This window comes from Elephas maximus, chromosome 7, assembly GCF_024166365.1.
Source record: "Elephas maximus indicus isolate mEleMax1 chromosome 7, mEleMax1 primary haplotype, whole genome shotgun sequence".
NCBI lineage: Eukaryota > Metazoa > Chordata > Mammalia > Proboscidea > Elephantidae > Elephas > Elephas maximus.
The window spans coordinates 113,449,181-113,521,269 of record NC_064825.1 but is presented as its reverse complement, the minus strand read 5'-3'; the positions used below and the strand labels follow the sequence as shown (position 1 = coordinate 113,521,269).

The 72,089-nt window shown below is 37.5% G+C and overlaps 4 protein-coding genes and 2 pseudogenes across 4 annotated transcripts; all 6 read right to left on the bottom strand.

Annotated features, from left to right (window-relative positions):
• Positions 1 to 778, bottom strand: part of LOC126080418 (olfactory receptor 5M8-like) — a 7,363-nt pseudogene extending 6,585 nt beyond the window's left edge.
• A 2,266-nt stretch (positions 779 to 3,044) lies between these two features.
• LOC126080417 (olfactory receptor 5M3) lies at positions 3,045 to 3,983 on the bottom strand. The gene has a single exon (XM_049891638.1). The coding sequence runs from the start codon at positions 3,981 to 3,983 to the stop codon at positions 3,045 to 3,047; it is 939 nt and encodes a 312-aa protein (XP_049747595.1).
• A 13,540-nt stretch (positions 3,984 to 17,523) lies between these two features.
• Positions 17,524 to 18,456, bottom strand: LOC126080751 (olfactory receptor 5M3-like). Its single transcript, XM_049891927.1, has one exon. The coding sequence runs from the start codon at positions 18,454 to 18,456 to the stop codon at positions 17,524 to 17,526; it is 933 nt and encodes a 310-aa protein (XP_049747884.1).
• Positions 18,457 to 36,343: 17,887 nt separating this feature from the next.
• Positions 36,344 to 37,276, bottom strand: LOC126080749 (olfactory receptor 5M3-like). The gene has a single exon (XM_049891926.1). It carries the CDS (start codon positions 37,274 to 37,276, stop codon positions 36,344 to 36,346), a length of 933 nt encoding a protein of 310 aa, XP_049747883.1.
• Positions 37,277 to 49,516: 12,240 nt separating this feature from the next.
• On the bottom strand, positions 49,517 to 50,455 carry LOC126080759 (olfactory receptor 5M8-like; annotated as a pseudogene).
• A 9,802-nt stretch (positions 50,456 to 60,257) lies between these two features.
• LOC126080733 (olfactory receptor 5M8-like) lies at positions 60,258 to 71,815 on the bottom strand. The gene is made up of 2 exons (XM_049891912.1): positions 71,216 to 71,815; positions 60,258 to 61,202 (listed from the first exon to the last, which is right to left on the bottom strand). The coding sequence occupies exons 1-2, from the start codon at positions 71,813 to 71,815 to the stop codon at positions 60,258 to 60,260; spliced, it is 1,545 nt and encodes a 514-aa protein (XP_049747869.1).
• Between the last annotated feature and the right edge of the window lie 274 nt (positions 71,816 to 72,089).

The window sequence follows — 72,089 nt, the reverse complement described above, 5'->3', positions numbered from 1 at the left end:
CTATCCCATTAGGTTCCGGTGAGTCGGAATCGATGATAACAACAAAACCTATGAAGAAGTAGAAAAATCAGCATGCCTTCGAAAATATAGTTGAGGGAGATTTGTGGGTTTTTTTTTTATAGAGCGGGTTCCATTTCCCTATGGCATGTCTTAAAAAAAAAGATGAAGCAATCAATGCTGCTAAGTAAAATTTCCCAATTAAAAGACAGAAGAGAGACAAGAACCTTTTAACATGGGAGTTTGGCAATGGCTTCGCATCTCTCCTGTGTCTTCTTCCTTCTTGGTGATGACCATATACACTGCTTGTCATGCATTGCTGGGTATCCTTCTCCTTCACCACCTCTGTTATGTAATGGAATGGACCACATTCTAAAGAAATCTCATCACTCACTCACTTCACTTGGCTGCCAATGCAGCAAAAGCATAACCTTCTGCATGGTATCATTATTGTGAGCATGCTCTCATTTGAAAAACTTGTGGAGTATTTTAAGCTCTTTGTATTATATGTTTTACATTGTTTTGATTGGTTTATTAAAAGGCAAAGATCAAATGAAAGCAATTGGGGAACCTAAATATGGAAATTATTGAGGTAATGTCTGTAATTCTTTATTTTCCTAGGATACTTTATATCTTGTATGTTTATTGAATTTCTTAGCAGTAGTTGCTGTTGTTGGTAGGTGCCGTAGAATCAATGTCTACTCATAGCAACCCTCTGTACAGCAGAAGGAAAAACTGCCCAATCCCTTACCATCTTCACAACCGTTATGTTTGAGCCCATTGTTGCAGCCACTGTGTCAGTCCAACTCTTCGAGGGTCTTCCTCTCTTACGTTGACCCTCTATTTACCAGGCATGATGTCCTTCTTCAGGGACTCATCCTGCCTGTTAGCATGCCCAAAATATTTGAGACAAAGTCTCACCATCCTTGTTCTGTGGAGCATTCTGACTGTACTTCTTCCAGGACAGATTAGTTTATTCTTCTGGCAGTCCATGGTATATTCAATATCCTTTGTCAGCACCATAAGTCAACAACATCAATTCTTTGATCTTCCTTCCTTATTCATTGTACATCTTTCACATGCATATGAGGTGATTGAAAACACCATAACTTGGGTCAGGCACACCTTAGTCCTTAAAGTGACATCTTTACTTTTTAACATTTTATTTTTTATTCTGCTTTAGGTGAACTTTTACAGCTCAAGTTAATTTCTCATACAAAAATTTATAAACTTGTTATTTGACACTATTTGCAATGCCTATAATGTGACAGCACACTCTCCCTTTCCTCACTAGGTTTCCTGTGTCCATTCAACCAGCTCCTAACCCTTTCTGCCTTCTCCTTCCACCTCAGGACTAGAGCTGCCCATTTAGTTTTGTGTATTGACTTGAACTAAGAAGCACACTCCTCAGGAGTATTAGTTTATGACTAAGAAGCACTCTTCAAGAGTATTATTTTATGTCTCATAGTCCAGCCAAATCTTTGAAGAGTTGGCTTAGGGAATTATTTTAGTTCTGGGTTAACAGAGAGTCTGTGGGCCAAGTTTTCTGGGGTTTCTCTATTCTCAGTCAGACTGTCAAGTATGGCCTTTTTATGTGAATTTGAGTTCTGCACCACACTTTTCTCCTGCTCCCTCAGGGACTTCCTGTTGTGTGCCCTGTCAGGGTGGTCATTGGTGGTAGCCAGGCACTATCTAGTTTGTCTGGTCTCAGGCTGATGAAGTCTCTTGTTTATGTAGCCCTTTGGGAACCCTGGTGGCTTAGTGGTTAAGTGCTATGACTGCTAACCAAAAGGTCAGCAGCTGGAATCCACCAGGTGCTCCTTGGAAACCCTATGGGACAGTTCTACTCTGTCCTATAGGGTCACTATGAGTAGGAATTGACTTGCCGGCAACAGATTTTTTTTTTTTTTCCCTTGGACTAACATTTTCCTCATGTCTTTGGTGTTCTTCACTCTCCTTTGCTCCAGGTGGGTTGAGATCAATTGATACATCTTCAGTGGCCAATTCCAGGCTTTTAAGACCCCAGACTACACTCACCAAAATGGGATGCAAAACATTTTCTTAATACACTTTTTATGCTGGTTGACCTAGGTGCCCCCCAAAACCATGGTCCTCAGACCCCAGGCCTTGCTACTCTGTCCCTTGAAGTGTTTGATTGTGTTCAGAAAACTTCTTAGCTTTTGGTTTAGTCCAGTTGTGCTGACTTCCCCTATATTGTATGTTGTCCTTCCCTTCACCTAAGATAATTTTTGTCTACTATCAAGTTAGTGAATTACCCTCTCCCTCACTCCCCATTCTCTTAACCATCAAAGAATGTTTTCTTCTGTGTTTAAACCTTTTCATGAGTTCTTATAATAGTGGTCTCATACAATATTTGTTCTTTTGGGACTGACTAATTTCACTAAGCATAATGCAGTTCAGATTCATCCACGTTGTGAGGTGTTTCATGGATTCATCACTGTTCTTTATCGTTGCTTAGTATTCCATTGTGTGTGTACACTGTAATTAGTTTATCCATTCATCTGTTGATGAGCACCTAGAGGAGTGCATCCTTTGGACCCAAGCTCCGTGTACAGAGAGTCTCCTAGGACACGGAAAGATTGATGATGAAGACCTTTCCCCGAGCTGACAGAGGGAGAAAGCCTTTCCCTAGAGCTAGTACCATGAATTTGGACTTCTAACCTCAAAAACTGTAAGAGAGTAAATTTCTCTTTCTTAACCACCAGATGCTTACGGTATTTCTGTTATAGAAGCACTAGGTAACTACGATACTAAATATCTGTAAAAATTCATTTTCTGTACTTGTAAACTATGTCTGGAGTACCTTTTCAATTAATTAATTTATTCTTAGTTAACCCTCACTACTTGACTTCAACACATATGGGTCAATCTACTTTTTTTTTTTTTTTTCTCTCATTTTGAGTCTCTCTGTCTCCCTGTTTGTTCTTTTCAATGAATTAAAAAAGTCTTTGGTTTAATGTTCCTCTCTACTGGGCAATAATCTGCTGCCAAACAGATATTTAAGGAGCATAGAACACAAAATGAACTCAATTTTGTTTTGTTAAACACATTCTGGTAATTACTTTGTTCATGGCCTCTTTCACGTCTTTGTTCCTCAGACTGTAGATCATGGGATTCAGCATGGGGATCACCGTGGTATAAAACACAGCCACCATTTTCCCCTGCTCCACGGACTCCTCAGTGGGACGTCTGAGATACATGAAGATAAGAGTCCCATAAAATATGATGACAGCTGTCAGATGGGACCCACAGGTGGAGAAGGCCTTCCGCCTCCCTTCCACTGAACGCATCCGTAGAATGGCAATGAGAATGAATAGATAAGAGATGATAACTACAGTCAGAGAATATGTGAAGTTAATGCCCGCAAGTATGATCATTGTGTATTCTTTTACATAGGTCCCAGCACAGGCCATTTTGATGAGAGGTGGGTCTGCACAGTAGAAGTGGTTGATTTCAATTTTCCCACAGAAGTACAAGCCATAAGTCCACAATGTTGCTGCAAGACTAGTCAGAAAGCCGTATATGTAAGGGAATGAAATCAGTCGAACACAGACAACCCTTGACATTTTGCTGCCATAGAGTAGAGGATTGCCAATGGCCATGTATCTGTCAAAGGCCATGACAGCAAGAATAAAAATTTCTACATGGACAAGGGCAATAAAGAAAAAACACTGTACTAAACAACGAGAATAAGAAATTGTTTTTGTCTCTGACAAAAGGTTTTCCAGCATTTTAGGGGTGACGTTGGAAGAAAACCAAACATCGACAAATGACAAATGACTGAGGAAAAAGTACATGGGGCTGTTAAGCTGTGGACTGAGTTTAATTAACATGATCATGCCAATATTGCCTATCATGGTGATAATATAGACCATGAGAAAAATGGTGAAGAAGAGAATTCGCCATTCCTGATGACTGGTTAACCCCAAAAGAATAAACTCTGTCACATCAGTGAAATTGAGCATTTTATTACTGCTAAGCCAAGATTAGTAAACCAAGATTAAGCCAAGATTAGTAAGCCAAGATTAGTTACAAAGCTCTGTCATTATCTGAAAAGAAATAAATGAAGAAAAAATCAGGAATTGTTCATTTATTCAGATATAGCTTAATTCATGTCTCCTTTCATTGTTGTCCTTAGTAAATATCCATGACTGCATTTTGTCATTTTTTTCTGCAAATCTTTCTTCAGCACCTACTATGTAACAGGCTCTCTGAAGGTCACTAGGATTAATAAATACACAAACTCTGTTTTATAAGAATTATACAAAATATTGTGATTGAAACATGGTAGTAGTAATTATTTCAGCATCCTAATTTCCAGGACTACTTTTTGAACATCCCTTATTGCCAATGGTGTTTGGTACTTTCATATTTTTAAGATGTTAATGAAAGTTGCAGGCCTCTCCTCAAGGGAACTCAGAAATCCTCTACCTCTTGTCTCTTTTTTTTTTCATTTTAAGAATGTTCTCCCTTATTAGAGATGGAAGCCAGTGAATGAAATAATTTATCATCCCTAAATGTCAGATAATCTAACCCCATACCACCACTTATTTAAATTGAAGGACAAACAGTAACTGTTACTACCAAGTATAAAAAGGTGTACCATGTATATATATTTATACATGGCTCCCCATGTGTTACAGAACTGCACTCCAAGGGGTTTTCGAGACTGAGTTTTTGGAAACAGATCACCTAGACTTTTTTTCTGAGGTACCTCTGGGTGGATTTGAACCAATAACTTTTGATTAGTAGTTGAACACTCAAGCATTTACACCACCCAGAGGCTCCCATATTATGCCCATTCTGTGGATATGTGCTCCCCTCCACATCTTATACGTAATCATAATCTGCTAGATATAATTCAAGTATCTCTGATGGCACAGTGGTTAAAGCACTCAGATGCAAAACAAAAAGGTCAGTGGTTTGAACCCACCTGCCACTCCATGGAAGAAAGATGTGGCACTCTACTTTCATAAAGATTTACAGCCTCGGACACCCTATGGGGCAGTTCTACTCTGTCCTATATGGTCGCAATGAGTGGGAATTGACTTGAGTGCAGTGGGTTCTGTTGATTTGGTTTAGATATAATCCACACTATCTTCCAGAGAGTCAAAAATAAATGAGAAAAGAAGATTAATGTGATTTTTATGCAAGTATTAATGTGAATAAATACTTACAAAATGTATGATATATTCTTACGGAGTATAAACCAAAAAACCAAACCCATTACCGACCCCATAACACAGAGTAGTACTGACCCATAGGGTTCCCAAGGAGCAGTTGGTGGATTGGAACTGTTGACCTTTTGGTTAGCAGCCGTGGTCTTTAACCACTGTGCAACCAGGGCTCCTGCAGAGTTATAGTGGGCATAAATTGGGGAATGATTGACTATACTTGGGGATCCAGTGGAATTTTGGAAAGTTTCTTAAAATTTTGTAAATGTGTTCTCATATATAATCTGTATCCTGTAAACCATTTCCTAAAAGAATGTTTCTAAAATTATATTCCTAGGAAAACACTAGCACCTTGAGTGATGTTAATCGAAGTTATAGAGAAACACACACACACACACACACACACACACACACACACGAGTGCCCCTTAATCAAATAATAATGAGAAATCTCCATGCTCTATCCACCCTCTTAGAGATACACATCTATCCTTGTAAAGTGAAACTATGATAAGTTCTGGGTGAACGGATTCTGTTATATTGTCTACCCAGAATTTATTTAGCTTTAAAATTTTATACACACACACAGAGCTTTCACCGACATCAAAGAACATTCATGTTTTATAGAACACTGAAAGCAATTATATCCAATAAGAACCTTGAGCTATCTTTTCAGCAGAGTAATGACTTTGTTGGAGATTAAATTTGTGTCAGGCTCTCTAATGGCTAAATGTCATTTCCAGGGCAAATGATCATGCCCAAAATCTTTGTTTCTATATCCAGGATTAAACTTTGTTGAATCACAGTTTTGATGTATCTTTTTTTTTTTTTTTTTAATCCATAATTACCACTGAGTAGTAACCAGGAAAAGGCAGAAAGCAGGCAAGCTTTTGCTACTGTGAAAATAAACTGACTCTCATTCACCAAAGTATTTCCTAATGTTCTACCCACCCCACCTTTAAAAGCAAAAATTTTGCTCATCTTTCTTTTTTTTTTAAATATATAGTAAAGGAAAAGGCTGCTAACCAAAGTGGATTAGGATGATTCTACATGAATCTAGAATCTTGGATCAATTAATGAAAATCCGTGGCTTAACTAGTGGATTCATTAAAATAAATAAAGAATAATGACAAAGTTGTCTAAATTCAGATGAACTGCCTTAGAATACATTTACACATAGCCTGCAAAACCTATTCCAGTTGATGAATTCACCTCTAAATTCCTCTGTTTTACTGCATATGAGATATCAGCCTTCCACTGTAGTTTCATTGTCTTATCCCCACCCAAGCCTTCATGTTACATTTACAGTACTTATTTTCCCCTTCAAAGTTTCTCAATGACTGATTTAAAAATGATCTTTTGGATGGAAACACATACAGGTACTATGGACATAAATTAAAACTTGGAGAATACATGTGATCACACTGAATTATAGCTGAACATCAATCTACTATTACAAAAAAAAAAAGAAAAAAAGCAGCATTTCCTCTATAGTCTACTAAAGTCCATGTCAGTAGCATTTTCTTAGTTATTGTTCAATTGGCCATTCACAGCGTGTGTTACTAAATTGACCAAAATTCTTTATCCATCTGTATATCATTTGTGTCACAGAAGACAAATCACTACTTAAAAAAAATATTTCTAACTCTTTAAGAAATAAAAGGCGATATATCACAGGGCAAAAAATAGTAGTAGTCTGAAAGTATTTTTTGGTGTGCATTTTATTACAGAATTTCTCAAATATGCACAGGAATGCATGTGTGTAACACTTGCCCAACCATAAAGATAAAAGAATTCCAAAATTATTTGCACTATAATTGGCAATTTTAAGTGAATATGATAGATGGTGTTCGTCTTAGTTACCTAGTTCTGCTGTAACAGAAATACCACAAGTGGGTGGCTTTGAAGAACAGAAATTTATTTTCTCACAGTTCAACAGCAACAAACAACCCATTGCCATCAATTCAATTCTGACTCATAGAGACCTAAAATCCAAATTCAGGGTTTGGTTCTAAGGAAAGTGCTTCCATGTTTTTTTCAGCTTCTGGTAGCTGTCAATAATCCTTGGCCTTCTTAAGCTTGTAAATGCATCTGTATAAGGGTATTTCATCTGCCATCTGTCTTCCCCTTCCCACTCTGTGGGTCTTTATGTCTATTCTGTTCTCGTTTTAACTCAGAAGTGACTAGGTTTAGGACCCATCCTCCTCTGGTCTGACCTTATTAACATAACAAAGGAGAACATGGATTTCCAAGCAGGGTCATACTAATATGTACAGAGTTTAGGATTTCAACACATAATTTGGGGGGACACACTTCGATCCATAACTCTATTTTTGCTATTGAAAATGAGAGGTAAATATGTTATAGACTGCTACTATGCATGGATATATTACTTGTGATAACTCAATTCTTTCCAACATTTTTTTTCTATTTATGAAAGTCTATGGAATTTACTGACATAAACATAGATTTAGTTTTAGCTAATATTTATATATTAAATTTCACTAAAATTCTAAACTGTTTAGACCTCTCTTTCACCCTCTAAAACTTGTTTTTCATTTGGCATTGAGTAAACGGAAAAAATAAATAAACAAAAACTAATACCAGAGAGGAAGGCAACGTGATAAAATGCCCACTCTAATTGTTGTATTTGGAAATCCTTGGATGGTTCAAACGATGAAGTGCTTGGCTAATATCTAAAAAGTTGGTGGTTCAAATTCATCCAGGACCTCCTTGGAAGAAAGGCCTGGTGATCTACTTCCAAATATCAAAGTCATGAAAACTTTATGGAGCACAATTCTGCCGTTAAACATATAGAGCTGCCATGAGTCGGAATTAATTCAATGGCAACTGGTTTGATTTTTGGCTATATTGCATATCTGCTCCCTAGTGTGCTACTATCTGCTTGTATTTGGAAATGCTCCTTGCAGGTCTGAGAGGCAGTGGATATAGGTTTGGAGAATGTGTCCCAAAGGTGCTGAGGAACTATTGTGAGATGCACTAAAGATAAGCCATAGATGACAGCAGAAACAAGAAAGGAAGGTCACAGATAAACTGCACAAATGATTCTACTTTATCTAAAAAAAGAAAAAAAAAGAATTAGGTTTTGGGAAGTGTACATTTTCTAAAAAATAAAATGAATTCTTTAAAATTTGGCAGATTACATATGCAAAAAAAATTAAACATATGCTTTAGACATCATGACAGGTGATAGAGGAAATACAGAGGTAATGAGAGAATTTACACCAGAAAAGAGATCACAAACATGTCCGTGGACATGCCTGATTTCTGATTCAACAGCATATGCCTGTGGCTTCCTGTCTTGTTCACCTTCATTTGATTTTTAAATATCAGCAATAGAGGAATTCTTATTGGAAGGTCAGATTTGACTGTGTGATAGCAGGGATGATTCAGCATAAAAAAGCGCATAAAAGATGGTGCCATTTATGCCTTCCGAAAGCAAAATTTAAGAAAATCTGAGTGATGACTAGTCAGGAAATAGAGGGAAATAACAAAACCACAGGGAAAATGGAGTGATTAAGCCTGATTTTAGGGTTATGAGGTCTAGAAAGAACTCGAAATCTTGTGAACCTCAGAAGCTTCTAGAGGATAGTCATCATCAACAAAAGGCAAAAATATATTCATAACCTTAGCTTATTTTATCATTCTTCATTTCAAATTACATTACCAACGAATATGGATTTTTTCCAGAACAGGCATGAGGGAATCTTAAGTGTTTCCGTTAAAGAATTCTGTTTCTGTTGTCAGACCTTAGTTGACTCCTGGCCGCATGACTTATTCATTCTATGAACTTAGACAAGGTGTTTTATTGTTCTTTTAATTTGTAATTGAATTTGTTTAATTTCTTATTGCCTAGGTACAATCTGACGATAATAATAGTATCAATTTCAATGGATGTTGTGAATATGAAGCAATATTGTACAGTAACATGTCATACATATTCCAGAAATGTTAATTATTCAGTGCACAATTGGAAATTGTAGCAGCTGTTCATATTTTGTAATAATAAAATAATCAAATCTGTATTGAAAATGTAACTCCACCTCTCTTTTCTCTCCCTCTCTCACTCTCTTCCTCCTTTCTTCTCTGTTAGACTCATTCACACACACACATTAACACACACTCACACAAGCACACACCCATACACACACACACACACACACACGAAACATATGCAATAAAATTGCCCTATGAAGACTAAACGAAAATAAAAATCTAAGATGCAAGCTTCACACAACAGTTCCAGATAGATGTATTTATTTATTTTTTAACTTACCTGAAAATGAAGATAAATACACCCAGTAAGGATGCAAAGATGAAGAGTGAATTCTAAACAGGGATGCGAAGCAACTTAGACCAGTCAAAGGAGAACCAGGAAGGAGCTCACCAGAAAGCCCTCCTAATATGATTCTCTTAGAAAACAAGGAGCAATTTAAGAAATTCCGCCTACATATGACCCTGGGGAAGCACATCTCTAGAGAAATAGTCAACTATTGAGTTATTTGTTTTGTTTTGTTTTATGACAGATTAGTACAAGTTTATTTTTCCCATTAGCTTATGTTATTCTGTATGGATCCCGGGGTCAAATGACAAAATTTGCTCTGAGTTTGCATCATACTAAAGCTGTCTGTGGGATTACTCAGTCTTCATATTCCAGTCCTGTGTTCTGTGCCACTTGGCTTTTCTAGTGAAAGATGAAGCAAGTGGAGAGCCCTATAGTTAAATGTATAGCTTACTAAAGCAGAAAGCAGCTATCTGCTTCAATTCCTTGTTTTATAATTTGGGAAAATAATAATAACTGATAAAAGAAAAATAATGCATTTATTGAATTTCATGCATCTGAGACACTGTGATCATTTAATTTAATTCTTATAACCGTCCCTTCAGGTAACTATTATTATTTCTATCTTCTGAAAAGAAACTGAAAGGTTGGCAGTTCAAATCCACCCAGAGTTGCCTCAGAAGAAAGTCCTGGTGATCTACTTCCAAAAATCAGCTGTTGAAAACCCCGTGATGAACCCTGACACACATGTGGCTGCCCTGAGTTAGAGCTGACTTCAGGGCAACTGGTCTTCGTTTGTTTGGTTTCATTTAGACTTCCATGCAGTTAAAAATTATAGTCTTTGTTAAATGCACAAAAATTAATATATCCAAATACAATCAAAAGCCAATTTTTTTTTCTCTGTGGTGATTTCCACTCTGCAACACTGAAGTGGTATTTAACACCCTCTTTCCCTTAAAGGATCCCTGGAGGCACAGTAGTTAATGGGTCAGCTGCTAACCAAAATTTCAGCAGTTCAAAACTACCACCCGAGCCTCTCCTTGGAAACCCTCTGGGGCAGCTCTATCCTGTTCCACAGGGTCACTGTGAGTCAGAATTGACTCGATGGCAGTAGGTTTTTCCTTGAAGAGATCCAAGACTCTGTCTTCCTTTGTAAAGTCTAGTGTAATTGCCAACTCGACTACTTGCATCAGAAATTTTGGACAGGCAGTTATCAAGTGGAAGAGCTGTGTGCTTCGGGAGAATCTAGTTCAAAGTGCAATCATGCTTCACCTTGAATTCCAAGACCCACTCATTTATTTACACAAATTCAGCTTCCAGAATGTAGTGCCTCTTAAAACGCTAATCAGAATCACAGCAAGAAAAAGAAGCATTTATCTACTATCACAAATAGGCTGAGACATGACCTTTGATATATATTAAAAATGGTTTGTATTCTCTTTTTTGTCCACTCTGTGCAAGTAACAGCCCTAAAGTGGACAGTGTTTTATTTGTTGCTCTCACTTTATGTAATCACTATGCCTCTGCAATAAGGTGTTTTAAAAAGATGCATCATCCAGAGTTCAGCTAGAAAAACAGAGCCAATAGTAAATACTGTGACAATAATGCGTTTATTCTAAAATTTGTTCTGTTGTACTTGGGGTCACCATGAGTTGAAGGCAACTCAACAGCAACTAATAACAACAACAGGGAACAAGATAAAACGAAAACACTGGTTGCTTGGGCAGAGGGGTGAATTCAAGGGTTGTTGAGAACCAATTTACCATCATCTTTAATGACTGTTATATTTGTGTACAACATGGTCATGTGGAGTCAAATGGACTTAAGCTGGTGAATTCATCAAGTTCAGTTATATCACCCCATGTTAAGAAACCTTTACATCTGATTCCTAACATCCTCATTTGTTGTTGTTGTTGTTAGGTGCCGTCGAGTCAGTTCCGACTCGTGGCAACTGTAGGTACAACAGAACTATGCGTCATCAAGACCTATGCTATCCTCACAATCATTGCTATGCTTGAGCCCATCATTTCAGCCACTGAGTCAATCATTCTCTCTGAGGGTCTTCCCCTTTTTTGTTGACCTTCTACTTTACCAAGCATGATGCTCTTCTCCTTCCTCATTACTGGGAACCCTGGTGGCGTAGTGATTAAGTGCTGTGGCTACTAACCAAAGAGTTGGCAGTTCGAATTCGCCAGGTGCTCCTTGGAAACTCTATGGGGCAGTTCTACTCTGTCCTATAGGAGCAACCAATATTGTTTTCTATATATTCATATCCTGACATATCAATTGCAAGACCTGTATTGATTTTAAATGTTTTCCACTAAATATTCCTCTTGACTCACTGCAGCGTGACATTCTGTGTTCTTCAGAACTATTTCTGAGGCACAAACATTGATGTGGAGGGAAGTAATCTTGTGAAAAGGAATTTGGCTAGAAGTTCTTGATGGACACGTGTTTTCAGAAGTGAGTTAACTGAACCTTCGAATACTTGATAGGAAGTACACACGCATAGTGCTTGTGTTGTAATTTTTTTCAATGTCTATTGCATGCCACCCCTACCCCCCCAATTGTTCAGATTCAGTCTTAACCTTCATTATCTCTGCCCCCAAGTTTTTGCACCTGGCACAGCAGTTAAAATGATTGACTTTTAACTAAAAGGTCAGAGCTTCTCCATGGGAGAAAGATGTGACAGTCTGCTTCCGTGGAGATTCTTGGAATCCTATGGGATAGCTAAGAGTGGTAATCTACTCGAAGGCACTGGGTTCTAGGCCACTGAAGGAACCCTATGGTGCAGTGGTTAAAGTGTAGGCTGCTAGCGAAAGGTCAGTGGTTCAAACCCACCAGCCACTCTGTGAGAGAAATGTAATGATTTACAGCCTAGGAAACCTTCTGGGGCAATTCTACTCTGTCCTACACAGTTGCTAGGAGTAGGAATAGACTTGAGAGCAGTGGGTTTGGTTTCTAGGTCACTGACTGCCTAGTTGCTCTTTCAGACTTGTCAGGCTACTGGCACAATTCACAAAACCTAAACAGAGAAAGGAAGTGAACTGTCGTTGGTGTAGAGGGCAATCTGGAGTTATAAATTTAAGTATAGTGGAAGAGGAATAAGGTAGTAAGCTAAAACGGCATGCCCTCCCAATATAAACATGTTGGTTAGTTCATATGACAGCTCATTTGGTCCTAACGGAAATTCTTAAATAAGAGCTTCTGCAAAATACTGATCAAGTTGACTACTATGAAAGAGAGCACATAGACACATACATATGTACATATATATGTAACAATATATAAAAAAATACACATATGTAATTAGCATAGATAGTTTTTTCTTCATGAAAAATTCAGTCTTATTAAAATATGACTGAATTAAATTAAAATTCAGTCAATTAAAATATGACATTCCCTTTTAGAAGCCCTTATAAAATAAATGATAAAGAAAATGAATAGGACTTGTAGCCTGACAAGGAACATTATAGTTTTGTACCTTCACAATCAACTTCAGCTCATTTTCCCTCTAAATATTTACCATCTTTCAAATCAAAGCTTTTAGACAATATTGCAAAGAACCATAGGATGGGGCCTCAGTTATACAGAAATGATTTTTAATTTTAAAATCAGATATGAAATGCATGATAAAGAACAAATGAGCATGGTAGAAATACTAAAGGAGGGATCAGCTAGTTTCGACTACCACCAAACCCAAAAGGAATAAACAAAAAAGCACAAAGAGTAAAAGAAAGAATAACCACATTTCTATATCTCCTCAAAATATTCTGAAAGTGACCTGTTGAAACCTACCTAAGAAAATACATTCTATATTCCAGAACACCAATAAGGTTGTGTCTTTACATTCTCGTAATCACTCTAAAAGCTGAGGTGATTGGTCAAGCCTCATTGGCATCATCATCTGTACTCCCCCATTTTGTATTTTTAGCTGTTATTATTAAAAAACCTACAATTCATTCATTCATCCCTTTTCACTAAGTACAGGTTATTGACATCAGTTACCTCAGTCAGTCTGTGGAAGCTTCACCTACATTCAGTGCCATCTGTCTTCCATTTGTATAAAGAAAAAGTGACTATAGAAATTTTTTCTCTCACTCCCCCCACCCCTCGTAATCACTAAAATCACATTAGTTTCTGTATATTTACCAATTCAGTTAATTTCATAAAGGTGGGAAATACAATATTTGTTTTTTTTGTGATTGACTCAATCCATTCAATGTAATGTCCTCTAGATTCCTCTACATTGTAAGATGTTCGGAGAACACATTTTTGTTTCTCACTGAGTAATACTCTGTTGTATGTACATACCACATTTGACTTATCCATTCATCCCTTGATGGCTACTTAGGTTGTCTTTTTTGCTATTGTAAATGGTTCTGCAATGAACATAGGTGTGCCTATGCCTGTTCATGTCACTTCTCTTAGACCCTTACGGTATACATTTAGAGTGAAATTGCTGGGTCTTATAGCAGCTCTAACTCTAGTTTCTTTTTTAATAAAATCAGATTTGTAACTTTCCCGTGAATCAAAGCCTAGATAGACTAGCTCCATCTTTTTTTTTTTTTGACTCTATAATTGAGCAGAGGTTTTAGCTCTTCAGGAATCCTAACTCCATGGGGCGTCTCTGTTCCAACTGGTCTCCTTGTGCACAGCTCATCACTGGTGTCCCATCTCCCATGCAGGTGATTATCTCTGAGGTTGTAACTTACCCTTAGTAGAGTTGCTGGCTTCAACACCCACTTACTCCCCCTAATTCTACTCTCAACCCATTTGAAATCTGTGAATTTCCATCATGCTCCTAAAAGCTAAGATATACTTTTAAAAGCATTAAAAAAAAAAACAAAATTATTATATCCTGTATATTTTTTAAATCTGTATTATATCTTGTATATTTATGTGTTTATGAGTCAGTAATTTGTATTATATGTAGTGTGCCATGCTGCTGGAAATAAAAGTCTTAGGTCTTTTACAATAAAAATAAATAATGGCAAACTTTTCTGCCGAGTTATATTTTAATTATCATTAACATGATTTTGTATATGTACCAGAATCGAAACCTGTTGCCACTGAGTCTATTCCGATTCATAGCGACCCTATAAGGCAGAGTAGAACTGCCTCACAGGGTTTCCAAGGCTGCACATCTTTACAGAAGCAGACTACAGCATCTTTCTCCTGTGGAGCAGCTGGTGGATGTGAACTGCTGACCTTTTGTTTAGCAGGTGAGCGCTGTGACACCAGAGCTCCCTGTATACGTCCATATAAACATAATTGAATATGTAACTATATAATTTAAACCATTATTATAAAACTAAAGCAAATTTATAAATTAAACAATCTTACAATGAAAAATTCAAAATAACATTAATGTAATGAAAAAAAGATTAATTTATCCCTTAATTCAATGGATTAATAGAGATGAACTATTTTGTTTAATCACTATGCTTGTTTCTGGAAGGAAATGAGCAAAAGCAAATGTGGGCTTTGTTCTCATGACATATATAAGCTGAGTATGTGAGATACATTAATGTACTAATCAGAAGGCTCATGAATGCAAAGTTGAACCTGTGATGAGTTCCCAAAAATAGCGACACATGGAATTTTAAGATTATATAATAATCATAATCATATCGTATGCCTTAACTCAGAAAATGTTCTCTGATATATAAAGGATGAGGAAAAAACATTCTGGGCAGAGCGAAGAACACATGTGAAACCCAAAAGAATGATAAATAACGTTCCATGTTAAGGGAGTAAAAGAGGCCAGAGAGACTGGAGTACAGATAGCTACTGGCGCAACATTTTGGGAGGTATTGGCGAGACACCCAGAAACCAAGCCACACAGAATGTTGTTGCCTACATTACAACGTTCTGTCTTTATCCTAAGTGAAATACTAAAGAACTTGTTTTGTGGAAATTAAATCACTCCTTACAAAATACAAGTGGTGCTGAATATTATGGCCCAGTTTCTATTACATGCCAAATAATTCCACAACCCACGGTTCCTGTGTGAGAAGCTCCTAGGATGGGGGAAGATTGATGGCAAGGACCTTCCACTAGAGCCGACAGAGAAAGAAAGGCTTCCACTGGAGATGATACCCTGAACTTGGACTGCCTGCCCACTAGACTAGGAGTAAATAAAATTTTCTTTGTTAAAGCCATCCACTTGTGGTATTTCCGTTATAGCAACACTAGATGACTAAGACAGCATCTCTGTCTATATTTGTGTGTCCGTGTATATATGTCATTTCTGTGTGTGTGTATCATTGGGACCACCTAGGTCTACATAGCTGTAGGCCCCTATGTATATGTATATATACGTAGTTGCTGTTGAATCAGCTATTACTTTTGGCAACCCCATGTGTGTCATAGTAGAGCTGTGCACTAAAATTTTTGTACCAATTTACATTCTCGCCAGCAGTATGTAAGTGTTTCAACCTCTCCAACATTCATTATTTTGTGTTTTTTGTATTAATGCTAGCCTTGTTGGAGTGAGATGGTATCTCATTGCAGTTTTGACTTGCATTTCTCTAATGGCTAATGGGAAACCATAGTGCCATGGTGGTTAAGTGCTGCGACTGCTAACCAAGATGTCGGCAGTTCGAATCCACCAGGTGCTCCTTGGAAACTCTATGGGGCAGTTCTACTCTGTCTTATAGTGTCGCTATAAGTCAGCAGTGTTTTTTTTTTTTTTTAATGGCTAATGATCCTGAGCATTTCCTCATGTATCTGTTAGCTGCCTGAATGCCTTTATTGGTAAAGTGTCTGTTCAGATGCTTTGTACATTTTTTAATCTTGTAGATTTTAGAGATTAGACCCCGATCATAGCCAAAAAAATTTTCCCAGTCTGTAGGTTGTCTTTTTACTCTTTTGGTGATGTCTTTGGATGAACACAAGTGATTAATTTTTAGAAGTGTTCATTTATCTAGTTTATTTTCTGGTGTTGGTGCATTGTCGTGGTTTGTATTCTGTTTATGCCAAATGTTAGGGCTCCTAGTGTTATCCCTATTTTTTCTTCCATCGTCTTTATTGATTTTGATTTTATATTTATGTCTTTGATCCATTTTAAGTTAGTTTTTGTGCATGGTGTGAGGTATGGGATTTTTTCTTTTTTTGTAGATGGATATCTAGTTATGCCAGCGCCATTTATTAAGGAGACTGGCATTTCCTCATTTAACAGACTTTGGGCCTTTGTCAAATATCAGCTGCTCTTAAGTAGATGAATTTACCTCTGGATTCTCAGTTCTGTTCCATTGGTCTATGTATCTGTTGTTGTACCAGTATCAGCCTGTTATGACCACTGTGGAGGTATAATAGGTTCTAAAATCTGATAGTGTGAGGGCTTCCACTTTCTACCTCTGTGATGTTGATGAGGTGGGATTATTGGAATTTATGTTAATGAGATAGGACTCATTCTGCAAAATTAAATTGTGTTTTATGTCAATCTATTCTGAGATATAAAAGAGAGAAAACATCAGAGAAATAGGGGGACATCCTACCACCAAGAAAGTGGAAACCGGAGGAGAGCAGGTAATTTGTACCTGAGGTCCCTGCACTGAAAAACTCCTAGGACAGGGGAAAATTGATGACAAGGACCTTCCCCTAGAGTTGACAGAAAGAGAAAGCTGTTGCCTAGAGTTGGTACCATGCATTTGGACTTCCAGCCTCATCGACTGTGAGAGAATAAATGTTTCTTTGTTAAAGCCATCTGCTTGTGGTATTTCTGTTATAGCAGCACTAGATAACTAAGATACTACCTATATGAAAAAGTTCAATTTCTGTATTTGTAAACTATGTCTGGAGCACCTTTTCAACTAATTAATTTGTTTTTAGTTAATCTTCACTATTTAACTTCAACACAAATATGCCAATCTAGTTTTTTTCTTTCCCATTTTCAGTCTCTCTCTCTCTTTTTGTTCTTTTCAGTGCATTGAAAGTGTCTTAAGTTTAATGTTCCTCTGTACTGGGCGATAACCTCCTGCCAAACAAATATCCGTGAAGCATAGAAGACAAAATGAACTCAATTTTATTTCGCTAAACATGTTCTGGTGATTACTTTGTTCATGGCTTCTTTCACGTCTTTGTTCCTCAGACTGTAGATCATGGGATTCAGCATGGGGATCACTGTGGTATAAAACACAGCCACCATTTTCCCCTGCTCCACGGACTCCTCAGTGGGACGTCTGAGATACATGAAGATAAGAGTCCCATAAAATATGATGACAGCTGTCAGATGGGACCCACAGGTGGAGAAGGCCTTCCGCCTCCCTTCTGCTGAACGCATCCGTAGAATGGCAATGAGAATGAATAGATAAGAGATGATAATTATAGGCAAAGAAAATGTAAAGTTAATGCCCGCAGGTATGATCATTGTATATTCTTTTACATAGGTCCCAGCACAGGCCATTTTGATGAGGGGTGGGTCTGCACAGTAGAAGTGGTTGATTTCAATTTTCCCACAGAAGTACAAGCCATAAGTCCATAATGTTGCTGCAAGACTAGTCAGAAAGCCATATATGTAAGGGAATGAAATCAGTCGAACACAGACAACCCTTGACATTTTGCTGCCATAGAGTAGAGGATTGCCAATGGCCATGCATCTGTCAAAGGCCATGACAGCAAGAATAAAAATTTCTAGATGGGCAAGGGCAATAAAGAAAAAACACTGCACTAAACAACCAGAATAAGAAATTATTTTTGTCTCTGACAAAAGGTTTTCCAACATTTTAGGGGTGACGTTGGAAGAAAACCAAATGTCAACAAATGACAAATGACTGAGGAAAAAGTACATGGGGCTGTTAAGCTGTGGACTGACTTTAATTAACATGATCATGCCAATATTGCCTACCATGGTGATAACATAGACCATGAGAAACACGATGAAGAAGAGAATTCTCCATTCCTGACGACTGGTTAATCCCAAAAGAATAAACTCTGTTACGTGGGTGAAATTGAGCATCTTAACACTGCTTAAGCCTTAGGTTAGTTACAAAGCTCTGTCATTATCTGAAAGGAAAAAAAATGGGGAAAAAAAATGGGAATTGTTCATTTATTCAGTTATAGCTTAACTCATGTCCCATTCATTGTCAACCTTATTAAATATCTGACTGTACTTTGCCATTTTTTTTTTCAAATCTTTTTTGAACACCTACTATGTAACACGCTCTCTGAAGGTCACTGTTTTAATAAATATTTCATCAGAATTATACAAAATATTGTGATTGAACATGGTAGTACTAATTATTTCAGCATCCTAATTTCCATGACTACTTCTTAAAAATCCCTTATTGCAATGCTGTTTGTTACTTTCATATTTTTGAGATATTAATGAAAAGTTGTAGACCTCTATTCAAGGGAACTCAGAAATCTCATTTACCTCTTGTCGTTTTTTTCATTTTAAGAATATTATCCCTTATTAAGATGGAAGGCAAGGAAAGAAATAATTTATCAGCCCTAAATGTCAGATAATCTAACCCCAAACCACCACTCATTTAAGTTGAAGGATAAACAATAGCCATCACCACGATGTATAAAAAGGTGTGTCATGTATATGCATTTATACGTGGCGACCCCGTGTGTTACAGAGTAGAACTGCACTCCATAGTGTTTTCAAGGCTGACTTTTTGCAAGCAGGTCACCAAAACTTTTTTCTGAGGTGCCTCTGGGTGAGTTTGAACCAATAACTTTTGATTAATAGTTGAACACTTAAGCATTTGTGCCACCCAGAGGCTCACATATTATGCATGTTCTGTGGATATGGGCTCCCCTCCACATCTTATATAAAATTATAATCCGCTAGTTGTGTGTGTAGTTATAATCCATGGATCCCTGATATCACAATGGTTAAATCACTCAGCTGCAAAACCAAAAGGTCAGTGTTTTGAACCCACCTCCTAGTCCGTGGGAGAAAGATGTGGCACTCTGCTTCCATAAAGATTTATAGCTTTGGAAGTTCTACTCTGTCCTACACGGTTGCTATGAGTGGGAATTGACTTGAGGGGAGTGGGTTTTGTTTGTTTGGTTTAGAAATAATCCACTGCTATCTTCCAGAGAGTCAAAAATAAATGAGAAAAGGAGATTAATGCCATTTTTAATGCAAGTATTTATGTAAATAAATACTTACAAAATGTGTGATATATTCTTACAGAGTTATAAACCAGAAAACCAGACCTGTTACCGTTGAGTCGATTCCAACTCACAGCAACCCTATAGGACAGAGTAGAACTGATCCATAGGGTTTCCAAGGAGGGGTTGGTGGATTGGAACTGCCAAGCTCTTTAGCCACTGCACAACCTGGGCTCCTGCAGAGTTATAAAAATATATATATAAATATTAAAAAAGTATATAAAATATATATAGTGGGATCCGGGGCCAAGATGGCGGACTAGGTGGACGCTACCGCGGAACCCTCTTGCAACAAAGACTCGGAAAAACAAGGGAATCGATCACATACATAACAATCTACGAACTCTGAACAACAAGCACAGACTTAGAGACGGAAAACGAACAAATACGGGCAGACAGCGACTGTTTTCAGAACCAGGAGCCAGTGCACCAGGCAGGTGACCTTCGGAGCCCGATCTGGGGCAGAGCCCAGGGGGGCAGATGGCACAGAAAGGGGGCCCACCCTTTCCCCCCCGAACCCATCCCGGGAGGAAGTTTAGCAGGTTGGCGCGGGCGGCGTAGAGGCGCAGCCGGAGGGAGAAGCACCCGGGAGGCAGTGACTGATCTGGGAGGGGGGAGAACAGCGTCCCAGCTGGGGTGCCGTCCCGCCGGGAGTTAGGCGAGAAGCCGACGGGGCACGAGCGGGGGGGGGTCAACTATATTTCCCTAAAGTGACCCCAGGGCGGGGCCCACATGTTCGTGCGGGACGACGCACACCCAGTCCGCGTGTGTGGCGTGACACACCAGAGGGAGAAATCCCCGGAAGTGTCTGGTCTCAAAGCAGGGAAAGCAGCATCCCAGACGGGAAGCCATTCCGCTGGGATCTGGGCACGCGCGCATGCGCATGCGCAGGCGGGGCATGAGCGCGGGGTCCATTTTCATTACCCTGAATTGACGCAGGGGGCGGGACCACCTGGTCGTGCGAGTGACGCCCTCCCAGTTTGCGCGAGAGGTGTGGCACACCGGAAGGAGAAGTCCCCGGGAGGAAGTGATTGGTCCCGAAGCGCGGACAGCAGCGTCCCAGACGGGGTGCCGTCCTGCTGGGACTTGGGCACGCGCACGAGCGGGGCTTGAGCGCGGGGTCCATTTTTATTACCCTGAATTGACCCAGGGGGCGGGCCCACCTGGCCGTGCAGGTGACGCCAACCCAGTTTGCGCGAGAGGTGCGGCGCTCCGGAAGGAGAAGTCCCCAGGAGGAAGTGACTGGTTCCGGAACGGAGAAAGCAGCGTCTCAACCCGGAAGTCATCCCGCTGGGATTTGGACGCACGCACGGGCGGGGCGTGACCGCGGGACCCAATTATAATCGCCTGAATAGACCCTGGGGCCGGGCCCACCAGTTCGTGCGGGAAACGCCCACCCAGTGCCCACGAGCGGTGCCGCACACTGGAGGAAGTCCCCAGGAGGAAGTGACTGGTTTCCGAGCAAGGAAAGCAGTGTCCTAGCCAGGGACCCGTCCAGCCCGGATTTTGGCGAACGGGGGCGGAGCGTGAACGTGGTGTTCAGCTCTATATTCTGTGGTGCTACACTCCTAGCTCTCAGATCCCTCCCCCACCCTCCCCAGGCGACCCCATTAACATCTGAATACCCGGAGCCAGAGAGAGAATTCAGATAGGGATCTGACTGCATTTTTTTTTAGCCGACTACTTGGAAAATCTAGTTTCCCAGTGATGGCTCGGAGACAGCAGTCCATATCAAACCACATAAAGAAACAGACCATGACAGCTTCTCCAACCCCCCGAACAAAAGAATCAAAATCTTTCCCAAATGAAGATACAATCCTGGAATTATCAGATACAGAATATAAAAAACTAATTTACAGAATGCTTAAAGATATCACAAATGAAATTAGGATAAATGCAGAAAAAGCCAAGGAACACACTGATAAAACTGTTGAAGAACTCAAAAAGATTATTCAAGAACATAGTGGAAAAATTAACAAGTTGCAAGAATCCATAGAGCAACAGCATGTAGAAATCCAAAAGATTAACAATAAAATTACAGAATTTGACAACGCAATAGAAAGTCAGAGGAGCAGACTCGAGCAATTAGAATGTAGACTGGGACTTCTGGAGGACCAGGGAAACAACACCAACATAGCTGAAAAAAAATCAGATAAAAGAATTAAAAAAAATGAAGAAACCCTAAGAATCATGTGGGACTCTATCAAGAAGGATAACTTGCGAGTGATTGGAGTCCCAGGGGGGACAGAAAACACAGAGAAAATAGTTGAAGAACTCCTGACAGAAAACTTCCCTGACATCATGAAAGACGAAAGGATATCTATCCAAGATGCTCATCGAACCCCATTTAAGATTGATACAAAAAGAAAAACACCAAGACACATCATCATCAGACTTGCCAAAACCAAAGACAAACAGAAAATTTTAAAAGCAGCCAGGGAGAAAAGAAGGGTTTCCTTCAAGGGAGAATCAATAAGAATAAGTTCAGACTACTCAGCAGAAACCATGCAGGCAAGAAGGGAATGGGACGACATATACAGAGCACTGAATGAGAAAAACTGCCAACCAAGGATCCTATATCCAGCAAAACTCTCTCTGAAATATGAAGGAGAAATTAAGATATTTACAGATAAACACAAGTTTAGAGAATTTGCAAAAACTAAGCCAAGACTGCAAGAAATGCTAAAGGAGATTGTTTGGCCTGATGACCAATAATATCAGGTACCAGCACAATACAAGGTCACAAAACAGAACGTCCTGATATCAACGCAACTCAAACAGGGAAAGCACAAAAACAAACAAATTAAGACTAATTCTAAAAAATAAATAAATAAACAAAATAATACACACAACAGGAAATCATGGAAATCAATAGATAAACGATCACAATAATCAAAAAGAGGGACTAAATATAGGAGGCATTGAACTGCCAGATGGAGAGTGATACAAGGCGAAATAGAAGGATACAAGTTAGGGTTTTACTTAGAAAAATAGGGGTAAATAAAAAGGTAACCACAAAAAGGAATATCAATCCCATAACTCAAGATAAAAGCCAAGAAAAACGTAACGACTCAATAAACACAAAGTTAAACATTATGAAAATGAGGATCTCACAAGCTACTAAGAAAAACGTCTCAGCACAAAAAGAGCATGTGGAAAAATGAAATGGCCAACAACACACATGAAAAGGCATCAAAATGACAGCACTAAAAACTTACTTATCTATAATTACACTGAATGTAAATGGACTAAATGCACCAATAAAGAGACAGAGAGTCACGGACTGGATAAAAAAACATGATCCATCTATATGCTGCCTACAAGAGACACACCTTAGACTTAGAGACACAAACAAACTAAAACTCAAAGGATGGAAAAAAAATATATCAAGCAAACAATAAGCAAAAAAGAAGAGGAGTAGCAATATTAATTTCTGACAAAATAGACTTTAGACTTAAATCCGCCACAAAGGATAAAGAAGGACACTATATAATGATAAAAGGGACAATTGATCAGGAAGATATAACCATATTAAATATTTATGCACCTAATGACAGGGCTGCAAGATACATAAATCAAATTTTAACAGAATTGAAAAGTGAGATAGACACCTCCACATATATAGTAGGAGACCTCAACACACCACTTTCGGAGAAGGACAGGACATCCAGTAAGAAGCTCAATAGAGACACGGAAGACCTACTTACAACAATCAACCAACTTGACCTCATTGACTTATACAGAACTCTCCACCCAACTGCTGCAAAATATACTTTTTTTTCTAGCGCACATGGAACATTCTCTAGAATAGACCACATATTAGGGCATAAAACAAATCTTTCCAGAATCCAAAACATCGAAATATTACAAAGCATCTTCTCAGACCACAAGGCAATGAAACTAGAAATCAATAACAGAAAAACTAGGGAAAAGAAATCAAATACTTGGAAAATGAACAATACCCTCCTGAAAAAAGACTGGGTTATAGAAGACATCAAGGAGGGAATAAGGAAATTCTTAGAAAGCAACGAGAATGAAAATACTTCCTATCAAAACCTCTGGGACACAGCAAAGGCAGTGCTCAGAGGCCAATTTATATCGATAAATGCACACATACAAAAAGAAGAAAGAGCCAAAATCAGAGAACTGTCCCGACAACTTGAACAAATAGAAAGTGAGCAACAAACGAATCCATCAGGCACCCGAAGAAAACAAATAATAAAAATTAGAGCTGAACTAAATGAATTAGAGAACAGAAAAACAATTGAAAGAATTAACAAAGCCAAAAGCTGGTTCTTTGAAAAAATTAACAAAATTGATAAACCATTGGCTAGACTGACTAAAGAAAAACAGGAAAGGAAACAAATAACCTGAATAAGAAACGAGAAGGACCACATCACAACAGAACCAAATGAAATCAAAAGAATCATATCAGATTACTACATAAAATTGTACTCTAACAAATTTGAAAACCTAGAAGAAATGGATAAATTCTTAGAACAATACTACTTACCTAAACTAACACATTCAGAAGTAGAACAACTAAATAGACCCATAACAAAAAAAGAGATTGAAACGGTAATCAAAAAACTCCCAGCAAAAAAAAGTCCTGGCCCAGATGGCTTCACTGCAGAGTTCTACCAAACCTTCAGAGAAGACTTAACACCATTACTATTGAAGGTATTTCAAAGTATAGAAAAAGATGGAATACTACCCAACTCATTCTATGAAGCTACCATCTCCCTGATACCAAAACCAGGTAAAGACATTACAAAAAAAGAAAATTTTAGACCTATATCCCTCATGAACATAGATGCAAAAATCCTCAACAAAATTCTAGCCAATAGAATCCAACAACACATCAAAAAAACAATACACCCTGATCAAATGGGATTTATACCAGGTATGCAAGGCTGGTTTAATATCAGAAAAACCATTAATGTAATCCATCACATAAATAAAACAAAAGATAAAAACCACATGATCTTATCAATAGATGCAGAAAAGGCATTTGACAAAGTTCAACACCCATTTATGATAAAAACTCTCACCAAAATAGGAATTGAAGGAAAATTCCTCAACATAATAAAGGGCATATATGCAAAGCCAACAGCCAATATCACTCTAAATGGAGAGAACCTGAAAGCATTTCCCTTGAGAACGGGAACCAGACAAGGATGCCCTTTATCACCGCTCTTATTCAACATCGTACTTGAAGTCCTAGCCAGGGCAATTAGGCTAGACAAAGAAATAAAGGGTATCCAGATTGGTAAGGAGGAAGTAAAGCTATCACTATTTGCAGATGACATGATCGTATACATGGAAAACCCTAAGAAATCCTCCAGAAAACTACTGAAACTAATAGAAGAGTTTGGAAGAGTCTCAGGATATAAAATAAACATACAAAAATCACTTGGATTCCTCTACATCAACAAAAAGAATACCGAAGAGGAAATAACCAAATCAATACCATTCACAGTAGCCCCCAAGAAGATAAAATACCTAGGAATAAATCTTACCAAGGATGTAAAAGACCTATACAAAGAAAACTATAAAACTCTGCTACAAGAAATTCAAAAGGACACACTTAAGTGGAAAAACATACCCTGCTCATGGATAGGAAGACTTAACATAGTAAAAATGTCTATTCTACCAAAAGCCATTTATACATATAACACACTTCCAATCCAAATACCAATGTCATACTTTAAGGGAATAGAGAAACAAATCACTAATTTCATATGGAAAGGAAAGAACCCCCGGATAAGCAAAACATTACTGAAAAAGAAGAAGAAAGTGGGAGGCCTCACCCTACCTGATTTCAGAACCTATTATATAGCTACAGTAGCCAAAACAGCCTGGTACTGGTACAACAACAGGCACATAGACCAATGGAACAGAATTGAGAATCCAGATATAAATCCATCCATTTATGAGCAGCTGATATTTGACAAAGGACCAGTGTCAGTCAATTGGGGAAATAATAGTCTTTTTAACAAATGGTGCTGGCATACCTGGATATCCATTTGCAAAAGAATGAAACAGGACCCATACCTCACACCATGCACAAAAACTAACTCCAGGTGGATCAAAGACCTAAACATAAAGACTAAAACGATAAAAATCATGGAAGAAAAAATAGGATCTACCCTAGGAGCCCTAATACAGGGCATAAACAGAATACAAAACATTACCAAAAATGATGAAGAGAAACCAGATAACTGGGAGCTCCTAAAAATCAAACACCTATGCTCATCTAAAGACTTCACCAAAAGAGTAAAAAGATCACCTACAGACTGGGAAAGAATATTCAGCTATGACATCTCAGACCAGCGCCTGATCTCTAAAATCTACATGACTCTGTCAAAACTCAACCACAAAAAGACAAACAACCCAATCAAGAAGTGGGCAAAGGATATGAACACACATTTCACTAAGGAAGATATTCAGGCAGCCAACAGATACATGAGAAAATGCTCTCGATCATTAGCCATTAGAGAAATGCAAATTAAAACTACGATGAGATTCCATCTGACACCAACTAGACTGGCATTAATTCAAAAAACACAAAATAATAAATGTTGGAGAGGCTGCGGAGAGATTGGAACTCTCATACACTGCTGTTGGGAATGTAAAATGGTACAACCACTTTGGAAATCCATCTGGCGTTATCTTAAACAGTTAGAAATAGAACTACCATACTACCCAGAAATCCCACTCCTCGGAATATACCCTAAAGATACAAGAGCCTTCACACAAACAGATATATGCACACCCATGTTTATTGCAGCTCTGTTTACAATAGCAAAAAGCTGGAAGCAACCAAGATGTCCATCAACGGACGAATGGGTAAATAAATTGTGGTATATTCACACAATGGAATACTACGCATTGATAAAGAACAGTGACGAATCTCTGAAACATTTCATAACATGGAGGAATCTGGAAGGCATTATGCTGAGCTAAATGAGTCAGTTGCAAAAGGACAAATATTGTATAAGACCACTATTATAAGATCTTGAGAAATAGAAAAAACGGAGAAGAAGACATACTTATGTGGTTACAAAGGGGGGAGGGAGGGAGGGAGGGAGGGAGGGAGAGGGCTTTTTATTGATCAATCTGTAGATGGGAACTGCTTTGGGTGAAGGGAAAAACAACACTCAAAACAAGGAAGGTCAGCCTAATTGGACTGGATTAAAAGTAAAGAGGTTTCCGAGATAAAATGAAAGCTTCAAAGGTCAGCGAAGCAGGGGCTGGGGTCTGGGGAACTTGGTTTGAGGGGACTTCTAAGTCAATGGGCAAAACAATTCTATTACGAAAACACTCTGCATCCCACTTTGAATTGTGGCGCCTGGGGTCCTAAATGCCAACAAGCCGCCATCTAAAATACATTAATTGGTCTCAACCCACCGGGAGCAAAGGCAAAGGAAGAACACCAAGGTCACACGACAACTAAGAACCCAAGAGACAGAAAGGGCCACATGACCAGAGACCTACATTATCCTGAGACCAGAAGAACTAGTTGGTGCCCGGCCACAATCGATGTCTGCCCTGTCAGGGAACACAACAGACAACTCCTGAGGGAGCAGGAGACCAACGGGATACAGACCCCAAATTCTCATTAAAAGACCACACCTAATGGTATGATTGCGAATAGAGGAATCCCAGAGACAATGCTCCCCAGAACTTCTGATGGCACAGGACAGGAACCATCCCCGAAGACAAATCATCAGGCATGAAAAGGACTGGTCAGTGGCAGGGAGAGAGATACTGATGAAGAGTGAGCTAATTAAATCAGGTGGACACGGGAGAGTGTGTTGGCAACTCTAGACTGGAGGGGGGATGGGAAGATAGAGAGAGAGGGAAGATGGTAAAATTGGCATGAAACGAGAGACTGTAAGGGCTGACTCAATAGGGGGAGAGCAAGTGGGAGAAGGGAATAAGATGTATGTAAACCTACATGTGACAGACTGATTGGAATGGTAAATGTTCACTTGAAGCTTAATAAAAATTAAAAAAAAAAAATATGTATATATATATATATATATGTAGTGGGCATAAATTGGGAAATGATTGACTATACTTGGGGACCCAGAGGAGTTCTGGAAAGTTTCTTTAAAATTTTGTAAATGTGTTCTCAAATATAATCTGTATTCTGTGAATCATTTCCTAGAAGATTGTTTCTAAAATTATATTCCTAGGAAAACACTAGCACCTGGAGTGATGTTAATAGAAGTTATAGAGAAACACACACACACACACACACACACACAAGTGTTCCTTAATAAGATAATAGTGAGAAATCTCCATGCTCTATCCAGCCTCTTAGAGATACGCATCCACCCTTGTAAAGTCAAATTATGATAAGTTCTGTGTGAAAGCATTCTGTTATATTAAGTCTACCCAGCATTTGCTTAATTTGAAAATTTTAAACACACACAGAGATTTCATCACCATCAACGAATATTTATGTTTTATAGAACAGAGACCAATTATATCCAATAAGAACCTTAAGCTATTTTTTCAGCAGGGTAATGACTTAGTTGGAGATGAAATTTGTGTCATGGCCTCTAATGGCTAAATGTCATTTCCAGGACAAATGATCATTCCCAAGACCTTTGTTTCTATTTGTTTCTATAGCCAGGATTAAACTTTGTTCAACCACAGTTTTGATGGATCCTGTGCATAATTATCACTGAGCATTAACTAGGAGGAAACCCTGGTGGCGTAATGGTTAAGTGCTATGGCTGCTAACCAAAAGGTCAGCAGTTCGAATCTGCCAGGTGCTCCTTGGAAACTCTACGGGGCAGTTCTACTCTGTCCTATAGGGTTGCTATCAGTCGGAATCAACTCGACGGTAGTGGGTTTGGTTTTCTTTTTTGTTATTAACCTAGGAAAGGCAGAAAGCATGCAAGCTTTTGCTACAGTGAATATAAACTGACTCTCATTCACCAAATTATTTCATAACCTTCCACCCATCCCACTTTTAAATTTTTTTATTTACCTTTTATATATATATGTATATAAATACGTATATATATATATGGAGAAGGCTGCTAACCAAAATGGATTAGAATGACTCTACATGAATCCAGATTCTTGGATCAATTAATGAAAATCCACTAGTTAATCAATTAATGATTAACTAGTGGATTGTTTAAAAATTAAAGAATAATGACAAAGTTGCCTAAATTCAGATAAACTGCCTTGAAATACATTTACATACATGCTGGAAAATCTATTGCAGTTTACGAATCACCCCTATGCTCCTCTGTTTTATTGTATAAAATGTATCAGCTTTCCCATGTAGTTTCACTGTCTTATCCCCACCCAAGTGCCAAGCATTCACGTTACATTTATGGGACTCATTTTCCCCTTGAAGAATTTCTCAATGACCAGTTTGAAATGATCATTTGGGTGAAAGCACAGACAGATACTATGGAAATAAATTAAAACTTGGAGAATGCATGTGATCACATTGAATTATAGTTGAACATGAATCTACTATTAAAAAAAAGTTGCTTGTCCTTGAAAGTCTACTAAAGTCTCAGTCAACAGCATTTACTTAGTCATTCTTCAATTGGCCATTCACAGCATGTATATTACTAAATTTACCAGAATTCTTTATCTATCTGTACATTACTCGTGTCACAGAAGATAAATCACTACCCTAAAAAATAGTAGTAGTCTGAAAGTATTTTTTGGTGTGTATTTTATCACAGAATTTCTCAATACGTGCAGGAATGTGTGTGTGTAACACTTGCACAACCACAAAAATAAAAGAATTGCAAAATTATTTGCATTATAATTGGCAATTTTAAGTAAATATGATGGATGGTGTTTGTCTTAGTTACCTAGTGCTGCTGTAACAGAAATACCACAAGCGGTTGACTTTAAAGAACAGAAATGTATTTTCTCACAGTTCAACAACAACAAACAACCCTTTGCCATTGAGTTGATTCTGACTCATAGAGACCTAAAATCCAAATTCAGGGTGTGGTTCTAAGGAAAGCGCTTCCTTGTCTATTTCAGCTTCTGGTAGCTGTCAGCAATCCTTGGCCTTCTTAGGCTTGTAAATGCATCTGTATAAAGATGTTTCATCTGCCATCTGTCTTCCCCTTCCCACTCTGTGGGTCTTTATGTCTATTCTGTTCTTGTTATAACTCAGAAGTGACTAGGTTTAAGACCCATCCGCCTGTGGTCTGACCTTACTAACATAACGAAGGAGAACCCAGATTTCCAAGCAGGGTCATATTTACGGATATAGAGCTAAGGATTTCAACACATAATTTGCGGGGATACAATTCAATCCATAGCTCTATTTTTGCTATCAAAAATGTGAGAGTAAATGCCACAGGCTGCTACTTGGCATGCATATATTACTTGTGATAACTTAATTCTTTCCAACGTATTTTTCCTTTTTATGAACCTCTGTGGCACTTTGCTGACATAAAATAAATCTAATTTTAAAGCAATTTTTATATGTTAAATTTCACTAAAATCATAACTGTTTGTTTAGACCTCTCTTTCACCTTCCAAATCTTGTTTTTCATTTGGCATTGATTAAATAGAAAAAATAAACAAAAATTAATACCAAAGAGGAAGGGAACGTGATAAAATGCCCACTCTTGTTGTATTTGGGAATCCTTGGATGGTTCGAACAATTCAGCACGTGGTTAATAACCAAAAAGTTGGTGGTTCAAATTCATCCAGAACCTCCTTGGAAGAAAGGCCTGGCAATCTACTTCCAAAAACCATAGTTGACGAAAACTTTATGGAGCACAATTCTGCCCTTAAACATATAGAGTTGCCATGAGTAGGAATTGACTTGATGGCAACTGGTTTGGTTTTTTGCTATATTGCATGTCTGCCCCCTAGTGTGTTACTATCTGCTGGTATGTGGAAATGTTCCTTGCAGGTCTGAGAGGCAGTGGATATATGTTTGGACAATGTGTCCCAAAGTTGCTACGGAAGTATTGTCAAGTACAATGAAGATGGGCAATAGATGAAAGCAGAAACAAGAAAGGAAGGTCACAGATAAACTGCATAAATGATTCTACTTCATCCAAAAAAAAAAAAAAAGTATATTAGCTTTTGGAAAGTATGTATTTTCTAAACAACAACAAAAAAATGAGTTTTTAAAAAATTTTGCAGGTTACATACGCAAAAAAATTATATATATGCTTTAGACATCATGGGAAACCCTGGTGGCATAGCAGTTAAGTGCCATGGCTGCTAACCAAAGGGTCGGCAGTTCGAATCCACCAGGCGCTCCTTGGAAACTCTATGGGGCAGTTCTACTCTGTCCTATACGGTTGCTATGAGTCGGAATCGATTCGACGGCACTGGGTTTGGTTTGGTTTGGAGTTTAGACATCACGATAGGTGATAGAGGAAATACAGAGATAATGAGAGAATTTACGCCAGAAAAGAGATCACAAACATGTCCGTGGACATACCTGATTTCTGATTCAACAGCATATGCCTGTGGCTTCCTGTCTTGTTCACCTTCATTTGATTTTTAAATATCAGCAATAGAGGAATTCTTATTGGAAAGTCAGATTTGACTGTGTGATAGCAAGGATGATTCAGCATTAAAAAGTACATAAAAGATGGTGCCATTTATGTTGTCAAAAAGTAAAATTTAAGAAAATCTGAGTGATGACTAGTCAGGAAATAGAGGGAAATAGCAAAACCACAGGGAAAATGGAGTGATTAAGCCTGATTTTAGGGTTATGAGGTCTAGAGAGAACTTGAAGTCTTGTGAACCTCAGAAGCTTCTAGAGGATAGTCATCATCAACAAAAGGCAAAAATATATTCATAATCTTAGCTTATTTTATCATTCTTCATTTCAAATTACATTACAATGAATATGGATTTTTTTCTAGAACAGGCATGAGGCAATATTAAGTGTTTCCGTTAAAGAATTCTGTTTCTGTTGTCAGACCTTAGTTGAATCCTGACTCCATGACTAATTTTATGAACTTAGACAAGATTTTTTATTTTTCTTTTAATTTGTAATTTAAATTGTTTAATTTCCTATTGCATAAGTACAACCTGACAGTAATAATAGTATCAATTTCTCTGATGTTGTGAATATGAAGCAATATTGCACGTCAACACATAATAAATATTCAAGAAATGATAATTATTCAGTGCATGTTTGGAAATTTTAGCGGCCATTCCTATTTTGTAATAATAAAATAATCAAATCTCTATTGAAAATTTACCTCCACCTCTGTTTTCTCTCCCTTATTCTTTCCCTCCTTTCCTCTCTGTTAGAATCATTCACACACAGATACACACACACATGCTCACACAAGCACACATACCCATACAAACCACACCCACATCCGCACTCACACCCACATCCACAACATATGGAATAAAATTGCCCTATAAAGACTAAAGGAAAATGAAAACCTAAGATGCAAGCTTCACACAACAGTTCCAGACAGATGTATTTATTTATTTATTTAACTTACTTGAAAAAGAAGATAAATATACCCAGTGAGGATGGAAAGATGACGAGTGAATTCTAAACAGGGATGGGAAGCAACTTAGACCAGTCAAAGGAGAACCAGGAAGGAGCTCACCAGAAAGCCCTCCTGATTTGATTCTCTTAGAAAACAAGGAGCAATTTAAGAAATTCCACCTACATATGACCCTGGGGAAGCACATCTCTAGAGAAATAGTCAACTATTGAGTTATTTGTTGTGTTTTGTTTTATGACAGACTAGTACAAGTTTATTTTTCCCTTAGCTTATGTTATTCTGTATAGGTCCTGGGATCAAATGACAAAATTTGCTCTGAGTTTACATCATACTAAAGCTGTCTGTGGGATTACTCAGTCTTCACATTCCAGTCCTGTGTTCTGTGCCACTTGGCTTTTCTAGTGAAAGATGAAGCAAGAGAAGACTCCTATAGTTAAACGTATAGCATACCAAAGCAGAAAGCAGTTATCTGCTTCAATCCCCTGTTTTATAATTGGGGAAAATAATAATAACCGATAAAAGAAAAATAATGCATTTATTGAATTTCATGCATCTGAGACGCTGTGATCATTTAATTTAATTTAATTCTTGTAACTGCCCCCTGAGATAACTGTTGTTATTTCTATCTACTGAAAAGAAATCGAAAGGTTGGCGGTTCAAACCTACCCACAGTTGCCTTGGAAGAAAGGCCTGGTGATCTACTTCCAAAAAATCAGCTGTGGAAAACCCCATGATGAACAGGACCACTCTGACACACAGGGAGTTGTCATGAGTTAGAATTGACTCCAGGGCAACTTTTTTTTTGTTTGTTCGGTTTCGGTTTAGACTTCCACATAGTAAAACAATACAGTCTTTGTTAAATGTAGAAAAATTAATAGATCTAAATGCAATCAAAAGCCAATTTTTTTTTCATTGTGGTGATTACTGGTCTGCAATATTGAAGTAGTATTTAACATCCTCTTTCCCTTAAAGGAGCCCTGGTGGCACAGTATTTAATGGCTCAGCTGCTAACCAAAATTTCAGCAGTTCAAATCCACCATCTGAGCTCCTCCTTGGAAACCCTATGGGGCAGTTATATCCTGTTCGATAGGGTCTCTATGAATCAGAATTGACTAAATGGCAATGGGTTTTTCCTTAAAGAGAACCAAGACTCTGCCTCCTTTTGTAAAGTCTAGCGTAATTACCAACTGGATACTGACATTAGAAATTTTGGACAGGTGCTATCATGTGGAAGAGCTGTGACTCTAGTTCAAAGTGCAATAATGTTTCACCTTAAATTCTAAGACCCACTCACTTATTTACACAAATTCAGCTACCAGAATGTAGCAGCTCTTGAAAAGTTAATCAGAATCACAGCAAGAAAAACGAGCTTTTACCTAATATCACAAATAAGCTGCGACATGGCCTTTCATGTATCAAAAATGGTTTGTATTGTTTTTTTTGTCCACCCTGTGCAAGTAACAGTCCTAGAACGGACAGTGTTTTGTTACTCTCACTTTATGAAATCACTATGCCTCTGCAATAAGTTGTTTTAAAAAGATGTATCATCTACAATTCAGCTAGAAAAACAGAGCCAATAATAAATACTATGAAAATAATGGATTTATTCTCTATTCATTCTGTTGTACATGGGATCTCCATGAGTTGAAGGCAACTCAACAGCAACTAACAACAACCACAAAGAAAGAGATAAATTGAAAACACTCGTTGTTTGGGCAGAGGGATGCAATTAAGGGTTGTTGAGAAATATTTTACTATCATCTTTGATAACTGTCATATTTGTATACAACATGGTCATGCAGAGTCAAATGGACTTAAGTTGGTGAACTCACCAAGTTCAGTTATATCATTCCATGTTAAGAAATCTTTATATCTGATTCCTGTCATCCTCATTTGTTGATGTTGTTAGGTGCCATTGAGTTGGTTCTGACTCATGGCAACCCTACATACAACAGAATGAAACATTATCAAGACCGATGCTATCCTCACAATTGTTGCTATTCTTGAGCCCATCATTGCAGCCACTGTGTCAATCCCTCTCCTTGAGAGTCTTCTCCTTTTTTGTTGACCTCCTGCTTTACCAAGCATCATGTTGTTCTCCATCCTCCTTAGAGCAACAAATATTGTCTTTATATATCCATATCCTGATATATCAATTGCAAGACACGTACAGGTTTTTAATCTTTTCCACTAGATGTTCCTCTTGAGTCACTGCAGAGTGACATTCTAACTCTGCTGTTCAGAACTATTTCTGAGGCACGAACATTGATGTGGAGGGAAGTAAGCTTGTGAAAAAGAAAATATTCTGCAAGAAGTTTTTGATGGACATGTGTTTTTGGAAGCCATTTAATTGAACCTTCAAAGACCTAATGGGAAATACACACACATAGAACTTGTGTTATAATTTTTTAATCTCTTTTGCATACCACCCCTACCCCGCAATCATTCAGATTCAGTCTTAACCTTCGCTACCTCTGCCCTTAAGTTTTTGCACTTGGCGCAGCAGTTAAAATGATTGACTGTTACCTAAAAGTCAGCATTTTGAAGCCACCAACAGTTCCATGGGAGAAAGATGTGACTGTCTGCTCCTGTGAAGATTCTTGAAAGCCTATGGGGTCACTATGAGTGGTAATTTATTTGAAGGCAGTGGGTTCTAGGCCACTGAAGGAGCCCTAGTGGTACAGTGGTTAAAGTGTAGGCCTCTAACTGAAAGATCAGCAGTTCGAACCCACTAGCCACTCAGTGAGAGAAAGGTAATGATTTACAGCCTTGGAAACCTTCTGGGGCAATTCTACTCTGTCCTACACAGTCGCTATGAGTAGGAATAGACTGTATGGCTATGGGTTTGGTTTCTAGGCCACTGACTGTCTAGTTGCTCTTTCAGACTTATCAGGCTACTGGCACAATTCACAAAATCTAAACAGAAAAAGGAAGTGAACTGTTGTTGGTGAAGTAGGCAATTGGGAGTTATAAACTTTAGTAGAGTGGAAGATGAATAAGGTAGTACGCTAAAATGGTGTGCCCTCCCGGTATAAACATGTTGGTTATTTCATATGACAACTCATTTGGTCCTAAAGGGAAATTCTTAAATAGGAGCTCCTGCAAAAATATGATCAAGTTAACTACTCTGAAGGACAGCACACAGATACACACACGCACACATACATATGTATGCATAAATATATACACATGCAATTCATAAGCATACATACATAGTTTTCCTTTCTTAGTGAAAAATTCAGTCTTATTAAAATATGACGAAGTTAAATCAAAATTTAGTCAATTAAAATCCAGTCAATTAGATGCCCTTATAAAATTGTTGATAAAGAAAGTGAATAGGACTTGTATCCTGACTAGGAAGGTTATACTTTTGTACATTCACTATCAACTTCAGCTCATTATGCCTTTAAATAGTTTCTGTCTTTCAGACCAAAGCTTTTAGACAATATTGTAAAGAACCAAAGGATGCGGCATCAGTCATATAGAAATGATTTTTGATTTTTAAATCATATATGAAATGCATGACAAGGAACAAATGAACCTGCTAGAACCACTAAGGGATCAGCTAGTTTCAACTATCAACAAACCCAGAAAGAGTAAACAAAAAAGAACAAAGAGTAACAGAAAGAATGAATACATCTTATATCTCCTCAAAATACTCTGAAAGTGACCTGTGGAAACCTACTTAAGAAAATACATTCTAAATTCCAGAACACTGATGAGGTGTTTGCCTTCTCAGAATCACTCTAAAAGCTGAAATATAAATAGGATATTAATTGGACACCATAAGATATTAACAAGCCCATACAAAAATGAAGTATATTTAATTAATCAGCGTATATTTGAAAATGCGAGCTCATGTAGAGGACAGTTGCATTAATGAATATAGTTTAAATAGCATTTAAAACAGAATGTACCTAATATATCCCATAGTCAGGGATATTGTCTTCAGTCATAAGAATGACTTATTGTAAAATCATATTCCATTTAAGCATGTTGAAATAACATATAATCCATAACCTACTCTAGGTGTAAGAAGAGACAGTACAGTCCCTTTAAAACAGAATTTAAAAGGTTGATTTGTGAAACACCGAAGAGTTGTGAAAAAAAATTCTCTTTTCCAAAATAACTAATTTGATCTTGGTAAGTAAATTATCTGAAAGAAATGGTTAACTTCCATCCCTTCTATTGGACTATGGATGTCATCATACATTGTAAATTTCTGTTTTATTTACTTAAAAATGTTCTACTGATTGCTTTGCTCATAGCCGCCTTCACATCCTTGTTCCTGAGACTGTAGATCATGGGGTTCAACATAGGAATCACTGTGGTATAAAACACAGCCACCATTTTTCCCTGCTCCACAGACTCCTCGGTTGGGCTTCTAAGATACATGAAGAAGAGAGTTCCATAAAATATGGTTACAGCTGTCAGGTGGGACCCACATGTGGAGAAGGCTTTCTTTCTTCCTTCTGCTGAATGCATTTTTAAGATGGCAATCAGGATAAATACATAGGAGACAATAATAATCAATAAGGAATAAGAGAAGTTGAGACCGGCTAAAGTGCGCATGGTGTATTCTTTAATGAAGGTCCCAGCACAGGCCATTTTGATGAGAGCTGGGTCTGCACAGTAGAAGTGGTTGATCTCAATGTTCCCACAGAAGTATAAACCATGGGTCCAGAGTGTTGAGATCAGACTGATAAAGAAGCCATATATATAAGGAAACGAGATCAGTCGGATACAGACAGTCCTTGACATTCTGCTGCCATATAATAGAGGGTTGCCAATCGCCATGTATCTATCAAAGGCCATCACAGCAAGGATGAAGACTTCTACGTGGACAAAGGCAATGAAGAAGAAACATTGCACTATACAACCGGGGTAGGAAATGGTTTTGGTCTGGGATATCAAGTTTTCCAACATTTTAGGGGTGATGTTAGAGGAGAACCACACATCAGCAAAAGACAAGTGACTGAGGAAAAAGTACATGGGGCTGCTGAGCTGGGGACTGATCCTGATTAATATGACCATGGCGATGTTCCCAACCAGGGTGATAATGTAGACCATTAAGAAAATCACAAAGAAAAGGAGTTGCAATTCAGGATGACTAGTTAATCCCAAAAGAATAAATTCTGTCACATCAGTAAAATTGAGCATTTTCTTAAATCTGGTCCAGATGGAGATGCATTTTATCTAATAAAATAAATAGAGATCAGTAAATACACATACCAAATATAGCCATTCTTCCTTTATAGTATCCTTTCCTAACCCATTCCTTTTAAAGCCTCTGCTGTTCTTCTTTTGTTCTCTCCTCTCTTTCTCAGATATCTTTTCTTACCAGTATTTCTTTTCCAATGCATGTATGTATCCACGATATTTTCTACACATGTGTTAAAATATTCTCTGGTACAGAAATGTATTGACAGAACTTCTACTAAGATTTTATAAGTCTGCAAACAAATATTTCTGACAAAGAACTTTTACTCTTGCTATTTCCTGGAAGGGGAAAGGCCTCTTTTCAGTGGCCCCCAATTCTGAAAAGGTGTATACATTTTATTTCTTCATTAGATTTATAGGATTTAGAAGGCCTATACTATATTTGAAATGTAAAGCACAAGGAAAGAAATGCTATTCCATAATCAGAAAGTAAAATGTCATTTCCATTTAGTCACCTTTCAATTTCCAATGTTTATTATAAAGAGAATATAATAAAACTGTGTAGATGGCTTGACATAAATCTAATACTAACAGAATTTAAAAAAAGGAAAGAAAATCTCTTAAAGCATCACACTAATTTAACAATTTAAAAAAATAATAATCGAGTCAATCTAAAAAATAGTTTAATCCTTTTCAGGTATTGTCCACATTATAAACAAGCCTAATAGTAATGAACTTGAAACAGGGTGCTCAACCATATCTTGAACAGAACCCTCGCCATTTTTCCTTTCGCTAGCCTGTCTCTGTTTCCAAGTATGATTTTGCTGTTAACTCCCCTAAAAGTTAAATGTTAACTAATGCTTCCCCTTGCTTCCCCTAGGACCTTGGAAAACAAGTGATATTAATCTAAGCCTACCAAACAGGATGACAGATGGCGCCAGCCAACCCCTTGGCTGATGTGATAATGCAAGAAAAAATCAACAAGTTTCAAATAGGACCAAACAGAAAGAGAATGCACATTCCACAAATTCCTAAAACCTATAGCCCCTTTTCCCTTTAAAACCCTAGCTGGCCTGCAGTTCCTTGAGACAGACGGTTTTAGGAGGAGCTCTTTCCCCTCCGTCTCCAGATACCCGCATATATAATATAGCTCTTGCTGCCCACTTCACCCCGTCTCAAGAATTGGCTGTTTGCCTCAGGCTGCTGTAACTAGTGAAATTGCAGGGACAAACTCAAGCAGCACCTCCTTTCTAAGATCTTCTTCTCCATTTGTCCTTGAACCATTAATGAATTCTATGGCAGATTCACTCTTCCATTTCTTTCTCCTTTTAGAAATTATGTTTATTCACATTCATTAGCCCGGGACTGTTATGATTCAGGTTAATCATTAAAAAAATAATAATTACAGTTTGTGGCAGTCAGAAATTGATGTCTTCTCCATTTGTTGAACACCTAATGATTATTTCAGCCTATTGTGCCCTTGAACATAACATCTTTCATAGTTTCTTTTACTTCCCATTTCCCTGGTATCTGTTAGTCAATTGTTCTTAAATTTCCTTATAACTTTGAATAAAATAGTAGTAATAAAATATGAGCAAAGATCTAAATTATTTCTCTGAGAACATTTAAGCTGAAATTCATAATATCTAAAATGTATTTGAAAGCTAAATAAATTTGGGGACTGGGGAGGAGGCGTTGTTTTCTTATTGTATCAAATTAAATTGGCTAGCTATTTGGATTCTGGAAATCTCCTAGCACATTCCAATATTGTGATTCAAATATTTAGAGCTATTTTATCAGGTGGAATTTTCTTCTTGTTTGTACTTATTCATGGGCCAAGGGACTACACAACTGAGGGTTCTTCATAAAACTATTTGGTGTTTGCTACCAAAGTACAAGTGAGAAGAATGTCATCATCTTCACTTACCAGCTGGTCTCTGGTGATATTGAGGAGCTGAGAAGAAATAAAGATGAACTACATGGGTATCTTGTTTGTTGCCTCAAAATTACATATTAATGAACTGTGAAATGTTTCATTAAGAATAAAATGAGAAAAGTCTTACATAGTAAATCTGTTCAATTCCCAACTTTAATACTAGATCTGTAAATTTAGACTAGTTATTTAATGTCCTTGTGCCTCAGTTTCCTTACCCATAAATTCAGATAATAAGAATGTCTATTTTACGGCTTGTTATGAAGATTAATTAAGATAACCCAGTGCCGTCGAGTCAATCCTGACTCATAGCGACCCTATAGGACAGAATATACACATGAAATATTAGAGAAAGGACTCACAGGTGAAAATCTCAAGTTTTGTGTTTTAACCTGACTCTGTTACTATGTTCCTTCATTTGGGTTTCTCTTTCTTTATTTGTATAAACTAAAAGATTGGTTGATTCAGTTGACTTTCCCAGATGTTAACTGCTGCATATGAATCTATTAAAAGAATCAAAAGCATACTTTATCACCTTCCTTTGTGCCCTGAGAAAAACCTGTTAACATTTATCAGTTTTTTCTTAGTAGCTTTTAACTGATCTTCAGCTGACCAAAGAAAAGCCATAAGAGAAACTGTGTCTTTGAGTTTATGTAAAGAAACCTCCATTCCTCTAACATCTGCTTAGGGTGCCCCTTACTGGCTAAGAAAGCCAAGTACCTGTGTCAAAACTTCTCAGCTTGTCATAGATGAGAGTGTTACATGTAAATAATGCAGATTATGATTGTGTGTTCCTTAGATATGCACAAACATAATAATACCTAGGATGAGGAAAAAAATAAATAAATAACCCCACTATGAATCTCAGTATTTCCTGCAAATTGAAAGATATTCTTTCGCATAAATGGAAATGTAGTTGCACAGAACAAGAGAGTCCCTGACTTAGGATGGGGTTCTCTTTAAATCAATTCTACCCTAAGTCTAATATCTCATTTTTTTTTAAGTTTTCATTATTATTGCCTTTTATCATCAGTATCTTAATAAATTCTACCCTTATTTGTCTTAAGAGGTTGGAAATATTACACATAAACTTACAGATATATATCTAACACTGTATGTAGTACGTATTACGAACAATAAGATATACCAAAAAAAAGATGGTTGTAAGTGCAGTTCCTCATAACTCGAATATATAGTAAGGCAGGGACCACCTGTATTTTAAACAGGAGTACAACTTTTAGTCATTAGTTTTCTCTGGTCCTGTGTTTTGACCAGATTGTTTTACAGTCTCATTTATTTAGGAGACAAGTAGTTATAAGAAGTAGTACTCAAATTACTATAATATGTAGCACTTGGATTTACTATTGAACACACACACACACACGCAAATGCAGGCACACGTATTTATATACATACACGCATAGAATTTGTATAAAAATGGCTCGTTAAATTATTTCATTATCACCTGGAAGGTAAGCACTGTGTTTGTACCCACTTCCTTGAGGTGTACCTAATATGACTGGGATGTTAAATTGCAATTTTTCAAAAGCTATTCTAATGCATTTTTGTATAACAAAAGGATGAAAAAAATGCAGAAAATTATCTAAAATCAGTTATTTTTAGATACTAGATCTTAGAAACTTTTTAGAGGCAACACCAATTTACACTGGATCTATAAAAAGACGATCATGTATTTACCTCCATGTCTTGTTATAAAGATGTATAGAGAAAATCTTTCTTCTAAGGTTCATATCTCATCTACAATACCATTTAGTGTGATGGTTTGCTTTAGAATGATATGTGTAACTCATCTCTTGAAAATGGTTTCCTCTTTTTGAAAAAAATGTGGCTCTTGAGAGAGTTAAATAAAAAGATCCAAGTAAAGATAGCAGAACAGTGCCTAGCATACAGGAAACATTAAGAGTCTTAGCTATTATTGCTATTCTTTTCATCATTACTCATATCTTGACACATTAGTAAGAACATTCTCACTAATTCCACCTGCCTATACTTGAAGCACATACGGATGAAGGTCAAAGACTACAGACTTCAGTATGGATTACACCTCAGCAAAAGGAAACAAAATTCTCACAGTTGGATCAACAAGCAACATCGTGATAAACGGAGAAAAGATTGAAGTTGTCAAGGATTTCATTTTACTTGGCTCCACAATCAACACCCATGGAAGCAGCAGTCAAGAAATCCAATGACGAATTGCATTGGGCAAATCCGCTTCAAAAGACCTCTTTGAAGTGTTAAAAAGCAAAGATATCACTTTGAGGACTCAGGTATGCCTAACACAGGCTATGGTATTTTCAGTCGCCTCATATGCATGCAAAAGCTGTAAAGAAAATCAGAGAAGAATTGTTGACTTTGAATTACGGTGTTGGTGAAGAATATTGGATATACCATGGACTGCCAAAAGAATGAACAAATCTGTTGGAAGAAGTACAGTCTAAATGCTCCTTAGAAGCCAGAATGGGGAGACTTTGTCTTACGTATTTTGGACATGTTATTAGGAGGTATCAGACCCTGGAGGAGAACGTCATGCTTAATAAAGTAGAGGGTCAGCGAAAAAGAGGAAGGCCCTCAATGAGATGGGTTGACACAGTGGCTGCAACAATGGGCTCAAGCGTAACAACAATTGTGAGGATGGCACAGGACAGAGCAATGTTTCCTTCTGTTGCACGTATGGTCGCTATGAGTTGGAACCAACCAACATACTTGTTACCCTCTCTATTGACAGGTTTATTTGTTCCTTCCAAATTTTGTTGCTCAGTTCTAAGTTATTCATTGGTTTTAGATTATATGTGTAAACGTGTACTCGCACCAGCTGCTTAATGTTGTGTGCCATTGAGTCAGTTTCAGCTCAGAGCTACCTTATGGTGCAGGCCGAGAGTTGAACCCACCAGCTATTTTGCAAGAGGAATATGTGGCAGTCTGCTTCCACAAAGATTACAGTTTTGGAAAACCCACGGGGCAGCTGTAATGTGTCCTATAGGGTAGTTATGAGCTACTTAACGACTAGAGGTAAAGGCTATTTTTAGCAAATTGGGGGTTAAGACTTTTTTATTTTATTCTGCTATGTGTTTGTTTATTGCTTTTCAGGAAAACCATTTGTTGTCCTCTCATCCATCATTATCTGTTCCCAAATAACTGTATCTTACCTCTAAAGATACATATAACTGTATAACTATACATATAACTCTATCTTACCTATAAAGATATATCCTTTCCCTACCAGTTATCATCTGAGTTTGGTCCTTCTCTCCTCATTCCCTGGAGTTTGCATCTATCTTCGTTTTCCTGTTATGTATGTGACTTCCAATACTTGTTTTCTGATTGGAATTTACTTGACAGAAATAAAATTGTGATTGGTGAAAGAAGATGTTTCTCATCCTTTCCTAGAATGTTGGCAGAGAAAGTAAAAGTAAAAATGAAGTCAAAGGAGGGACATTATAGATTGTCTCTGCCAAAGTGGCAGGAACAAAGGTGTTACTAAATCTAGCTCAGTTTGTAAAAGACGGAAACAGAGGATGTCATAAACTCTATGAACATTTCCTCTTTACAAATGTGCTATTTTCTTTGTCTGCTTCCAAATAATTACCCATTTTCTTGGCATCCAGGAAAGAAAACTGTTCTACAATTCTACTTTATCCAAGCGCTGCTAACACTTTCATTTTTCAACTTTATTGATTTATTTGACCATTAATAAATCTTATATGTATAAAGAGAACATGTTTAACTGCTTCTTTTTTCACTTTAGACACTTGTAGATGAGAAAATATAAGAAAAAGATAAATGGTGTTAGGCTTCAAGCACTTAAGTGCTGAGTGTATCAGTAAGTCAAGGTATATGACCTGAGTCTCCATCTCCAAGAAGGCCTCAAATTTTAGTAGTTGTTCAATGACAATTCGAACATGGGAGCAGAATGAAATCCTCATTCTTGACCCCCTAATGAAATCTAGCTCAGTGTATGGTAAGATACATACAGGGTAAACAACCACCACCTGGGTTTGCCCAGAATTTCCCTCATTTTATCACTGAAAGTTTAGTTCTAGGGAAACCAAAGGTATTGTTTATACTAGAAAGATTACCCCATTTCTGTGAGTTGCATGGGCCTTACAGAGGTCTTCAAAGTGCTTTGAGTGACAGGGTAGAGAATTCTATAAAATTATATGTAGGCCTGTCTCATTCTTTCAGGCTGCCTCCGTGCTAAACTCCAGCCATTTAGGATATAGAACAAAGAATGAAGAAATAGCTTAGTGGTTTCTAAGCAATATAGGATCATGCATCAGTATACTGAAGAGAGGTGGGCTTCTTTGTCAATAGCTGCATTTGAAAACATATTGTTGGCATTTTAAAGATGCTGGTTCTATATAAAAGTTTAACTCAATGACTCTACATGTGTATAAGACAGAGAGAAAGAGAGGTAAAGAGAGAAAGGAAGAAAGACTGAGAATGACAGCTGTATTAAAGAAAATAAAAACACGATTATTCTGTCACCACTTGATACTTGGGGGATGGAGTCTGGTTGTTTGTTTACATAAGACGGTGTGCACCTGTTTCAATGGATGACTTGAAGTCCTTAGACAGGGGCAGCAAACAAAATCACATCCACAGCTGACTCCCATTGCCAAAGTGAAATCTCTTAAGTCCTACCTCCTAATAACCCTCCACAGAATATTCTCTGCCTACTAAGAATAACAAGGCCAGGCCAGGTGGCTGACGCTTTAGGCTGATTCTATGAGAACACATAGGCTCTACCCATGCATGAACCTACCTGTGCAAGAAGAAAAACTGTTCTGGGCAACATCTCATCTGTCATCACGAACGGGTAATTCGGGAGAATTTATAAGGGCTGAATTTCCCACCGTGGGATTTTCTCACTGGCGAATATAGTCAGAATCGTGAAGAAGTAATGAAAACACTACATATTGCATCATTTAAAATGGAAAATTAATCTCAAGGGTAAAATAACTCTCAGCAGAATTAGAATTTTTTAAATAAGACATAGAAAACCTCAATATTTTGCTTTCTTCTTATATTACATTGTTTTTTCTGTATCACAGAGTCTATGCCAAAAAAAAAATTATTAAAAAAAATATATTGGTGTCCCATGTGATAACAATTATGTCAGTATTGCTTCAAACTAATTCCTAGGTGAGGGTTGATTTTTGTTGCTGTTTCTGTTGTCGATGTTTCTGTTGTTTTCTTTAGCACTATACAAAAAGACAAAGTGGCATACGTTTAGAGGTCACTAGGAAAGGCCTGTTTAAACACTTACTTTATGGCACAGTGCTTAGGTACTAAGGCTGTTAACCAGAAGGTCAGCTGGAATCCACAAGCCTCTCGTCTGAAACCCCATGGAGCAGTTCTACTCAATCCTATAGGGTCACTATGAGAAGGAATTGGCTCGATGACAACGGGTTTGGGTTTGTTTGTTTTGATTACTTCTTACAGGTCAGAAAAATTTGAAAACAATTGATGCAGCTACATAGCCCTAAATTATTTCCAATTTGTTCTTTTCTTATGATGATAGAGACATTAGGAAAATATTCACTCTATAAAAAAATTATTATTGGGAAACTAACAAAGCATCTGTTGGAGAATCTTACCATGGAATTCTACCAGGATGTTTCAGACTTACAGGGAGTATCACAAAACTGAAAGACAGATCTAAGCAAACACTACCTGGGTTTTCTTTCATTAAAATCAATTCTCCAAATTTTTCTCAAAACTGTTTCAATACATCAATTTAATAAAAAGAACACAAAATTTACTGGGTTTTGAAAACTAGTACACAAACATACTTTCCCTTCACCTGTGAAAAGATGGATGTCTTCTTAGGGATCTCTTGATGACCCCAAAGGTCAAATTCTGGCCAGCAAAGGAGGATTTATGCCCAAGTTATTGACATCAGCAGTTATTTCAGGAGAATCCCAAATGTGAAAAGAAGAAGCAATTAGAAGTGGAATCCCAGTAGAGAATACTCTTAAAAGGAGAAATAATAATTGGCACCACTGTACCTTCTTGGATGAGGATATTAGGGGGGAAAAAAATGCATTTTGTGTTTCACTGGGGTTCAAACCAACGAACGGTCTGCTTTAAGTCCTGGGCAGTGCTTTAGCCAATTCTGCATACCAAACCTCAAATACTATTAGCTTCTTATGAAACGAAATTCAAGTAATTGATCTCATCATTTCAAGATCTACAATGTTTGTTATAGTGAATATATTCAGAATATATACTAAATAAAAAGCTCAATGCTGCTTAGAATGCAGAATACAAAGGTGAAAAAGATAATCTTTATATGAAGGAGCTTGCAAACTGATGGGATCTCTAAGATATGTAAATATGTACTTACATACATTATGCATTGTGGTCCTTGTTGTTAACGTGCCTTCAAGTCGATTCCAACTCAAAGCAACCTTGTAGGAAAGAGTAGAATTACCTCATAGGGTTTTCTAGGCTGTGATATTTACTGAAGCAGACTGCCTGGTCTTTTTTCCTGCAAAGTAGCTGGTGGATTGGGACTGACAACCTTTCCATCAGCGGCCGAGAACTTAACCATTGCTCAGTTTTCAGAACAAAAACTCAAAGTGCTGTGGCAGGTCACTGGAGGGAGAGATTGATGACCTGCTAGTGACAACAACAATGCCTGACATAGAGTTTAATCCATAAGGATGTGTTAAATAAATGACAGATTGAGAAAGGTGAGGGACATATTTAATTTATTCTTTATGTCATGACTCCCATGTTTGAGAAAGCGGCTTACCCTGGGTCCACAACTGAGCCAAGAGAAGCTATGTCTCAAAACATAACTGAGGAAACGGTGTCTTACACGTGTGATTTATTATTCACAAAAAAACACACCAGATAGGTATCATTACACACATTTTGCAGATGAATAAACTGATACTGAGAGGTAATTTTTCCAAACTTACACAGCTGATAAGTAAGCCATAAAACTGGGATTCAGACCCAAGACTGAATAACTCCAAAACCAATTATTTTCCCTCCATACCATTCTGTGCTGATGTGAAGAGAATTTTTTTTTTTTTTTTTGCTTTTTTTAATAGACAAAAAACCTGAGGAGAATGTCATAACACATGGCTGGATGTTTGGATGGTTGGTGAGGACAAAGCAACCCACAAAATTGCCATTCACTCGACATAAAGAAAATTTATGAAGTTCTGCCCACAGGCAAGGCTTTCCCAGTGAGCCTAAAAGTATAAAGATCACAAAAAGAGTTTATTCTTTCCCAGGTGTGGAAGTTCCTTGGCCTCAGTAACTACCTATTGGCCAATTCCCATCAAATTTCTTCCTTGTCTGAGCAGCTGTGGAGTTCCTTCTGTTTCCCAACACATCAAACCATAACTCTTTCCTACCTTTTCTCTGCCCCAGGCTGCCTAGTTTACATTTCTGGGAAATTACTTTATTGTATTATGTATTTGATTTTTCAACTATAACATTATTATGAAGATTGAAATGAAATATCTGTGCAGGTGATAAAAGCCAGAAGTTGTTTTCCGATTGCAGTATATAATCATGAATGAGTCTCAAGGAAGATGCATTGTCACAAAGATTTATTGCTCAGAATTTGTTCTCTGACATTCTTTCATTATGGTTCAGAGTTCGCTTTTATCTATGTCCACCCAATGATAAAGGACACAGGGTCACTACAGGGTCCCTATGGGTCGTACGCAACTCAATGGCACACAACAGTGTGCAATTATCCCTGCCTTGTGACCAATAAAATTATGTTCTTAAATTCTTGCTAAGAAATGACTTGCCTCAATGAGCTTGCAGCAGGCCATTTATCTGATCTATACAAGAAGATAAAGAGCTGATTTTACAAAACCAAAGTATCTATTGTTCTGCTTCGATTACATGTTAGAATGGGGAGAAAGAATAGCACAGTGAAAAAATACATATATACATGTATATAATATATACATGTACATATAATATATAATTGACTATAGATAATGCAGAAGCAGAAAGAGGAAGAAATAGACAACTTCATAGTCATTCAACAAAAATGAGTTCAGCATCATCTCTGTATCAGACACTAGGCTAAGGTAGTAAAGATAAAAAGATTAAAAAGCACAGCCTCTTGCTAGAAAAACTGAAGAAACTGATGTACACACATTTAACTACAATATCATGTTATATATCTATCATGTTATAAATCCAATGATAGGATTATAAACCCATGGTGAACCTCGGTGTGGTAACTCCACAGCCTGAATCTATTAGAGAAATCTTGTTGAAGGGGGCAATGCCTTAGCTGAATCATAAATGATAAGGGTTAAAGGGACTGTGGGGGTAACCAGGAGGTGGCAGTAGAAAGGCTATTAAGTGTTACATAAAATTCCTTCTGCTGCAAAAGCTATCATAATAGTAATAAAACCTTGTTTAAGCAAATTGCTGATTCTCTCATTCTAACATGAGGGAACGTCAGCCACATATCAGGTGGCAGCAACTGAAAATGGACATATAAGCACAATGTTGCAGCCCATTTGCCATGTCAACTCTGGAAATCTGCAGCATCATGCAAGAAACAAAGGGGCCACCTTTCTGACTGCACCTCCTCCTATTATTTCCCCCATTTATTAAGCTCTAGCCACATTTGTCTTTTTTTTTTTTTTTTCGTACTCCAACACATCAAGTTAATCCCTGAAGCGGTGTACTTGTTATCATTTCTGCTGGATACACTTCCCAAAGATCTACCGATGTTTGTCTTCTCATCGTTTAGGCTTCAATCCGATGTCACCTCTCCTAAGAGACCTTCCCCTTCCATGGAAAATAAGCACATTAGCATGCCCCACACTTCTGATCCTGCAATTTTCTTCCACATCGTCTTACTTTACCTTCTCGTAACAACACTTACCAGGACCTGAAAGGATTTCATTGTTCTGGTGTCTTGCTATCTGATTCCTCTTCCCTCCAAAATGTAACTCTATTGCTGTATTGTTAGTTGTCGTGAACTCGATTCCAACATACAGCAAACCCATGTGTATCAGAATAGAACTGGGCTGCATGGGGTTTTCAAGGCTATGACCTTCTGGAAACTGAACATCAAGCCTGTCTTCAAAGGCACCTCTGGGTGGGTTGTAACAGCCAATCTTTTGACTGGTAGTCAAGTGCTTAACTCTTTGCACCACACAGGGACCCATAGTTCTATTAATTCTATGAAAAGCAAACAATTGCATTCATAGAGCATTACTTAACTCATCAGATTACTTTACTATTACCCATGCATTTAACAAAAAAACTTTAAATGTGACTCTATCGTAAAGATGGGCAGTAGGAAGTAGTTGATTATAGTGGGAATGCAAGATTTGGTAGAAGAATGTCAATACCTTCTTTTTAATAACACCAACTGATAATATCCACAATTTAAAAAATCAATAAAAATAAATAGAGCACATGATTACAAATATACAGGTTATTATCAGAAAAAATAACAAGAACGTACTACCCACAGGAACTTGGAGGTCGGGAGAAGAGAAATAGGAGCTTACTATTTATTTGTTTGTGGGCCTTGTATATCACTTGACTTTTAAAACTATATAAATGATTTGGTTAATGATTTTAAATAATAATTATAAATATTTTTAATTAAACATACACATATATTTAAAAACAGATGAAATGACTAGAAGAACTCAAACAAAATTTCAAAGGGGTTCACTTTCTATGTCACATATTTCTGCATGTTTGCATCAGTCAAAAGAGTCTAACTTCATGATGTGAAAACAAGAAACGTCAACAAATCATAACAGTTTATAAAAACAAAGAGCATTTCTTATCCATTCTATATTTTTACTGTGGGTTGACTGAGGGCTCTGTTCTATGTCTCCTCACTCAAGATCCCAAGCCGGGTTAGCAGACGTCAGATTAAATCTTGGTGGTTGCCAAGAAAGAAAAAAAAAAAAAAAAACAGCAACAAGAGGGGTCTTTCACAAACAATTAAATTCTCAGCTGAGAAGTGACATATATGACCTCTAATCCAACTTATTGTCCATAAAGAGCCCCACATAGTCCCAAACTGACTAAAATATCATTCTACTAGATGCCTAACAATCAATGAACTGAAAAAAAAAAAATAATATGAATGACTATACTAAACATGTAAAACTTTGTAATCAACATTTTACGTTATATGTTTTATTATTAGAGTTTAAAAACGCAGAGTTCTAACTTGGTATACCTGATTTCCCGTTTTATCATAGGTTCTGTCCTAAATCTTGACAAAATGGTCTAGATAAACCTTTGGGAACAAAAAACAATGAGATGTATTAAGAAAGTAGTTTTTTTCTCAACAGCCCTTTGGTGAATGCCTCTTTCACATCTTTATTTCTAAGGCTATAAATCATGGGGTTCAACATGGGGATAACCGTGGTATAAAATACAGCCACCATTTTCCCCTGTTCCACAGATTTCTTTGAGGGGGGTCTGAGATACATGAGAAAAAGAGTTGTATAGAATATGGTGACAGCAGTCAGATGGGAACCACAGGTAGAGAAAGCTTTACGCCTACCCTCTGTAGATCAAATCCTCAGGATGGCAGGAAAAATATAAAGATAGGAAATAAGGACAATAAAGAGGGAAAAGGAAAGGTTACACCCAGCCACGACAAACATTGATGTCTCTTTGTTGTAGGTGTCAGAACAAGCCAGCTTAATCAGTGGAGGGTCAGCACAGTAGAAGTGATTAACCTCCTTGGGGCCACAGAAGGCCAGGTTGTAGGTCCACATGGTCTCCATCAGCCCAGTGAGAGCTCCATACACATAAGGCACTGTGATGAGGGATGTACAGACACTCTTGGACATTTTGCTGCCATAAAGTAGAGGGTTGCAGATGGCCATGTACCGGTCAAAGGCCATCACAACCAAGACATAGATCTCCACATGGACCAAGGCAATAAAAAAGTAACACTGCACCAGACAAGCAGAATAGGAAATGGTTTTCTTCTCTGAGAGGAAAATCTCCAGCATCTTTGGAGTCACATTGGTAGAGAAGCACAGATCCACAAAGGATAAGTGGCTCAGGAAGAAGTACATGGGTGTGTGGAGCTGGGCATTGACCTGGATGCGTATAATCATGCCCAGGTTCCCTGCCACTGTGACCATGTAAATGACCAGAAACAGCAGGAAGTAGACAATCTGTAATACTACACGACTGATCAGTCCCAGGAGAATGAACTCACTGACCGAAGTGAAATTTCTTCTCATAATTTCCTTGGATGGGAGATGGAAACTTTATTTATACTGGGTTATGGTATTATATAAATACACACACACATATATAAATAAATGCCTTCTTACCAAATTCCTTTCCTTTCTTCTTTGCATGTTTTTCTCACTTCATTTCTACCTATTTTTATTCTTGGTAAATTCAATCCAAGTTAGGCATTGAAAACTAGTAGCTCTCAAAACGAGTCACTTCTTTTTTTCTCACAGTCTTCTGTTTTTCTTGTTTAATTTTCCTCCTGTCCATTTCCACTCCTTCTACTTTGCTTCAATCTACTCTTTATCTTCTTCCCTGATTCTCTTCCTCTGCCTCTCCCTTTTATTTGCAAAAGGCCTGTTGCGGTTATGTGCCTTTGAGTTGGCTTTGATGCATAGCAACCCTTTGTGTAATAGAATGAAACACTGCCTAGTCCTGGCCCAAAAGATAACCTTCAGGACTGAAGAATTTCCTTATCCTCAATTACAATGAGAGCAGAGGATGAGTTGATAGAAAAGGACAAAGTATCAAAGGATAATATTAGCTCCAGTGACGTTGTTTGTTTTCAATAACTTTCACCAAACCAATTCCCTACTGGAGAATCCTTAGTAATACAGCTGGGCCAGTTTAACGATTCAGAGCCCTGGTGGCACAGTGGTTAAGAGCTGGGTTGCTAACCACACGGTCAGTAGCCGAATTCACCAGCCGCTCCTTGGAAACTCTATGGGGCAGCTCTACCCTAACCTATAGGGTCTAGATTGACTCCATAGCAATCGGTTTATTTATTTGTTTTTGGTCCAGCCTGATTAGAATAGGGGCTTGCCAGTTTAGGTGTGGAGAATTCTTTGTTCTTTTGGTATTATTTGGAAGAATTAAAAAATATTTGTATTTTGGTTGTTGCTCAGAGTTCAAATTATCCTACCAGTAATGCTCCATTAGCATTCTTTTGAAGAGAATTTCTTCTTTCATGGAATAGAACTAAAGGGTTACTATGAGTCAGAATCAACTGAATGCCAATGAGCTTGGTTTGGGCATGAAGTAGAAAATAATGGAAATTCTCTAGCATTGACCACACCCTTCTGGCTTCCATTATGACCTCTAAGACATAAGATCCTTGGTTCAGACAGAAGTATGCAGAGCTCACAGGATTGTCCCTGGTTATTTTCACTCAGTAAATGAGTTATTCAAGGTGGATAAAATATTTTTGCATCAAACTAATTGCAGTTGGAGCTTAAAGGCCAGACTGATCCTGCAAAAGAACACTGGTCATGTGTGGTTCCAGGTTCCTGGGCTCCAGAACTCCATGGGATGCTATCTGTTCTCTAAGACCGGTCTTCCATCTCCACATTGGTTTGGGAGATCACAGTATCCTTCCAGAACAGTTACCTTTTGCTTAGGATACCCAAAGCTGACGACTGTTGTTTACAACAAAGCAAAAAAAGCTAACAATATTGATATCTGAAATGTGGATGTTTATTTTTCTATATGAAGACCATCTATAATCACCAAAAATATCCTATGAGAGAAGACTGTTCTCTAAATATGAATGAGTAAACAAAAGTTTACTTTTTGATTTATACAACATCAAGTTAAATCTGGGTTTTCTTTATTTCATCATAGTAGTGATGTTGCCTCGCCCATTCTTACGTGTCAATCTCTAATCACTTTTTAACTTGTTTACTTTTCTTTCTTGTTTTTTTTAGATAAAATTTATATTCAGAAAAATGCACTGTATCTTAAACGCACAAGCCTATGTATTTTTTACAAAGGCATACACCCACGTAACCTACTCTGGGACATTCTTAAATGTTAGGATTAGACCAAACAAAACATATTAATGGTTCAATAAAACTCCAGTAGCCTTAGCACAAAATAAATTCATGTACTCTGCAGTTGGACATTTTTCAAACACTGTTCTACTCCCTGAATAAATTCCTTATTCTGAATTTCAGTTTTCCCACTAGTTTAACTTTAACCAGCACTTAACATAGTGTCTTATACGTCAGATTCCAATCTAAGTGCTCCACATATATTCAGTTATTTGACTTTCAAACCAACCTTATGGTATTCTCTCCCTCATGGATACCAACAAAACATTGTTTCGTGAGGTTTAGTGCAAAAAGAAATACTGTTATGGATAGTGGAGTGTCCTTGTGAAAGAGGCTATGGTGTCAACGTGTTGAACTCACTGACTGGCTTCAACCCTTCTGACATGAATAACCCGGAACATGTTTCTTAATAGTTCTGGGCTTAAGTTTCTTCTACTGCAAAATGGAATTAATGAAAGTACTGCCCCACAGGGTGATTTTGCAAATTACACAAAAATAAATTATGCAATTTGTATAGCACTATGCCTAATGTGTGCCAAGTCTTTAATAAATATTAACTACCATTTATGTTAAGTGACGATTTCAGAGCATACAATTTTATGTATTTAGCATGCTCTGGGGTCATTAAACATTTTTCTAAGCAACAATAATTTAGTTACTAAATGTCTACACTTTCTCGTAATTGGTAGTCTTCTTCCCATCTAGTCATGTAATCATCTCAATGAATCTAATTCTCACGATACATACCATTGCATAAGTAGATAATGTTTTCATGATTATGAATACATGTAGAATAAAGAAACCTACCTATATATGAAGGAAGAGCTGTTCTTACAATGAATAATGGCTCCTTCAGTGAATAACTTAGGGAGAATTTATATGTTGACTCCCTTCCCTAAGGCATTTCACAAATGTATGAAGATGAAGCAATTACTTTGTGAGAAAATTATCTTTGCTGGATGAGTTCTCTGGAGAAATAACATTTGGGAAAAAAGCAGACTCAACACGGGAGCCAACCACTGGATAGGGTTTTTCTCCTTTATATTCAGTCTCAGTATTTTTCTTCTTCTACATTGGGAGGACCATACAGTAACATTGATGTCTGCAATGGACTCACAGATTGCATCACTCTAACCGTTGTAACTGTAGCTTAATCCAGTCTTTGGGTATTGTTTCTTCAATGCTATTGTGACACTTTGTATCAAAATTATATTTCCTCCTCCTAGGAAATTATATTTCCTAACTCCTTCACAATGTAAACATAATATATTTATATAGGAATGAATCTTTTACAGTTTGAAGGCTAATATTATTTGATATTAATTGTAAGCAATCTTCATATAAAAAGTCTAATATTTATATAGAAAACGTGCATCAGATCATAAGTGTATAAATTTATAAATATTGGCAAAGTGAAAATATTTGTGTAACCAGCCCCTAAATCAAATGATAGAACTTTAACAATACTCCAGAAGACCTTCTCCCGACATTTCCTGGTCACTTCACCTCAAATTAACCATATTTTAACTTGTCACAGTGTAATCAGTTGCCATCCAGTCTACTTTGACTCATGGTGATGGTATGTGTGACAGAATAGAACTGTGCTCCGTATAGGGTTTTCAATGGCTAATCTTTTGGAAGTAGGTCTGCCAGGGCTTTCTTCTGAAGCATTTTTAGATGGGCTTTGGCAGATGGCTCCAACCTGTCCTTCAGCAGCCAACCATGATAACCATTTGCACCAATAAATTACTTAACTTTGTCTCTTCATGAATTTTCATTATAGGAAACATAGAGTATGTATATATATATATACATATATATGTTCAGTCCTTCACTGTTTGAAGAATATGAAAAGTATAGAAAAATCTCGCTCTCATCCCTGTATAGTATTCCATTGCATGATTATACCAAAATTTATATGTCCTTATTGGCTATTACAAAAAACAAAAAATATCCTTGTGTATATGTCTTTAAGATCCTATTTATGCATCTCTGCTTATTACGTACTGACTGGAATAGCTTATTTACAGGGCGTGTTTATGTTCAACTTCAGTAAATACTGCCAACTACTTTTCCACACTGGTTATATCAATTTACATTCCCACCAGCATTATATGTGAGATTCAGTTGTTCTATTTTCTCATCAGTACTTAATATTACCAGTGTGCTTTTTTGTTTTTGCCATCCTGGAATGTAGGTACAAAAAAAAAAAAAAATTTTTTTTTTTTTTTTTGTACAGGTAACAATATATCAAAGTAATTGCAACTTGCATTCCCTTAGTGACCACTGAACTTGAACACGTTGTCATAGTTTTATTTACTTCTTTGAATATTATTTGTGCATTTGTGGTGCAATGAATTGTTTTGTGTAGACTTTCTAGCCATGGTCTTGTAACTCCCATCCAGCTGATTGGGCAGGACGGTGCAGGTAGGGTAATTGTGGTCCACTAAAGGTATTGGTCAGTTTTTGCCACCCTGCTGGGCTTAAGGTGAGCCATCCCAGAGGCAGGAACGAAAGGATCGCACCATCACCAAAGAAGAACACCCAGGTGTTGAGAGACCTTACTTTGGACCCAGGATTCCTGCATTGCAGAGCTACTGGACCCAGGAGACAGAGAGCAAGCTAAAACCCTGAAGACAGTGAGAAGCAGTGGCAAGAGATACAAGCCAGAGACCATGCGGTGGGCTTCCTGGCCTACGGAGCAAGAAAGCTCAGTGTCTTAGGGCCACAGTTTATTGGCAGAGAGGGGTGCCTCTGGGCACTTGTTGGCAGGAGCTGAAAGAGCTTTGTAATGCTTGCCTGAGCAGGGCAGAGGCCTAGGGCCAGAGAGAGGTGTGCCTGTGAGCTCGGCTGAAAAGAAGCTATCCTGATGGAAGAGCTGTATCCTGAGCATTCCTGAGCCTGAATTGTAGTGTGTTACTTCCCTGATAAACCCCATAATTGTGAGTATTGTCTGTGAGTTCTGTGTGGTCATTGCAATGAATTATTGAACCAGGCAGAGATGTAGATAGAGCCATGGGAGAGATGGTTGGTGTCAGCATTGGTAAAGATGGTGGGGAAAAGAGACATGTCTGACCCCTGCCTCATAGGAATCAGCCTTGGGCTGTTGATCTTAATTCTCTTTCCTCCTTGTGAAGAGAGAGGAGGTCAAACACTGCCCCCATGCCATTTTTACAGCAGTGAGTGTTCATAACATTTGCTAAGATATCTGGTTTCTTTATTTACTCAAAGAAGTTTTATGTAAAATATTCTGGATGTGAGTCTTTTGTCAGATATGTGTAGCACTGTTATCTTCTCTCAATCTGTACCTTGTTGTCTTAGTTCTTTAGCACTGCTGTAACAGAAATACTTCAACTGGATGGTTTTAATGAAGAGAAATTTATTTTCTCACTGTCTGGGAGGCTAGAAGTTTGAATTCAGGGCACCAGCTCCAGGGGAAAGCTTTTACTCTCTGTTGGCTCTGGGGGAAAGTGCTTTTCATCAGTCTTCCCTAGTCAAGGAACTTCTCAGTACAGGGACCCCAGGTCCAAAGGATGTGCTATTCTTCTGGCTCTTGTTTCTTGGTGGTATGAGGTCCCCAGGCCTCTCTGCTTGTTAATCCCACCTCATTAATATCATAAAGGTAGGATTTACAACACATAGGAAAATCACATCAGATGAAAAAATGGACAATCACACAGTACTGGAAATCATGGCCTACTCAAATTAATAATACAAGTTTGAGGGACACAATTCAATCCATAACACTTGCCTTTCCATTCTTTTAATGTTGCCTTTTGATAATGACTCCTCTTAACTTGAAAACAGTCCAGTGCATCATAATTTATGTGTTTGGTTTAAGTGGTATTTGGTATCTCAAAGTTATGGCCATATTCTTTTACACTTCATTCTAGTAGTTTTATTGTGTTATCTTTGACATTAGGTACTTTAATCCAACTGAAGTTGACAGTTGTGCATGGTGTGATTAGTGGGTAATATTGTATTAATTTCACACAGATGTTATTGATCCAAAAGAGTTTATTGAAAAGATCTTAATCTCCCAATTCATTTCAGTGTCTGTCTTCCGCATAACTCTAGTGGTCAAGTACATGTGTATCTGAGTCCACCTGAAGAATGCCATTCAGTGTTTTGTTTGTTTACTTATTTCATTATTTTGGGTCTACTGGTACCAAATTCTCTTAGTTCCTGATTTTCAGAAAGTATTTCTGCTTTGCTTTTACTTTTGGAGGTATGCCCTACACAAACATACTAGGTTGGCAGTTTTTTTTTTTTTTTCTTCACACCTTAAGGATCATGTTGGTTTATGGCCACCGTTGTTTCTGTTAAGAAGTTAGATACTCATCTTAGTATTGCTATTTTGGAGGTAATGTGTCATTTTTCTCTAGTAGTTTTTAAGCTTTCTGTTGTCTTTGAATTTTTCATGGCCATACGTTTCACTTGTGTGTGTGTGTTTGAATTTTCATATTTTCCTTACATTTTATATGAGCCAGAGCTTTAACTGTGAAAATTCATTGAGACCTGGGTGGTTGATGATTCATTCCTCTGACATGTAGTTGTGTTTGCTTGTGCCATTCCTCTGAAGCTGCTCCAACCTCCAAAAAAAAAAGAGCAAACTCTAAGTGTCATCGAGTCGATTCCAACTCATAGCAACCCTATAAGATAGAGTAAAACTGCCCCATAGAGTTTCCAAGGAGTGGCTGGGGGATTTGAACGGCTGACCCTTTGGTTAGCAGCCGTAGCACTTAATTACTACACCACCAGGGTTTCTGAATATATATATATATATATACATAAACCCTATGGGGCATTGCATAGGGTCGCTATGAGTCGGAATCGACTCGATAGCACTGTTTTTTTTTTTATATATGTGTGTATATATATATATATATATATATATAGCTATATACATATAGCTTTATTTTGTTTTGTTTTGTTTAATACAATACTCAAGGGTGACAATTTACTCTTTGGGCTAAACTGTTACTTTATTTAAATTAGACTTCAGGGGATAGATTCAACTCAAGGTTTGAAGAGCAACTCAGGTTCATAGCCTTGGGGACTCCTCCAGTCACATTAGGTCCAGTAAGTCTGATTTCTTTTAGAATTTGAAGTTTTGTTCCTTATTTTTCTCCCTTTTTATCAGATTTCATCTATTGTGTTACTGATCAGAACATTCGTTAGTGGTAGCCATACACTATCTGGTTCTTCTGTCTTGGAGAAGGAGGCAGTGGTTCATGTAGACAAGTAGTCTTGTAGCTCAGTTCCTTCTCTGATTCTTGGGTTTCTTTCTTTCTCTTTTGATCCAGATGATTAAAGACCAATAGTTGTATCTTAGATGGCTACTTGTAAGTTTCTAAGACCCAGACACGGTCCACCATACTGAGAGGTAGAATATAAACTTTAAGAACTCTATTTTGCCTATTAAATGGATTGTTACCCCCAAAGCAAGAGCGTTAATCCCGTGAGTTGATTGGTTATGTCTAATTAGTATCATCATCTGTACTCCCCATTTTATATTTTTGGCTGTTATTATTGCAAGAACTAGCATTTGTTCATTCATCCCTTTTCCCTACACACAGCTTATTGACATCAGTTTCATCAGTCATGCTGTGGAAAGTTCACCCATATTCAGTGCCATCTTTCTATCATTTCTATAAACAAAAAGGAACTATTAACTAGAGAGTATTTCTCTCACTCTCTCTCACCCCTGGTAACCAGTAATGAACACTGGTTTCTGTACATTTACCTATTCATGTAATTTCATAAAAATGAGTGATACAATTTTATTTTGTGATTGACTGAATTCACTCAACATAATATCCTCAAGATTCATCCACGTTGTAAGATGTGTTCGGGGCACATTTTTGTTTATCACTGAGTAATATTCTGTTGTATGTATGTACCACATTTTACTTATTCATTCATCCATTGATGAGCACTTGGGTTGTTTCCATCTTTTTGGGATTCTGACTAGTTCTGCAACGAACATAGGTGTCTGCTCATGGCACTTCTATTAGATCACTAGGGTATATATGTAAGAGTGGAATTTCTGGGACTTATGGCAGCTCTAACTCTAGTTTTTTAGTAAAATAAGATTTTTAACTTTTCCATGAATCAAAGCTAGATAGACTATTCCTCTTTTTTTTTTTTCTATGCTGTAATTGAGCAGAGGTTTTAGCTCTGCGGCAATCCTAACCCCATGAGGCATGTCTGTTCCAACTGCTCGCCTTGTATACAGCTCATCATTGGTATCCCATTTCCCATGCAGATCACTACCTCTGAGGCTTTAGGTTACCCTTAGAAGAGCTGTTTGCTCCAACACCCGCTTACCACCCATAATTCTACTCTCAACCCATTTTGAACTCTGTGGATTTTTATCATTCTCCTAAAAGCTAAGATACACTTTTAAAAGTTTTTTAAATCTGTGTTATGCCCTGTACATTTATGTCTTTATGAGTCAATTATTTTTAATGTATATACTGTGCCACATTGCTGGAAATGAAAGTCTTAGGTCCTTTAAAATAAAAACAAGTGATGACAGGCCTTCCTCCCAAGATATATTTCAATTATTATTAAAATGACTTTGTGTATGTACCAAAACCAAAACCCATTGCCACTGAGTCAATTGCAACTCATAGTGACCCTATGGGACACAGTAGTACTGCCCCAAATGGTTTCTAAGGCTGTACTTCTTTACAGAACAGACTACATCTTACTCCTGTGGAACAGCTGGTCAGTTTGATCTATCAAACTTTTGGTTAGTAGCTGAGCACTTAACCGCTGTGCCACCAGGGCTTCTTGTATGTGTCCATATAAACATAATTCAAAACATAATTATATAATTGAAACTATTATTTTAAAACTAAATCAAACTTATACTTTAAACAACCTTACAATAAAAAATTCAAAATAATAACATTAATATAATGTTAAAAAATATTAACTTATTCCTTTATGCAACTGATTAATAGCAATTAACTATTTCTCTTAATCCCTATGCTTATTTCTGGAAGGAACTAGCAAAAGCAGATACGGGCTCTGTTCTCATGAAATATACAAGCTGAGGATGTGAGAGACAATGTACTAATCAAAAGGTTCATGGATGTAAAGTTGCAGCTGTGATGAGTTCCCAAAGACAGTGACACATACAGTTTTGTTGTTATATAATAATTATAATCATACTATATGATTTAACTCAGAAAATTTTCTCTGATACATAAAAGATGATGAAAAACATTCTGAGCAGAGGGAAGAACAAATGTGAAACCCAAAAGAAAGATAAATAATGTTCTGTGTTAAGGGAGTAAAAAAAGGCCAGGGAGACTGGAATGCAGAGAGCCAGAGTAGCATGTTTTGGGAGGCCTGGGAGAGATATCCAGAGGTCAAGCCACACATAATCTTATTGACTACATTACAATGTTCTGTCTTTAACCCAAGTGAAATACGAAGTGACTTGTTTGAGGAAAATAAATCACTTCTTACAAAATATAACTGGTACTGACTATCATGTTCCAGTTTCTATTAAATGGGAAAAAAATTATACATGACTTCATGTAATGACACCATTTCTCCATAAAGATGAAAATGTAATTTGATCTAGTGTCAACATTGAATAGAATGAATGGAAATATAATGACTTATTCCCTTCCCTATCCAGTCAAGACAACCATCCATGTGTGGACAAATTCTTTTTAGATTAAGCCCTAAGAATAATTCATACCAAAACCAAAACAAAACCCATTGCCATAGAGTTGAATCAGACTCATAGCAATCCTATAGGACAGAGTAGAATTATCCCATAGAGTTTCCAAGGAACGCCTGGTGGATTTGAACTGCTGACATTTTGATTAGCAGATGTAGCTTGTAACCACTACCCCACCAGGGTTCCCTAAGAATAATTCATAAAAAAAAAAAAAATCATAGGCTATATAAAATTAAAAACAAACAAATAAAAAAATCCAGCCAATAGGAGCACTGAAGTTTATTTCAAAGGCAATTTCCTCCTGAATAGTTCTTTAGTTAGCGCCTCTTTCACATCCTTGTTCCTCAGACTGTAGATCATGGGATTCAACATGGGGATCACTGTGGTATAAAACACAGCCACCATTTTCCCCTGTTCCACAGATTCTTCTGAGGGGGGCCTGAGATACATGAAGGAAAGAGCTGCGTAGAATATGATAACAGCTGTCAGGTGGGAACCACAAGTAGAGAAAGCTTTGCGCCTACCCTCTGTAGATTGAATTCTGAAAATGGCTGGAAATATGTAGATGTAAGAAGTGAGGATAACAAGGAAAGAATAACTGAAGTTGAAACCAGCCACAACAAACATGGATAGCTCTTTCTTGTAGGTATCAGAACAAGCCAGCTTAATCAGTGGAGGGTCAGCACAGCAGAAGTGATTAATCTCATTGGGGCCACAGAAGACCAGGTTGTAGGTCCACATGATCTCCATCAGGCCAGTGAGAGCTCCATACACATAAGGCACCGTGATGAGGGATGCACAGACACTCTTGGACATTTTGCTGCCATAAAGTAGGGGGTTGCAGATGGCCATGTACCGGTCAAAGGCCATCACAGCCAAGACATAGATCTCCACATGGACCAAGGCAATAAAAAAGTAACACTGCACCAGACAAGCAGAATAGGAAATGGTTTTCTTCTCTGAGAGGAAAATCTCCAGCATCTTTGGAGTCACATTGGTAGAGAAGCACAGATCCACAAAGGATAAGTGGCTCAGGAAGAAGTACATGGGTGTGTGGAGCTGGGCATTGACATGGATGAGTATAATCATGCCCAGATTCCCTGCCACCGTGACCATGTAAATGACCAGAAATAGCAGGAAGAAGACAATCTGTAATTCCCAGTGACTGGTCAGTCCCAGAAGAATGAACTCATTCACTGAAGTGAAGTTACTTCTCATAATTTTCTTGGTTGTGAAGTGAGAACTTTGGACCTGCAGAGAATTTTTTAAAATGGTAAATGTTTTCATATTTTCTTAGAATATTGTTTTGTTTTTCCTCTATGCATTTTTTTTCTTTTCTTTTATATGAATCCTATTTTTCCCCAGTAGGCATTAGAAATAGAGGTTTAATTAAAATCCAAAACCCATTGCCATTGAGTCGATTCTGACTCATACCTACCCTATAAGACGGAGTAGAACTGCACCGTAGGGTTTCCAAGGATTGGTTAGTGAATTCCAACTTTAACCTTTTGGTTAGCAGCCAAATGCTTAACCGTTGTACCACTTCAGGCCCCTTAATAAAAATGGGACCTAATTAAAAGTTAGCAAACTCACTTAAACCTGCTGTTGAATCTCTGTCAATACTCAGCTTCAGGTCTTTATCTTTTTTAATTGTTCTCTTATTTGCCTTTCGTCCTTAATTTTTTTTTAGTTTTCAGCATTATATTTCCTATCCATTTCACATATAATTAATTTATTTTTTCCATTTCACTTCGTAATATGAAATCAACTTTTTTTCTTTTCCCACAAATTTTACCACTAACAATAAATAAGCAAACAGACAAATACCCATCATTTACCTAAATGAAATTTCCAGAAAACTTGAGCAAAGTAGAGCATGTTGTACCAGAGTTCTTTTCCTAATAACAATTATTTCTTACAGGTCATGGCAGATAAAATTCCTTAGGTTTTCTTGTATATGGGTACTAAGGAATAAATTAAAAGATATATCCTAACTCATTCTAAGTAAGATATCCTGAAATCAGTACTTTGTATTTTAGGGTGACTAACTGCAACTTTGGAAAAAGTACAGAAGAAAATAGAATTCTTTGAAAAATTGAGTATTTGAAAATATTTTCTCCTGAACAGAAACCAATGTATATGCAAGAAAACTTTCAAAATCTTCTAAATCTTTTTACAATTAGTTCAAGAAATTTTAGAGAATCTAATCTTTCTGAGCATTGGATCCGAACTGCCTAGTTTTTGGTTAACAGCCATATCTCTTAATTGCTGCACCACCAGGGCTAAAAAACAAACAAAAAAAAAGGCAAGGTCAAAGAAAACAAAAACAAACACACCAGCTTCATCTCTCTTTGTTCTCAAGCTTGGCTTGCTACAGCCAAAGAGTAGGTTGTGATCAAGGGTATGTGATGAAAATAGAAGTGCCTAATTTTTATTCATCTCTTTATAAACTGTGCTTATGCTCCTCTTCCACCTTCTGCCTGCCCATTAGCTGGAATAAGGATGTGGTGTTGAACCATCCAAGATCACGTGAATGAGATCAAAGCTTTAAGGATGGCAGAAAAATAAAAATGAGTACATTGGCATTCCTAAAATCTTTGCAGAGATGAACTGATATGTCAGCTCAGAATTTTACATAAATGAGAAATAAACTTCTAATTTGTTTAAGTGACTGTTATTTTGTTTTGCCCTCACAAAGACTAAACTCATTATTCAGCTAATACTTACACTATAGGATCAGTGTTCAATATTACTGTAGAGTTGACCACTATACAAATAAGGTTAAACTAAATGCAGTGATGATTATTAATTAGAATTAAGTTAACCCTCAGGGGTTATGCCCAAATGCTATGCTATGATGTAAAAATTATTATGATAATGCTTAGTTAGCCCATATGTCAGCTTCTTGAAACCTTAAAATTGGCTTGAACTACCTTTTTTTCCACTCCATGACATTAAACAAACAAACAAAAAATTCTCATTGAGCCGAATCAACTCATAACAACCCTATAGGACAGAGTAGAACTGCCTCACAAGATTTCCAAGGAGTGTCTGGTGGATTTGAACTGCCAACATTTTGGTTAACAGCCAGGCTTTTAACCACTGCACCTCCAGGGCTCCATGCCATTCAGAAAGGCAAAACATTCTCAAATACACAAACATGCATACCAAAAGGGATGACAAATCTATGGAAGGCAGGTGAAATTGACGTTAGACATATCTTTAAGTCCCCCACCTGCACTTCAACCACAAGCGATTTTTCACTGGCTGTTTTATAGCTTTCAGTTTCCACCTTCACAGCATCACTATTTTCTTCCCTCCTTCTATTTCTCACCCCTGTCTCTTTTCTCCTCCGATGACCTCAAGAAGTCCATATTTTTCTCTCCATATTATTCAGAGCAGTTCACCTTTTGTTGATGCATACTCTTAAGCTCAGCTGTAGCTCATCTTTGCCTAGTGAGCATATTAAGGTGTTTTGCAAAACTGATGAGCTTTTCATTTAATAAGAATTATCATACTTAGAAGGATCATGAATTGGCGTCTCTCTGCTTGTGAGTGTACGCATGTATATATATATATAAAATTTCTGTGTGTGTATGTGTGTATATATATATAATTTCTGTGTGTGTACATATATCTATATGTATATATAGATATATATATGTATATATAGATATATATAGATATAGATATATATATATACACATATGATTGTGGCCACAGAAGGCTAGGTGGTAGGTCCATACACTCCCAAGTCCATATGTGCATGTATATAGATAGTTGCTGTTGAGATGACTGAGATTCATGGCAACCCCATTCGTGTCAGAGTAGAACTGTGTCCAAAGTGTTTTCAATGACTGATTTTCCCAAAGTAGATCACTAGGCCTTTCCTCTGAGACAACTCTGGGAGAACTCAAACCTCTAACTATTGTGTTAACAGCCAAGAGCTGGTAGTCGTCATACAGCCAATCAAACTCTTTCCTGTAGTCATTGAAATATTTCTAACCCTGCAATTCTTACCGAATAAGAAACTGGGTCACAAGCATTAACAGTAACACTTTTGTTGGTTCCTAACATACACAGAATGAACATCCCTACCTATAAAGATGAGGAGCCCTGGTGGCGCAGTGGTTAAGAGCTGGCTGCTGCCTGAATGACCAGTGTTTCAAACCCACCAGCGGATCCAAAGGAGAAAGATGCAGTCTGGTTCCATAAAGATTACAGCCTTGGAAACCCTATGGGTCAGTTCTATTCTGTTTGATGAGTCGGAATTGACAATAACAACAAAACTTATAAAGAAATAGAAAAATCAACAGACCTTCAAAAATAGTAATTGAGGGAAATGTGTGCTTTTGTTTATAAGGTTGATTTCATTTCCCTATGGTATTTCTTTAAAAAAAAAAGAAAGAAAGAGAAAATAATCAATGCTGCCAATTACAAGTTCCCAATTAGGAGACAGGCAAGGGACTTTTAACATGGGAATTTGGCATGCACTCCTGGGCATCCTTCTCCTTCACCACCTCCGCTATACAACACAATGGGCCACATTCCAAAGAAATCTCGTCACTCATTCACTTCACTTAGCTAGCAATGCAGCAAGAACGTAACATTTCACACTGCATCATTATTGTGTTCATGTTCTAGTTTAAAAAACTGGCGGGGTATTTTAAGCTGTCTTTGGTTATGTATGGAAAACCTGGTGGGGTACTGGTTAAGAGCTATGGCTGCCAACCAAAGCTCAGCAAACTCTATGGGGCAGTTCTACTCTGTCCTAAATGGTCACTATGAGTCAGGATCGACTGGACAGCAACGGGTTTGTCTTTTTTAGTTTTGTTTTGATTATATGTTTTGTATTGTTTAGATTTGCTTATTAAAAGGCAAAGAGTAAATGAAAGCAATTGGGGAGATTTCTAACTCCTAAGCTCCTTTCTATAGCCACTAACATACCTGGCTTCCCTCATAGTTACTTCGTCTCATTTCATGATTAAACAGCAACCATGATGAACCCAAATTTTTGGTGCTTCCTAGTTTTCTGCAAGCAATATTTAACAAATTCGTTACAACATTTAATGGAAAAGAGAAACAAAGAAAGTATTTTCAATTCCATTGAGTAATTTTTTCACAGTCTCGTCCATTATTTTTAATTAGGCAAATCATTCTATTTTAGCTCCATCCTTAAAATGTACATGTGGACTAACATATCCTAGGCCACTTCCAATTCAAATATTTTATACTTTTAATATTGTAATCAAAGTAAAAATGGGAAAACATAAATCTAGATAGTTTATAGGGAATTTAATAGATACTGTATACATGGAAACCCTGGTGGTGTAGTGGTTAAGTGCTATGGCTGCTAACCAAAGGGTTGGCAGATCATATCCACCAGGTGCTCCTTGGAAACTCTACGGGGCAGTTCTACTCTGTCCTATAGTGTTGCTATGAGTTGGAATCGACTCAACGGCACTGGATTTGGTTTTTGGTTTATATACATGCATATATATATATATATGTATATACTTTTTTTTTTCTGAGACTTTAGTGGAATTCAGCTTATGATCAGCTATTTGGGAATTTAGGGAGGATTTATCTCCATGCACTTTGGGACCTTGTTATCAGGGAATTGAGTAGAACAACACTGAAACTGTAAAGAAACACAGTCACTGCCTCCCTTGGTTAAAACAAGGCTCTTGTTCTTCAAAGGAGCCTTCTCCCCCAGACACATGCTGAAGAATATCTAAAAAATGTATTCCTTTAATTGCATTCCTCGGGCTAAAACATATTGATGGTTTCCTATCTACACAAAATTAAATCTAAATAACTTAGCTAGATATTTCATATTCTCCTCAACTGATAGAGTTTACTATTCGACCTCCCCGCCACTCATGTTCTTATCCAAATTGGCATTCCAGGCACATCCAAGCTATTTCCCTTTGATCAGTTGATTCTGTCTTGGCTCCCATCCTGTACTCTTTGAACTTCCTACCCAAATTTCAAAGCTCTGCTTAATGGTCACTTGACCTGGTAGAACTACCCTAAAATTATTTTTTTCTTCCTATATGTGCACAAAACACATTTTAAAAATACTTCATCTATTTCATTTATCTGAGCAAGTCTTATGGTAAAATTAGCTGTTGGTGTTTCTCCCTGACATTACGCTTCCTAGAAAGGTGGAACCATTTACTAATCTTTAAAACCCATGGGTCCTTGCCTTTGGTGGGTCTCATTAACTATGCGTTTCATTGAATTAATTCAACATGTGATCACAAACATATGAAAATATTCCCAGGAGTTGAAGTGTTAAGCAAGAGCTAATTTTTCCATAACATGGTCTTTCTGGGTGAAATAGGTTACCATTAAATATGGTAATCTTCTAGGGAGAATCCACTCTAGTGTATCCCCAACCGAAGAACATAAGAATAATCATTTTAAATATATTGCAATTTCCAAAACAATGAGTGCTTTCATGTACATTCTGACTTTCTAAGAGTCACAAACATCAGATCATTACATCATTTCTAAAGTGCTCTTTAAATTTCAGGGGAATTAATTAAAAAAGAAATCACAATTAAACAGTTACATATGGGATGTGGGACTTAAAAGATTTAGAAACAGAAAACTCAAGGCTTCAATTAAATATTCTTCATATCCAAAGATTTGGATTACATCATCTACTGAGATATTGTTCTTGACTCTTGATTGGACATTCCTTGAAAATTCATAGAGCAAGGTTTTATTCTGTTGTTCAAATTAAGAAATCATCACCTTCCCTGAAGAAAATCAAGAAAACGTTGTTTGTAATATTCTATAATAAAAAATACATAAATATGAGCCTTTCAAATTATTTATAATAAAAAAAAATTTATTCATGCTTACAGATTAAAAAAAAAGAGAGTCTTATGTAGCAATTCAGCTTTTAATTTCCTCGTATTACATTCTTTCTCTTTCTATGTATTTAGCAGTTTAAAAGAAGGGTCACAAACATATGAGATGGAAACTATTTTAATATTGCTACTCATTCCTTCAAGGAGCATATGTTTCCCTTACCCAATTGTACAAAAATAAAAGACCAAACTCATTGTTGTCGAGTCAATTGCAGACTTATAAGAACCCTATGGGACAAAGTAGAACTGCCTCACAGGGTTTCTAAGGAGTAACGGGGATTCAAACTGCCACCTTTCAGTTAGCAGCCAAGCTCTTAAGCCACCGTATCACCAGGGCTGTAGACTATCTAAAAATCCAGTTAAATTTATAAGATAGAAATCAAAAGCACAGAAGTTTTTCTAATTTACAAAGTTTCCAAATCTGTTGGTAAAAATGTAAACCCAGGACACACATATACTCTTAAGCACACTCTGGAAGTCCATGGCCAAATACGATTTAGTTTCATCCAGTAGCCACAAGGTGGCAAAAAAGGATGCTATTCAAGTTGCCAGCTCTGGAGAAAACAACTGTAATGATAAACCAGCCTATCTGAAGCCACAAATACTGGCAATGGCAAACATAAATCTGCAACACTTTGGATCCAATATTGTAATTAAGCAGAGGGCACATGAGCATGTGATGTGATTGGCAAAGACTGCAGCAGGGACAAAATATGGAGTCAACAGGAATGTGACAATATTATATTGCTCAAACAAATTGGCCAAGGAAATGGTTTTTATGAACAAAAAGTAAACCAGAATTTGTGGGATTGGCAAATTGGTGAGGAAACAGTACAAAGGTGTGATCTGCAGGGTTAGATCCAAAGTTCTGACAAGAAACAGCATACAAATTACTAAAAACAAGACAAAGAAATCAAGCTGCAATGGTGAACAACTGGTCAGTCTCAGGAAGTTAAGTTCCTTCTCTCTGGTCTGATTTATTCTGAACATTTCCAGATGAATTCTGTTTAAAGAAATAAAAGCAGATTAGAACTGAAAAAAAATCATCCACATTTGGCATTTCATCAGTGTGTTTTATTTAAATATTTCCTAATTTTCATTATCTTATGAAGCCAGTGAAAACCCTGGTGGTGTAGTGGTCAAGTGCTACTGCTGCTGCTAACCTAAAGGTTGGAAGTTTGAATCCACCAGGCACTTCTTGGAAACTCTATGGGGCAGTTCTACTCTGTCCTTATAGGTTCTCCACCAGTCGGAATCGACTCAACGGCAAAACCAAAAAAAACTTAACCCAGTGCCGTCAAGTCGATTCCGACTCAGAGAGATCCTATAAGGACAGAGTAGAACAGCCCCATAGAGTTTCCAAAGAGCGCCTGGTGGATTTGAGCTGCCGACCTTTTGGTTAGCAGCCGTAGCACTTAACCACTACGCCACCAGGGTTTCCACTCAACGGCAATGGGTCTTATAAGGCCAATATTATAATTTCTAAAACCAAAAATGAAACCCATTACCTTTGAGTCAAACTCCGACTCATAATGACCCTGTAAGGACAGAGTAAAACTGTCCCTTCGGGTCTCCAAGGCTGTACTTTTTATGGAAGCAGGCTGCCACATCTTTCTCCCTTAGAGTTTACAGTTAGTAGCTGAGCCGGATGGATCCTGGCTGAAAGCAGAGAATACCAGAAATATGTTTACCTGTGTTTTATTAACCATGCAAGGCATTCGACTGTGTGGTTCATAACAAATTATGGATAATATTGCAAATAATGGAAATTCCAAAACAATTGTGTTCGTGAGGAACCTGTACATAAATCAATAGGCAGTCATAAGAACAGAACAAGGGAATACTAGGTGGTTTAAAGTCAGGAAAGGTGTGTGTCAGGGTTGTATTCTTTGACCATACTTATTTCAATCTATATGCTGAACAAATAATTCAAGAAGCTGGACTATATGAAGAAGAACGGGGCATCAGAATTAGAGGAAGGCTCATTAATGACCTGTGGTATGCAGATGTCACAACCTTCCTTGCTGAAAGTGAAGAGGACTTAAAGCGCTTACTGATGACGATCAAAGACCACAGCCTTCAGTATAAATTATACCTCAACTTAAATAAAATGAAAATTCTCAAAACTGAACCAGTAAACAACATCATGACAAATGCAGAAAAGATTGAAGTTGTCTGGGATTTCGTTTAACTTAAATCCACAATTAACACCCGTGGGAGCAGCAGTCAAAAAATCAAAAGATGCGTTATATTGGGCAATTCTCCTGCAAAGGACTTCTTTAAAGTGTTGAAAAGCAAAGAAGTCACCTTGAAGGCTAAGATGTGCCTGACCCAAGCCATGGCGTTTTCAGTAGCCTTATATGTATGCGAAAGCTGGATTATGATTAAGGACGACCAAAGAATTGATGCCTTTGAATTGCGGTGTTGGTGAAGAATATTGAATACACCATGGACTGCCTAAAGAACAAACAAATTTGTCTTGGAAGAAGTACAGCCAGAATGCTCCTTAGAAGCAAAGATGGTGGGACTCTGTCTCACATACTTTAGACATGTTATCAGGAGGGATCAGTTTCTGGAGAAGGACATCATGCTTGGTAAAGTAGAGGGCCAGTGAAAAAGAGGAAGACCCTTAACAAGATGAATTGACACAGTGGCTGCAACAATGAGCTCAAACATAACAACAATTGTAAGAATGGTGTAGGACGGGGCAGAGTTTCATTCTGTTGTACATAGGGTTGCTATGAGTCAGAACCAACTCACTGACATCTAATACACACACACAGTTGAGCACTTAACCACACACACACATGCACATGCACAGTTGAGTGCTTAACCACTGCACCATCAGGGCACTTTTAATCTCTAATTTTCATTATTTATTATTTACTTACTTTTTAAAAAAATTTTTTTATGGAGCACCTACACGTATGAGGCTAAGCAATAAAGAATTGTTTTTAAAATCTGACCTCGTGACATTTACAGTATCACAGAGACACAGGCAGTAATCAAATAATCAAACATATAAGTGTATTATCTACAAAGAGTGATAAATGCATTAAAGGAAAAAATACATAAAAGTGAGAGAGGAAATTGAGTCTCAGATAGGTAAAATTACTTCCTAGTTAATGATAAAAGGAAGCTTTCATTTGTGTTGAGTCAATACTGTATTTTGGGCACTGCACTGAGTGTTCAGTATATATTAATCTATTCTTTCTACTTAGAATCCTTATTTGAAAGCACTATATCTTCATCTTATGGAGAAAAAAACTGTTGAGTAACTTGTCCAGCAAATCTGATTCCAGACTTCCTGCTCTTAGCTAATACTTCAGCTGATAAACGATGGAGTCAGGATCTGACAATACAGCTCACTGTATTCAACGAGTTGAATTTGTCTAAACATTATAAAACAGAGCATTTTCTCACAGTGAATTACATTACTCAATGTGCATGCAGCTGTCAAAAACTTGATCGACAACATTTTTGGAAGACAGGAAAAGATTGTACTCATTGCATGATTTTACCTTCAGCAAAGTGTGATAGAAGTTTAGTGTAGTAGAGAAGAAAAAAATTGAAGCCAGCAGGTTTGAACTCCATCTGAACAATGTGATTTTAAATTAATAATCAAGTTGTGAGTCTCCATTTACTCATTTTTTAAATGAAGATTACAATACTGAACTCTTTGTGTGGTTGGGAGAATTAAGTGAAACAACATATATTAAAAGAGTACCTGAACTTTGGTAAACATTATTCTTTCTTTCTCTCCCTTTTGTGAGTGCATGTGTCTAAACCTTCTTTGGATATCCAGTGCTTCCAAAAAATTACCTGATATATGAAAAAAAGTCTTAGGCTCAGAGCATTACCATTCCATTCACCACTTGATTATTTAAGAGAAATAATTTTGTCTTTACATTATAGCTTCTCATGATGGATTCAAAATTGATTTTGCCATAAATGTTAAATTTGGATCCAGTTCTTGTAAAATATCTTTTATTAGATTTATAAAGATACACTGTGATTTTATTTTGAAACCACATTTCTTCTGATCAGTTTTCGAAAAGCTTGTTTCACGTCCTTGTTCCTCAGACTATAAATAAGGGGGTTCAACATAGGGCTTACAAATGTGTAGAAAACAGCAATGATTTTAGACTGCTCCACTGACTTCTCCGTGGGAGGTCTAACATACATGCAGAACAGGGTCCCATAAAACACAGTCACTGCCACCAGGTGGGATCCACAGGTGGAAAAAGCTTTGCGCCTGCCTTCAGCAGAATGCATCTTCAAGATGGCAATGAGAATGAAGATATAGGAGATGAGGATTATGAGGAGGGAGTTGGAGAGGTTAAATCCTGCTATCACAAACATGGAGGTTTCCTTAATGTAAGTGTCAGAGCAGGAGAGTCGGATGAGGGGTGGGTCAGCACAATAGAAGTGGTTAATGATGTTGGAGCCACAGAAGGTCAAGCGGTATGTCCACATGGTTTCCATCAGGCCACTAAGAAACCCATAGACATATGGACCAGCAATCAGGCAAATACAGACCCCTTTGGACATCTTGCTGCTGTAAAGCAAAGGGTTACAGATGGCCATGTACCTGTCATAGGCCATTACAGCTAGCATATAATATTCAGTAATCACCATGGCAATGAAAAAATAACACTGAATTAAACAAGCCACATAGGAGATGGTTTTCTTGTCTGATAAGAAGTTCACCAACATTTTGGGAGTTACATTAGTAGAATAGCATAAATCCAAGCAGGACAAACTGGCAAGAAAGAAGTACATGGGGGTGTGGAGATGTGAATCTATCCTGATCAACACCATCATCCCAAGGTTCCCTCCCACAGTGATCAAGTAGATTAGCAAGAACAGCACAAAGAGGATGGGCTGAAGGTCTGGATGATCTGTTAATCCCAAGAGAATGAATTCAGTCACCAAACTATAATTTCCTCTGGCCATTTTCTTAGATAGCAGTGTTGTTCACTTAAAAGAATTGAAAATAAATTAAGAAAATGAATGGGAACTCTGTCCTATGATTCTACCCTTTCTCTTTCCTTCTCTCTCTGTCTTGTTCTTCCTCTCCTGTTCACCCTTACACAGCTATTTCTAGAGAAAGTCTGAGAATGTAAGAGCTGGTAGGCCCCAGAAAGCCATGGCCCAGATTAACTGGATGTATACTGTGCAGGTGATTCTTAAATAGAATGGTTCTTATGCAACCAAATTGTTTTACAGT

Excerpts from the sequence above, each read along its gene's own strand:
- LOC126080417 (XM_049891638.1), bottom strand. The coding sequence starts at position 3,983 with ATGCTCAATTTCACTGATGTGACAGAGTTTATTCTTTTGGGGTTAACC.
- LOC126080749 (XM_049891926.1), bottom strand. The coding sequence starts at position 37,276 with ATGCTCAATTTTACTGATGTGACAGAATTTATTCTTTTGGGATTAACT.
- LOC126080733 (XM_049891912.1), bottom strand. The coding sequence starts at position 71,815 with ATGGCCAGAGGAAATTATAGTTTGGTGACTGAATTCATTCTCTTGGGA. Across the intron at positions 61,203-71,215 it reads TTAAGGAAACCTCCATGTTT|AAAATTATGAGAAGTAACTT; the intron begins GTGATAGCAGGA and ends TTCACAACCAAG.
- LOC126080751 (XM_049891927.1), bottom strand. The coding sequence starts at position 18,456 with ATGCTCAATTTCACCCACGTAACAGAGTTTATTCTTTTGGGATTAACC.